The 62,440-nt window shown below is 38.6% G+C and overlaps 4 protein-coding genes across 8 annotated transcripts; 2 read left to right on the forward strand and 2 right to left on the reverse strand.

The window, feature by feature from the left end:
- Positions 1-5,070: 5,070 nt before the first annotated feature.
- On the reverse strand, positions 5,071-5,703 carry LOC121764275. Its single transcript, XM_042160321.1, has one exon. The coding sequence runs from the start codon at positions 5,701-5,703 to the stop codon at positions 5,071-5,073; it is 633 nt and encodes a 210-aa protein (XP_042016255.1).
- A 19,676-nt stretch (positions 5,704-25,379) lies between these two features.
- Positions 25,380-28,146, reverse strand: LOC121763718. Of its 5 annotated transcripts, none has more exons than XR_006042465.1 (5): positions 27,929-28,146; positions 26,763-27,172; positions 26,231-26,456; positions 25,689-26,141; positions 25,380-25,612 (listed from the first exon to the last, which is right to left on the reverse strand). XR_006042465.1 is itself a non-coding variant. In XM_042159782.1 (4 exons), the coding sequence occupies exons 2-4, from the start codon at positions 27,102-27,104 to the stop codon at positions 26,056-26,058; spliced, it is 654 nt and encodes a 217-aa protein (XP_042015716.1). In that variant the 5' UTR covers positions 27,105-27,172; positions 27,929-28,146; the 3' UTR covers positions 25,380-26,055. The 5 variants fall into 5 exon arrangements, 1 of the variants encoding a protein (XP_042015716.1); XR_006042466.1 differs by having other exon boundaries at positions 25,380-25,622; XR_006042467.1 differs by having other exon boundaries at positions 26,605-27,172.
- A 5,592-nt stretch (positions 28,147-33,738) lies between these two features.
- On the forward strand, positions 33,739-49,644 carry LOC121765514 (kinesin-like protein KIN-14B). The gene is made up of 23 exons (XM_042161694.1): positions 33,739-34,042; positions 36,152-36,275; positions 36,618-36,704; positions 36,808-36,978; positions 37,053-37,159; positions 37,566-37,697; positions 38,638-38,816; positions 39,863-40,024; positions 40,542-40,633; positions 41,255-41,406; positions 41,558-41,731; positions 41,944-42,090; positions 45,450-45,629; positions 45,722-45,793; positions 45,913-45,965; positions 46,112-46,331; positions 46,990-47,181; positions 47,316-47,531; positions 47,753-48,100; positions 48,277-48,375; positions 48,468-48,608; positions 48,696-48,854; positions 48,928-49,644. The coding sequence occupies exons 1-23, from the start codon at positions 33,860-33,862 to the stop codon at positions 49,384-49,386; spliced, it is 3,849 nt and encodes a 1,282-aa protein (XP_042017628.1). The 5' UTR covers positions 33,739-33,859; the 3' UTR covers positions 49,387-49,644.
- A 5,857-nt stretch (positions 49,645-55,501) lies between these two features.
- On the forward strand, positions 55,502-56,176 carry LOC121764276. The gene has a single exon (XM_042160322.1). The coding sequence runs from the start codon at positions 55,502-55,504 to the stop codon at positions 56,174-56,176; it is 675 nt and encodes a 224-aa protein (XP_042016256.1).
- Positions 56,177-62,440: the final 6,264 nt, after the last annotated feature.

Below are 62,440 nucleotides of genomic sequence, written 5' to 3' on the forward strand. Positions count from 1 at the left end.
GCCCAAGATCAAAGTGATACTCGTCGTCGACGTGCCCCTACTAGAGCACAAGTTGCGGAGGAGGTGGGAAGGCGAGCCGCTCTTCGAGCGCAAGTAAGTTCTAATATGTTTTTGTTTTTTGCTAATTCATGTTTATTAAATTCATAATTTCATTTTTTAAATCTATGTGTCTATGTGTTTTATTTTTGTGTTAGTATTTTTACTTAGTTGTATAATTTTCGTAGGAGGAAGAAGATCGAAATGCGGCCTTGTTACTTGCCCTCACCGACGACGACCAACAAGGGGGCATTCACATTCGGCTTCGCGTTTCGAATACTATGTGAATCTATCGTCGGACGAAGGCGATGATGGATCGCATCAATTCCCCCTTCTAGTGACGGCCAAGTTGGAGAAAATGATGAGGAGGAGGAGGCCGATGCTCCTCCTACTTCAGGACGACAAAAGAAGAAGATGTCACCAAAGTTGAAATCCGACATTTTCACCAAACATTACATGAAGGTCCCGGTGGTAATTTCAAATCCTAATGATCCGACCACTACCGTGGAGACAAATGAGTTCAAAGCATATTGCAACTATTGCTATAAAGTCTATCCATTTGGAACCGGTGGGGGATATGGTACTCTCCATCGCCATTTGAAGACAAAACACCTCGTGGAATATGGGCAGTATATTTGAAGTAGATTGTATGTGGTTTGTTCAATTGCAGTATATTTGAAGTAGAATCCATCACTGCATGTATGTGGTTTAATTGAAGTAGATTGTATCTTGGTTTGTTCAATTGCAGTATATTTGGAAAAAAAATCGTGTTGGGTTGGTTTAAGGTTGAAGATGATTGTGATTACTCACTTAGAATTTGTTCCATCAATGCAGGAAAAATTAAATATTAGAGACTGATACAACTGTAGTGATACTGATGGAGCATGTAGATGGTTGTCAAGTGAAGCTCTTGTTGTGATAATCTTTGATATTATTCGTCTACATCAATTGCGCATTACGTGTTGCCTTCATGCATATGGTATGTTGAACAATCTGATAACCTAAGAAGAAGTCGTCGTAAATTTTCAGGCTTGCAAAGGATCCCTGCGCAAGTTCGCAGACTCACAAGATTGGTTGGATCAACTGATCAGGCTTGCATTGATAACCTTAGAATGGACAGGAATTGTTTTGGTAGTCTATGTGTCCTATTACGTGAGCAAGGTGGATTGGTTGATGGTAGGTTCGTAAAGGATGAAGAACATATTGCAATTTTCTTGTGTGTTCTTGCTCACCACAAAAAAATTTGGTTGGATTTGATTTTTGGTGATCCGGCCAAACAGTTTCCCACTATGTTCACGTCGTCCTCAAAACTATGATAATGCTGCATGAACTGATTCTTGCTAAAACCACTTCTAGTAGACGATCAATGCCAAGATTGGAGATGGAAATGGTTTCCGGTATGGACTGACTGCGTGTACAACTCTAAATTTCATTCTTGTGAAATGTTGTTGCTCATAATAATTATTATTTCTCATTCACAAGGTTGCTTAGGCACATTAGATGGCACATATATCAATGTGTTGGTCGCAAGGTAGGATAAACCACGGTATCGCACAAGGAACGGTCAAATGGCTACAAATACACTTGTTGTGCGCACCAGAGACTTTCGCACATGTATTGGCCGGATGGGAGGGATCTGCAGGTGATGCGCGGGCTCTCCGTGACGCCGTGACACAGCCAAGGGGTATCAAAGTACCTAAAGGTTTAGTCGTTCTCCTTTTTTCCTTAACTTCCTCCATTAGAAACAAAATCAACAATTTAACTAAGACATTATTTGAAGCTAGATCAATATTACCTATGTGATAATGGCTATGCAAACAGTGATGGATTCCTAACCCCATACACCGGTTGTTGTTATCATCTTAAGGAGTGGGGACCCGCAGCTGTGGTGCCGCAAAACTCTCGAGAGATGTTCAATATGCGACACATGAAGGCGAGGAATGTGATAGAGAGAGTGTTTGCTGTCGTCAAAATGAGATGGGGTATCGTACGTAGTGCATCGTATTATCCAATAAGAACATAAATTAGGTTAATCCTTTGTTGTTTTTGTTGCATAACTTGTTGATCCAATTGAGCAAGAACTAGATGGAGACAAAGAGGCATGGAATATAGGAGTTGAGATCGATGAGCCTGTATACATTGATACAATAAGAGAAACGAGCTTGCTGAGACAATGTGGCTGAATTTAAGCAAACTTTTGGAATACATAACCTCACTTGAAATTTTCATTTTCTCTAATGTTTTTTCTACGTACCCACGGGAACGTGCATTCGCCCTAGGATATAAGGGATTCACTCATGGTTGAAGTGTTCGCCAAACACTATGTGGTTTAGATTGATGTAGTTCGTAAGCTGATTGTAATATAATTGTAATCTTTTCCTCTACTGAAAATTATTAGATTTTATCACACCAATGGATATATTCATCAAATCTACATATTGTTTGATGATGATGTCATAATAGTCACAAAAAGAGAATTATGTTCACTGTTACCAAATGAGCTAGTGGAAGTGGGTGTGATCAACGCGTGGGCTTCTTATTTGAATAACGTGGAAGAATACAAGACTTTGTGTGAGAAGAGATGTGTTGACTTTTACTAAAAAGTGAAATGACCTTGCTACTATGGAACGTACCAAAATGGCAAAATGACCCCACTACTATGGAACAGATGGAGTATTTAAACTTCACTATTTGTTTACTTCACTATATGATATTTAAACTTCACTATAAGTATATGTTCATTATAAATTCAACTAAACATGGGTCAGTAGTGCTATAAACATGCCACAAAGTGAACTATTTTTATCCAGATTCTGAATTGTCACATCTTTCAGCATGCAGTTGTTAACCGGCCTGATGGAGTGGAAATCAACACCATAATTGATAGATTTTGTAACAATTTAGAAAATGAGATGAAAGGAATTCCCTATTTCAAGCCGGTCGACGTAGATTTGGTAAATATTGAATACAACAAAATCTTTGTTATATTCACTAATTGTTTTTATTCTAAAATTGTTATTATATGTGTAGGCTTTCTTTTCAATTTGAGCTGCGAAACATTACTGCACCATGTGCTTAAGATTTAGCACTAAAATTATAGTGTGATTGACAATTCAAAGAATGGGGACGACGAGGACATCATAGTCAATTATGGTAGCATACATGAAACTGTGGTAAGTATACATGACATATATATTGTGTTTATAGTGAACTAGAATACTCTTTACAGTGACTCTGATATTCGAATGATAATATATTGCAGAGAATGTATTTACGTCATTATTTGACAAAAAATTGTTATTACATGCAATGCAAATCAATAAAGGAGGTGAACATAAAAAGGCTAAAAATGTCTTGGAGGACAAAATCAAATGTAGAGGACTATGGAGTTTTTTTTATGAGACATATCGAATTTATTGTGGTGAGCGGGAACAAGATTGGAAATGTGGATTGTCAACAAGAAGCAAAGGAATACTCCAAAGACTAAGAGTAAAGTATTGCAGTGCATTAATGTTGTCGGATACTAACTTTGAGTCATTCAAGAACTTGGTGACAACATCAAAGCATTATCAAGAATGTAGCAAAAACATGGACATAGATGTGGAAAAAATGATTGTAAACTTCAAGCGTTTTTGAAAATTGTAGAAAACTGATATAGTTCATAATATGTGTCATTTCATTTAAATTCAATAGTCGGTTCTTATTTTGTGTTAATATCATGTGTCACTATTTACTTCACTACAATACCTGTTTACTTCACAGTAAAGCATATTTGCTTCACTAGTATACTACAATACACTAGTTCACAATAAATGTAATATACTTTACTATAAGCATATAATAGTTCACTCTACGCACAATATACTTCACTGGAATCAATGACGGACCCAGGTGGGGTCGGCGGGGTCGGCCGACCCCACCGTCGATCCGTGAGTACTGCTTGGGAAGCTCTATAATCTGCCCTCCGACCCACGGCAGCTCCGCCTCCCGACCCCACGTACGACAACTCCGTCTCTACGGAAAACTAAAGAATAAATGAGAAGAAAGTAGAGAATATAGATAAACAATTGTTGTGGATTATAATAGGAAGGAAATTTAGAGAAAAGAATGAATTAAAGATACTGAAAACATTTAGTGAAGAGGAAGCTCTGTTGATGAATTTTGAATTTAAAGAAAATTGTAAACTAGTTGCTAAGTTGCATAATAATTGGAAGAAGAGAGGGGGCGGCTATTTAGTAAATCTAGGAATATTTTGTTTATTTATGATTTTTATTTCATTATTGTTTATTTTATGCGGTAAACTAAGTACTAATTAGGAGTATATTTAATACTATGTTTATTTTGTGTAACTAATTTAGCTTTAGTAGATCATATAAATATGTTAAATATTAAAAAAATATTAATTAGTATAGTTATTTGATTTAATTCACGTTTTATAAATTTTGTTTCGATTGTAACAAAAACATAATAAGGACAACAAAAATGATAAAAATAACTATTATTTAAATATTACTATATACTAGTATTAAATTTTCGGTCCAACTCCACGAGTTATATTTTCTGGGTTCGTCATTGACGGGAATGATAAAGCAGTAAACTATAAGGCATGCAGAATATACTTCACTGCATGTACAATATACATCACTTCATGCTCAATATACCTCACTAAAATGAAAAACAGTACATTGTAATCAGTATTTACTTCACTATAAAACATATTTACTTCAGAGCATATTCAAATGATTACCAATATTTTTTAAGGGATCGTGATTATCACCATAGATCAGTTTTACTTCACTCTAATAAAGAGTTACTACACTATATAGTATTTCAACTTTACTACAAATATATGCTCACTATAAATTAACCAAAACATCTAATAAGTGAACTAAAGACTTGTAAATAGTGAAACAAACACATATAAAAGTGAACTTATTTGCAGTTGAGCTGTCCACAAGTTTGCAATGAGATAAAAATCCCTCAAAAGTGAACTAAAAATGAGTCATAACTGCACTAAAAATGCTACGAAGTGGACTATTTGTGTCCAGATATCACTGCCTCTGTTTCGTATTCTCTTTCACCTTTTTTGCAGTTCCTCGGATCATGATGTCCAATCTCATGGCAGTTTCTACATTTTCGACATGGTTTCATTGATAACTTCATTGCTGACTCTTTCTTCGATTTCTTCGATTTCTTCCTACTTCCACTTCCCTTTATACTGACAACACCCGGATGATAAACTTCAATAAAGTTCAGAACTTGTGAGCCATAGAAGTTCTCGATCAATGCTCTCTTCTCTGTGGAAGACATGATAACACCTTCTCTAAGAAGCTGCTTCTGACCTGCTTCAATAATTGTAGTAAATGCATTGATTTGGTCAATGTTCCCTTCAATACTTTGTATTATTTCAAATGATAATGCATACAAGTTTTTAAATGCAATCTTCTTCTCGTCCACAACAAGGTGTATTTCTTGATCATCAGAAAAACCTCCATGTATTGGCTTCACAAATTGTGACTTCAACCATCTTCCTCCATGCAACTTCTCGGGTATCAACCTAACAAACTTATATTTCAACACATAACATATATGGTTGCACATTACACCAAGTTTCTCAAACTTTTTACATCCACACAAATAGGTGTCATCACCAATGGAGTAAGTCATTGTCCATGAGTTCGAATCCTTGTCATTTATGTTATATACCTCATTCTCCCTGTTGTGCAACTAATTTATTTACTTCAGTCGAACACATCGAATTTAATAGGAGATTATCTCAGAGTACTAACTACAATTATTTAATAGTCTTTCAAATTTAGAATAATAACTTTACTATTATTTAATAACCTTTCAAATTTAGAATAATATCTTTAGTCAGTTAAATAACTAGATTTAGATAATGAGAAATTATTTAAAGACAAAATGGCAATGCCATAATGGGGTTAAATTAGTAATTGTAGATTGTTTTATATTTTCACTTAAATATAGTATATTTTTTACATATACTATACTACCCTTATACATATAAAACATTTAATTATATTTAAGAATTGCTTGCTTAGGAAAGAAGTTATGAATATATTTAGATGGCTTGAGTTAAGCAAGTATATAGTCAAATTTCTGTCGCCAATTGAAACGCTTGGATTTTGCACGGTTTTAAGGCCATCTTTTGGTCCGTTTTTAAAGTCAAAGTCGCATTACATTTAGTGATGCCCACGCTTCCAAAACCGGTGGTTTCGGTTTGTAGGAAGAAGGAACCGGAACCGGACCGTGTGGCTATTTCACGGTTCCGGTTCCGGTTCGAAAACCGGCAGTTCCGGTTCCGGTTCCGAACCGCCGGTTTTCGGACGGTTTACACGGTTCCGATTAAAAAACCGGCGGTTTTCACTGTTCGGTTTATATTTTTTTTGCTTCTATGTAATCTGAAATTTGGACTTATACAATAAATTGGAACTAGACAATGGATAATTTAAATTAAAATAAGACGAATAAGGTGAAAATGATATCAATTTTATTGAATTTGAGTTATAACGGACAACGATACATTACAATTTACAATACATAATTACATATACAACTTACAAGTATACAACATACGACAATGTAATATAATTTACAAGTGTCGTCGGAACGTAAATAACAAAACATGAAATGGGGGGAAAAAGGAAAAAAATTGAAAAGGGCTTGAGCTCAAACTTAAACTTTCGAAGTTAAACTTTTCAAATTTAAGTTGAGTTGCCTACATATCCACAATTTTATTGAGGAATCAAAGCTCACGTAGTTCTCTTATCTTGCTTACCTTTTAGGTCGTCCATGCTCGCCATTCACTGTCCCCCCCCCCGTCATTGATATTGTTGAGCGCTCTCGCTTCCGACCTCGTCATCGCTATCGGTGGAAAAGTCTTCACCATCACTCTCTACACGGAAGTCGAAATCCGGCTCTTGTGCTCTCATGTCCGCCTTTGCCCAATCATCAAGTAACATAGTGGCTTCCATGTTTTTGGCGGAGAGATTGCTCCTTTTGTCGTCTAGGACACAATCGCCGACACTAAAAGCTTGCTCAACGGCGATGGTGGTAGCGGGAACGGCAAAAATCTCCTTAGCCATTATCGAGAGTATCGGAAACTCTTTGTCATGTGTTCCCCACCAATTAAGGACGTCAATTTGTTGAGTAGGAGGACCTGCATCTTGAAATATAGAGCGCGATTCCAAATATATATTTAACTCACTAGTAGCTCTAGTCCTATTAGTTGTAGTACCGTATACATCTTGCAATTGTGATACTACGTCTGGATCCATCATGACATTGCTATAGTTCCCGCCACCAAAATCAAATGTAGAAGGACTAGGAGGAGCACGTACCTGGTGAGCGGTGTTATACCGCATTTCATATTCCGCGTAGAGAGCACGAAGTGCACTATCTAACCTTAGTTTGATTTCATCAACATTCGGAAGACTTAGTTCGAAGCATTCTCCTCTTGTCAAGCCCATTTCGCGAAGTTGAGAAAAATCCAAATCGTGCAAACAACCATAGTACATGTCTAAAATTTTATGAACACCATGCAACTTCCACTTTGGATCCAAGCATTTTGCAATCAAAAACAAATTTGGAATACGCGCAAAAACACCATGCAATTGAGTATTTTTCACACATGTCTTAAAACCAATTGCCACATACATGCAATGCTCCAAAACGCGCACAGAACTAGGATAATAAACACCAGATAACTCAAGAGTGGCATTTTTGAAAGCTTGAAATAATCGAAACAAATCCATGTTGTGGTCCCAACAAGAGGGTATCAAAAGCAAATCAGAAGGAACATGCAGGCAAGTTCTAAAAAATTCACATAAATATTCAATGTGGTTCAAGGTTGACTCCAACATATCGTATGTCGAGTTCCAACGAGGTGAAACATCCAAACGAAAATTGGTGTACCTGCACTGCTTGCTATGACAATATTTCTTCCAAGCTCTACCAATAGGAGCTTTGTTATGAATCAACTTAACAGCAGTTCTAATAGGATCAACATACTTTTGCCACAAATCGATCACATCTTGAACACACAAATTCAAAATATAGGTAATACATCGCACATGAAAATATTTGCCATCAATAACAGGAGAACATGCACTGATGAGTTCATCTATACTGGTAGTGTTAGCGCTTGCATTATCAAAACTAACAGAAAAAAAATTTATTGATCAATTGAAATTCATTCAAAACTTGAATGATCAATTGAGCAATTGCTTGTGCAGTGTGTGGTGCGGGAAATTCCCGAAATGCAATCAAACGTTTGTTTAAAGTTCAACTGTGATCAACGAAATGCACAGTGATGCCCATATACAAATTTTTGCAAAAACAGTCAGTCCACACATCAGAGCAAATAGAAACTTTATGACCCAAGTTAACAATAAACGTACCTAATTGCGCCTTCTTTTCCATGCATTGTCTAACAATAGCTCGAGTCATAGAAGTTCGACTCAATTTTCTTGCAGCGGCATTATAAACTTGCCGCACACTCAACAAAAACGCATCGTTATCAAAAGCATTGAACGGAAAATGTTTCATCACGATAAATCTAGACATCACATTAAGATCATTTTTGTGATCATATTTTAAAAGAGTATTTCTACATATACCTGATGTTTGGGATAAACCCGTCCCACTCCCGGTCCCGACTCCATGTTGAAAGTTGAGTTGAGTTTGGGTTGGAGCGATACCAAACTCGACCGGATGCGCTTTCTCCATGTGACGAGTAAATGTACCATATCCTCCACCCTTTCGGAAATTGTATACGTTTTCGGAATAGTTGCAATACACATTATAAGTGTCCGGAACGGTACTATCTTGTACCTTCTTGAAATGTTTCACCATGATGTTTGAGGTTAAAGACCTTTCAATTGGTTTAGGAGGTTGAGGAGGGTGTCCACGACCACGACCACGACGACTCCTTGGTGGTGGTGGGGGTGGCATTTCTTGAACCTCTTCCGCCTCTTCCTCCTCCCCCTCCTCCTCGTCATCATCATCATCGTCGTCATCAAGATTCACAGGGGTTGGAATTTGTTGAGAATAGGCACCGCGACCGGGAGCACCGCGACCGGGAGCACCACTACCGGTACCAACATAAGCATCGCCTTGGGATTGAGAGCGAGAGAGAGCAATAGCATTGGCCATATCTTGCTCTTCTCGAATCTACAAAATAATATATGTATTGTAAATATCCTATAGAAGTATGAACAATAATGTAATGTAATTCATAATTAATTATATTAGTAGATAATAATTATTAACCTGCCACGCATCCATGTTCCTTTGAGAAATCTCATCAATAACGGATCTTCGACTTGGCCTCTTGGACTTTCCCTTTCCCTTATCAACACGACCTTCTCGGGATGAAGACATCTTGATAGTAACAAATTATATAGTAGAAAACTAGAAATATGGAATAATATATATTCTTTGTTTTAGCAATTGAGAAAGACAACTTATAGAACTATGGGAACAAGTATAAGTATATAACAATGCGTAATAAGATTAGCACTTGAATAATTCAAATGTAAGCACAATAGCACAAATGAGAAAATGAGAGACAAAGAGAGAGAATTGGAAGATTGAAGAGAGAAACTCGTGTTAACACAAGAATGGGGTGAATGTAAGTGAGGATAGAAGGGGGTATTTATAGATAAAAACGGGGGGAAAATTGATGAATTTGAATTCAAAATCAGAATTTAAAAAAAAAATCGGACCAAACCGGCGGTTTTGGTGTAAAACCGCCGGAACCGCCGGTTTCACCGCCAAAACCGCCGGTTTGGTCAACAAACCAGCTGCAAAACCTGCAACGTGTCAGCCTCGTGTTCCGCACCACCACCAAAAACCACCGGTTTCATGGTTAACTGCCGGTTTCCGGTCCAAAAACTGCCGGAACCGGCCGACAAAACCTCCTGAAAAAGCTGCCCCCGTGACGCCTCGGCTACCGCGCCGGAACCGTGAAACCGCCGGTTAACCGGCGGTTCCGAACCGTCCGGAACCGGCGGTTGGGTGACGGTTCCGGTTCGAAAAATCTTGAACCGGAACCGGACCGCGGTTCCAAATGCGACGGTACCGGTTCGAGAAAATTGACACGGTTCCGGTTCGGCGGTTAACCGCCGGAACCGGTGGGCATCTCTAATTACATGTCCATTATTTGCATATTTTGTAAAGGAATTGGAGAGATAAGGGGATGAAGACATCCAGCGGTTCGCTGGCCATTCACCGCTCTCCAACTACGAATTTTTGAATTTTTCCAAATTTTGCCCGTCCAACCTCTACGCGAAAAATTTTAAGGTATCTTTATTGCTTTCATAGTTTACTCACGTCCCTACCGACTCAACAAACTTATTTTACACTTCGTTGTAAATAAGTTTGGGGGGATGAAGTGGTGGACCGTGAGTTCAGGTTTATTTTTCTTGTTTGTTTTTTTTTTGCTTTTGTTTTTGAAAATTCCCGAATGTGAATCCATGTCATGAATATAGCATGAAGAACTTAGAAACATGCATGCTTAGGGACATATTAGACCGAGTTGCCAATAATATTAAGTTCTTTCATCTTTGATTAAGTATGGCTTAACGTTTTGATTTGATAGTTTGGTGAAAAAGTGCATAATTAGTGAATTGCTTGTTCGCCTTGAATCATGCTTATACCTTGTGAGATTTGAGCCTTAATTTCTTTCATGTGTGATTTATCTGCATTCATGTATATGTTTCTAGAACTTGCTCCTAGTCTGCCTAAGTTTGCATAGTGTTTAATTTGATTAATGTGGATGTTAGGCCATCTTTTCATAGCTACTTTTATATCCAAAATTTTTGACCCTTTTCAAAATATTCTTTATCCCTTTGGAGCTAATTTTGAGCCTTTAAGCCAATTCTCTGGTGTCACGACCGCCCTTACTAAGGATAGTGAAGACGGGGAAAACGTGACGAGGGGAGGGACTAAGGAGCGGGGGAGAAAATGGGGACGCAATGAAAGACAACAATAAAGGACGACATTGAATACGAAAACCCAATTAACTTCAAAAAGAAATATTTTAGTTTATTGAAAAGTTAAGCAACGGATTTTAGTCTCAAGATACTTAATGTCATAAAACAGTATTAAATAGTGCGGAAGACTTCTAGAAAATAATTTCAAACACGGCAGTGGAAAAACAAGTATCAAAGGAGAGTCATAGGATGACGCTCATGTATGAAGACACGACGCATCCGGGAATTCCTAAAGCTCACTCAACATCCGCTGCAACATCCTGCTCAACCTGCACATAGGGAAAACATATGCAGGGCTGAGTACTTGTTGTACTCAATGGGCTCATGCCGAAAACATTTTATAACAGTTATGTCATCCATACCAGTGAACTCGAGTTTTACATGTAGTTAAGAAATATCATCAGAACACAAAAACATTTTCACAGTCTGTCCAGACAAAACAATCTCCCCACTTTCTCAACAATCAATCATTCACATCCTCATACCATAGTGCGGCAAAAGTGTGGCCACACTATTCGCCCACGAGACCGGCCGACTAGCAAGCATGGCTCCCGATCCCACCAGTGTACACAGCCTGATAGGGTTTGAGGCCATACTCAGACCCGAATGCGTTTCACACATAGCCATATAGCCTAACGGAGTAAACTCAGACGAACTAGGCATCAGACACACAATCTCAATCAAAACAATCCATGGAATGACATAACACTTTAAACCACCCTTATAGCTCCACAATCATACTTTGGAAGAATAAAAGAGTTTAGTTAAAGAAAGCCCACCTCGATTACTTACAAACACGGTTCACAACTTTATTGAAATCCTTGCTCTTCGTACCCACGTATGCACAACAACCCTTATCAACATCATAACCACATAATACAACACAATCAATTTTCTATCAACACATTACTCATGCCATGCCCTATCGTTCCTTTCATCATTTTCTTAGATTGCCCGTCCCCAAACGTTCATCAACAAAAACGAAACGAACACTCAAGCATACATCAACGTGTAACACATAGCCACATCATAGGATACATTTCTTATTCACACATGTATCATTTATTCACTCAAAACTTGACAATAAAAATTATTTTAATATGACAGAAATCTGGTAGAACTGCGCAGTCGTTTTGTAGAAATCATTTAAAATCCATCCGACCTCCGTTGGAGCTGAAATTTTATCACAACACAGTAGACACATCAAAATCACACCTTTAGGTCGGTCAAATAAAAAATGAAACTCACTGGACGAGAATACAAATTCTGACAGAACTGCGCAGTTAACTTTAAAAATTCATTTAAAATTCATCTTTCGTCAAAAGAGGCTGAAATTTATACACAATATAGAAGACATATCACATTTTACTCAGTTAAAAATTCGTGCCAAAATAAGATCGTTTGGTCGGTCAAACATACGTCGGAATCTACTGTCCGAACACCACAGTTTTTATGCTTCACAAATTCGAATTATGGTTTATCTATCATTCATCCAAACACATATATTCATGCTTCCAACACATAATCATGCTTCAAAAAGATCTCACAACCAAGTTCCATATATTCACATATCATTTACCAACGAATCGTCCACAACCTCACACATACACATACATAAACGTATATCCACATACTTTCTCATGCAAAACATCAATCCCAACCGATTAATTTTTAGATCTATGATTTCTACACTCACTATATGCATGAGGGAATCAAGAAACATGAGTTCAATGGAAAGGATGAGAAAGAGAATTCAAATATACCTTTCTTGTTCAAAAACAATCGGTAGGAAAGATAATTGATGCGATTCTTCGATGAATCCTGAATTTCCAACTCCAAATTGATGCAAGAACAAAGGATTGGTGAAGAATTGGTGGAGAAGGAGATGAAGAGAGAAAAAAAAACGTGTGGGAGGAGAGAAGAGAGGGAGGTGAAAAATATGAGGGCTAGGGTTAGGGTTCTTTTAATTTATAGTCTAGGATAAATTCCACAATTAAATAAAATAATTAAATTGTGGGGGAATAAAATAAAATCCCACAATTAAAAATGAAAGTAGGCGTGTGGAATGGGAGAGATCAAGGAAAAAAAATACTTAAATCCTCAAATCAAATAGGAATAGGATTTAAATTTGGTAAGATATGGTAAGATTTAATTGGATTTTAATTCAAGGAAGGAGACAAACAAGATACCAATTAAATCCACAAAATAATTCCTTCTCCTAATTACTAGGAGAAGTCGAAAATCTCAAGGGATGGCCAAAGGGTCGAAAATCATGTAGAATAGCATAGGGATAATTTGGTTTGGATTTAATTTGGATAAATATCCCAAAGCAATTAATTAAATCCGAGAAGAAAATATTGTTTCCAATAAATAGGAGGGCCGAAAATTTCAATAGAATGGCTAGAACAACTATGCATGATCCCATTTAATTTAATTACACATTGGAAGCTTAATCACAGTAACTCACATAACTAACAACAACTAATTTCACATAATTAACTCAAACACATAGAGACTCAATTTCCACAAAAGAAATTCTCATTCAACATCCATATTAATTAAAAAAAACCCACCAAATAAAAAAAAAGTCACAATTTTCCGGGGTGCTACATATGGAAGCCAAATCAATGGGGCAATTCCTTGGGTTAGTATAGTTATTTTTATTTTATCTTTTGTAAAGGAATTGGAGAGATAAGGGGGAAATTATGAAAAGTAGTATGCTTAATGTTATAAAAGTGAAAGTTGTGAAATAGAAAAATTCAAAAGTGTGCTTGATCTAAAAAGGATGTCTATGTAAAAAAGAAAGAAAGGCAAGAAAAGAAAAAGAAATAAGGTTGTAAAGAAAAAGAAAAGAAATATCAAAGGTTTGAGAATGTGAGTTGAAGGAGAATAAATGTCAAAAGTGTCGTGGGTTTATAAGAAAAGTGGAGATTATTTTACTCTACTTGAAATTTTTATTTTAGCCACTTTTTAGCCAAATATTCCTCACCTACCAAAGAGTCTACATTACAACAAAAAATAAAGACATTTCAGACTTTTGATGCTTAATCATATCTAGTAGATGAGGGATTAGACTTTGAGCAAGCCTATGATAAAGTTTGCATGATGCAGGATTTAAGTGCTTATACACATTACCTTATACACTTTGAGAGTGAGAAAACACTTCCCACCTATGGAAGTTTGCCACATGTGAGTGCATGAATTCAAGGTGTTCCACGAGTTAGTAATGAAAGTGCACTAATAAGTCTTGCTTGATTTGATTGCGTTAATACTTGCTCGATCTATCTATTCCATAATTTTAGGCAATTATGACGTCTAGTCATTGTGCATTCCGTGCGTCTATTCTTGTGTCTTCTATGTTTTGTTCGAGGACAAACAAAAATGTAAGTTTGGGGGAGTTGATACGCTCAGATTTTAAACAGTTTTAAGGCCATCTTTTGGTCCGTTTTTAATGTCAAAGTCGCATTACATGTCCATTATTTGCATATTTTGCATATTTTGGTATTTTGACATGTTTTGTGAGAAATGTTCATATTTGAGCCTAAAAAAGGAGTCAAATCGCGAAGATGGAAATCTGGTGCTGTTCTCCATGGCCAGCAACCGCTGCAGCACTGCCGGCGACCGCTGGCGCCCAACGGCCGCTAAGCCAGTAGCGGCCCGCTCCGAAAAAGTTGTGCATGAAACCAAGACACGCCCAGCGACCGCTGTAGAAGGTTGGAACCCAAAACTTTCTAGGTGCAAACATTGTTGAAAACCACTCATTATTAGTCAGCTCATATCTTCCCATTATGGTATGCCAAGATTCTTCAAATGCATCGGGCTCTATCAACTCCAACCAAACACATGCATTCAAAAAAAAATTTATATCCTTTAACACATGTATTCAATTCCTTCTTTAGTTCCTCACTACCAAGCATGTTCTTTGGCAATTTGTTAGCAACTATTCATAATGTGCCACATACACCATTGGTGTCTGGTAGTGACAAGGACCTTCTCAATATCAACTTTCATTTTCAAGTCTTGGTCTGTTACGATCAGTTAGGGAACTGAACCCCATAAATTTTACAAATTGGTTTAATTTAATACTCCCTCCGTCCCGGGCTACTCGCTCATTTCCTTTTCGGCTCGGAGATTAAGGAATGAGTGTATAGGAAAGTCAAAAATGACGGCTGTAGGTGAATTTTTTTACTAAAAATGGAAAGAGTGCAAGTAACTTGGGACGCCCAAAAAGGAAATAAGTGCAAGTAGTGCGGGACGGAGGGAGTATTAATTAGCAATGTCACACCATAATTATACTCCAATTTGTATATATATTTATGATTTTAGATTTCATATATTAATATTATTTATTATTTCATAAAATTATTTCACACTATAAAGTTAATATGAAGAAAAATCAATGAGTCGTGCAACTAATTTATTTACTTCAGTCGAACACATCGAATTTAATAGGAGATTATCTCAGAGTACTAACTACAATTATTTAATAGTCTTTCAAATTTAGAATAATAACTTTACTATTATTTAATAACCTTTCAAATTTAGAATAATATCTTTAGTCAGTTAAATAACTAGATTTAGATAATGAGAAATTATTTAAAGACATAATGACAATGCCATAATGGGGTTAAATTAGTAATTGTAGATTGTTTTATATTTTCACTTAAATATATATTTTGTTCATATACTATACTACCCTTATACATATAAAACATTTAATTATATTTAAGAATTACTTGCTTAGGAAAGAAGTTATGAATATATTTAGATGGCTTGAGTTAACCAAGTATATAGTCAAATTTCTATTGCCAATTGATACGCTCGGATTTTGCACGGTTTTAAAGTCATCTTTTGGTCCATTTTCAATGTCAAAGTCGTATTACTTGTCCATTATTTGCATATTTTGGTATTTTTATATGTTTTGTGAGAAATGTGCATATCTATCCTAATCTAAAGTGCAAGTTTGATGAAAAGTCTTTAATACCCTTTTTGGAGGGAAAATGGAAAGATGAGGTGTCTTCTATTCAAAAATAATTTTTTTAAGGCAAAAACAATTGGACAAATAATAGCCCAATAAAATGCTAACTTCTTGAAGAAGTTTTAAAACACATTTATAATTAAGTTATTAAATTTATATATTAATTAAACTTATATTTGAGTTAAATTGGAATTGTGCTAGAGAGTTTAGTTTGCCTTCCATTTATTTAGGTTAAAATTGAGATTTAATCATTTATTGCAATACTTTTTCTCTGAATTAATTCACAAGCTAAACGACAACACATATATGTAATGCTTACAATTTCCATCCTATATTTACTCAATTAAAGTTTTTAGTTCTTATATTTTAATTCGCCTCTAATTAAACAATACTACTAAGTTTATAGATTAAACTAAGGAATAAGATGACATTATATATATTTAAAATTAAATCTAACTTATAAAGTTTGTATAACTTCTTAATATAAAGAGTAGTGTAAATTATCACATTATTCAAAACAAACAAGATGCATAAAATATTATCGTTATTTTAAGTGATAGTAGTAATTTACTTTTTATACGTATATGTGGCGGGAAGTAAGAAATTTATTCTTTCCAATATAAAAAATTCATATAGTCTTTGGCAATGTATATCAAGTTATGCTATGGTCTGAAATTAAAAGAAAGAAATAAACAGTCAACTAAAATATGATTATTGGATAATACAAATTTTCTAACTTGACTTCTCAAAGAAGTTTTAAATTTATATGATTTAAATTATTCATATATTTAACGTGGATATGTTTAATATTCCATATATTTTTTCAAATTAATTTTTTTTAAATTAAGCTATTAAATTTATATATTAATTTGCCTTTTATTTGGATTAATGACTTGCATAGCACTTTCAATAAACATCTTTACTCACATATATTTTCTTTATTTGTATATCTTATTCTAATTAATTCATACTCTTAGATCATTAGTCACCCATCTTATTTTTGTCATTAATTTTATTATTTTTATTTCACTTAGATTATAAATTAAAATTGCATAAATGTTTCATTCAGTGGGGAGTAGTAAATTCTTCATTTTGAATGAAACAAGATAAGTACATTTGTGTTTTTTTAAATCTCCATATTGCTTTCAATTCTTATTTTCTATATATTTATTATATTTAATATTCATTATTTGAAACTCTTATGTCCCGTGCATAGCTCGGATGTTAATACTAGTTTGAGCCTAAAAAGGGAGTCAAATCGCAAAGATTGAAATCTGGAGTTGTTCTGCATATCCAGCGACCGCTGCAGCACTGTCGGCGACCGCTGGCGCCCAACGGTCGCTAAGCCAGTAGCAGCCCGCTCCGGAAAAGTTGTGCATGAAATTAAGACACGCCCAGCGACCGCTGGAGAATGCGTGGCGACCGCTGTCGAGAGTCTAGAGAGTTACGGAATGATGGATGGCGACCGCTGAAACAAGTGCAGCGACCGCCAGCCATAGGTCAGAAGCCTCGGACCATCTCGTGGCGACCGCTGGCCAAGGTGCAGCGGCCCGCTAGGAAAAAGCGGCGAGCGAATTTTCCCTACTTTTTCCTCAAGATTTACCATATTTTGCAACCCTTTTCCTTATATGATGATGGACGATTTTTCCTCTATAAATAGCCCCCAAAGCTTCATCAAAAGATGTTCTTCTCTTTGCAAAATATGTTCAGAGTTCAAGAGTTAGAGTACTTCATTGTGCAAGGAGTTGAAGAAGGATTCAAGATCATCAAGGCTACAAGATTCAACCTTTGGGTTTTATTGCTTTAGTTCTTATGCTTTCATTGTCTTCCCTTCAATCTATGTGTTTAGCTTATTTCATTATGTGTAACTAAACTCATAGGATTTTAGGGATGTGTCAGTAACTTTTATTGGTTTATACAATTCCTTTATCTATTTAACATCTGTTTGTTCTTACTTTGTTTCTTCCTTAAGTTGTTTCATAATACTTCACGTTTGAGTGACACATTCGGTGATGATTTAATATAACTTGCTACATAATCGTGAGAGGAGGTTGGCGAGTTAGATCCACTTAATAGACACTACAATTAGCTTCCTTTAAAACGACACTGTTAATTGAGAGTGAAGACTTTTCAAGGGTCTTAGGAGCTTTTAGGAGTTACATATTTAGGATTGACAACCCTAATGTTCGTAATCAACGTTTGCATCGCATGAGCATAAGCTAGGTGACTCGTTCTATCAAAGTAAGAACTTTGCTAGGGTGTTGTAGTTGGAATTTGTATAACCATAATTGTGAAAGCACATCCCTAGAATTCCCCTTATCTCTACACTTTTACCCATGTGATTTATTTGCAATTAGTTGTTTCTTTGTTTCTAAAATACTTTGTTTTCAAAAATCTCCAAATCTTTCGGTTTTCCAAATAGTAATTAAGTTTTAGTAGAGGATAGACAATTTGTGTTTGTTTTCCCCGTGATCGATATCCTGTACCGACCTTTAGCTATACTATTCCTACTATGTATACTTACAGGTATTTATAGTGCTAATAAAAAGTGCATCACCTATCTCTCATACTTACCAAAAAGTATTGGCTTTAATTTTAATTTTTGTTTAAGAAGTGTACATAAATTTCTTAATTGATTATTTAGTTTTAAATAGTCCAATGATGTTAAATTTTGAATTACTCTTTCCAACTTCAGGTACGTAACATTGGTTTTTCTAAATTTAATATAACATAATGAATACTATAAACTATATTAAAACAATACATTATAGAATAACTTTAAGTTTATCTACTAGTAGTACGTATTTAATAGATTTAATACTTAATTTTAATTTTATTATTACAAAGATATAATTGAATCTAGACTCTATATTTATAAATTATCAATTTAATTGCTTGAGTTCTCATAGCATCAAAATTAAGAATTGAAATTTACACATGTTTTATTTTATTAATGGACAAAATGTTAGGAAACAATGATTTAAATTTGTATACTGGAAATAAAATTGTTTAATGATGTCAAAATAATGTGTTTTAACTTTTAGAAAATGAATAGTCACGTCTCACAATTAAGAAATTTCATTTTTTTATACAAAGCCCTCCCGATAATAACAAATAGAAAATAAGTATATATCCTACTAGTATTTTACAATTTAGAATTGAAAACATTGTTTAACAAAAAAACAATTTGACGTGCATGACTATTACTATTTCATTGGATGATATATAACACTAGGAAATTAAGTATACATACGCGTGTAGTCATTTTTATAATTTAGAATTTTAATATTATTTAACACTAATAAAATTGTTTAATGCGAATGACTGTATATACATGTAGTCGTTTTTATGACTTTGCATTTAAATACGAATAAAATAATTTGCAATGACTATTATCCTTTCATTAGAGGATAACAAGTAAAAATTAAGTATAATATTTAATACATATGGTCATTTTTATGACTAGGAATTATAATAATTATTTAAATATAATTTGATGCGAATAACTATTACTATTTCATTGGATGAAACTAAATATATATCTATGCACGTATATATTCTAGTACTAGTTTTTTGCAATTTAGAACTTTAACGATTATTTAACAACAAAATAATTAAATATATATATGTACGTATATATACTAGTTTTTTGCAACTTAGAACTTTCGCAATTATTTAATAACTAAATAAATTGGATGCGAATGAATATTACTATTTATTAGGATGATAACACTTTGAAATTAAATATATATACAAATAGTCGTTTTTATGACTAGGATTTTTAATAATAATTTAACACTAATAAAATAATTTAATGTGAATGACTATTATTATTTCGTTAGATGATGCAATTAAAAATTAAATACATATCTATGTACGTATATATACTAGTTTTTTGCAATTTAGAACTTTAACGATTATTTAATAATAAAATAATTTAATATATATACATATGTATATACTAGTTTTTCATTATTTAGAACTTTAATGTTTATTTAATAACAAAATAATTAAATATATATAACGTTTATTCATAGGTATATATACTAGTTTTTTACAATTTAGAACTTTAATGATTATTTAATAAATATTAATTTGATGCAAATGAATATTACTATTCGTAGGATGATAACACTTAGAAATTAAATATGTATATACATGTACTCGTTTTTATGACTACGAATGTTAATAATTATTTAATACTAATAAAATAATTTGATACTAATGACTATTACTATTTCGTTGGATGATAACAATTAAAAATTAAATATATATTTACGTCCTATATATACTATAGTTATTTTACAATTTAGAACTTTAACGATGATAACACTTAAAAATTATTCATACATGTAGTCGTTATTATAATTAGAAATTTAATAATTATGTAATACTAATATGAATAACTATTATTTTTTCGTTGGATGATAATATTAAGAAACTAAGTAAACATGTATACAGTTGTTTTTATAAATTAAAATATTATGAATTATTTTAATATTAATAAAATAATAGATGTGAATGACTTTGATGATTGAATTCAAATGTTAATGTTGCGATATGAATTTGCTAACGAGGAGTAGTAATTTTGATTGTTGTATGTTTAGATAAATAAAAGAGTAAGTAATTTGATATGAGTTGACTTTCCTTTTAAAATAAATTGATACATATATATTTATATAATTCTTGTTTTATGTAAAATAAGGGTATATTTGTCCATATTGAAATTATGTTTATGGCAAAGTGACATAGGGGCATTATGGCATGGAGACATTATGTCTCTAAATCACTACCCTTACATAATTAAGGGCAAATCATGAAAATATGTTCTAGGATCGAGTAGAGATAAACAATACTAGCAATTGATTTTTCTTGTGATATTTACATAAAATTTTATATAATGTTATGAGTTGGAGAATTTAAGTCCAAGCTCTCATTTGTATATAATTGCTCATATGGTGGCATTACATCATTTAACAGACTAACATGTTGGTATGTGCAATCAAAATTGACAAATCAACAATCAATTGTAAACTTGATTGAGTGGCAATGTAGAAAGAGTTACTTTAATTTTTAGAGTTTGCTAGCCTTTCAAATTGAGAGTGATTGTATTTTTAAAAGGAGATAATAATAAAATAGTAAAAAGAAAAGACTACATAGAATCACCCATCTACAACTAATTGGTCCATCTTAATATAGTTTTCCATTGGTCGGCCCAATATGAGAATGGGCCTCTTGGGTAAATACACACATTGTAGCCAATTCAAGGCCCGTTTAAATTTAGTTAATGCAATTGCTAATGCAAATGTAATAAATTTTCAAAATTTGTACTCCTAGTATTATATTTAGGCTGTTAGGCAGTCATTCTAAAGCAAAAACACTCCTTAAACTTGTAATTGTAGTAATTGTTATGATTTAGGATTATTCAGGTTTTGATGTTCACTTGTAACTAAAAACCATATCTATTTTATTCTTTTATTTGTTATTTTTTTTAAACTTCGATTCATGATAATATATCTTCATATGTATTCTATAATGTCAATGTAACATTGGAGTGTCTCACTATTATTTCTCTCTCCTCCATCAATTTAACAAATTTAATCTTACACAAATTACAATTTAACTTCTTATAGTATTTCACTATTTTGTTGTCTACTGAATGACACCTAAGTGTCAGTTTTCATCTAGGATCTAATAACAAATGTATTTGTACATAATCTAATTTTTCATTAGGCAGATCTTTTATTATTACACAATAAACTTAACTTGTAATTAATTTATTTAGGCTCCTTGGTAGCTATTTTTCACCACCATGGTAATATTATTTATCATGACTCTACTTATTGTTTAGTTTACAAAATAAACTAACCACAAGCCTATGGTATTTCTTCAGCTCGGAGAGAGAGGTTTCCATATTTTGTTAGGATAATTGAACTGACCAAAAAGATGGGTTTCCATATTTCGGAAAGAAAGAGTTATTGGAGTATTTAGTGGAAAATGAGGTCCATCTCTTTAGAGAAAATAAACTACCAAAAATAGATATAGACTATTTTTATGAGACATATCAAAATAGAAAAAGTCTCTATTTTTATGATACATGGGAGTACTAAATTAAAAATTTGGTCCTCAAATGTTGTAAGGGTGTGTTTGATAATAATCACATGAATAAGCCCATTACAATATTCTCAAGAGTTTGACCGAGAATATGATTACTGAGTACCCATTATCTTATGTTTGATGGGTAGTAGTATATGGGCCACGATTAAGAAACGGATGTTTGATACATTGGTGGAAGTGTTGACATAAATTATAATCTGACATTTTTACCATCAATATTGAATTTTATTTCCAAGCTGATTCTACAAAACATTTTGGAAATCACTGAAATCTATTTCCCCCCCCCTTTCATTTCCTGCATTTCTCATATAGATTTCGCGGGAAATCTGAAATTTGAAGAGCTACACTATTATCTCTCTTCTTTTCTTCTAATCTCAGTCACCTACTCATTTCTTCTTCCAATTTTTCCGTTCTGCTGCATTTCTTAGTAAGTTTTTGCTTCTTTCCTTTGATTTTTTCAAGTTCAAATTAATTGCTTTTTAGATTTCCTCTATACACATATGAACCATTTCTATTGACTTAGTTTCATGAATTTTAATTCTCTGTAGCTGTTTTGAAGAAATTTATATTTTTGTGAGTACGGACTCATCTTCATGAACTCGAATTTTTTTCCTGATTTTTCCTTTATCAAAATGGAATCTTGCTTTAGAGGACTTCGATTTTTAAAAATTATGTGTTGGAAACTCAATGTTTTTGTTTCTTCTGTTGAATTTTGCTAACTAGGGTGTGCCTTTGGCTTCTGGATCAACATCTTCCTAGTACAGAAACTATTATCACTGTTTTTGAATAGTTCTTGCTGTAAAATCTGTAAAGATGTGGCTATGTAATATGTGTACAATGTGGCTTTCTACACATGGAGCTTGAAAAAAGTTCGGACAAAATAATACTCTTTTCCTTGTCTGTAAAATGTGGTTATGTGCGCTGCACTCAAAGGGCTTGTTAACGGAGTGGAACTAACACATAAACATGTGCATCTTCATCATTCCCGTTCTTTGTTTAATTTCAGCCAATGCCCGAGTCAAATATTTAGTGTCCCAAGTGAGGATATGCATTTGTTAGAACATGTGATTTTGGTTATTAAAATCTGCAGTTGTAGTGTATATGGATATGTTATAATATCTATGTCTATTTCTAATAATATATTTCTTGTCTTATTCCAAGAGGTAACTATAACCATGAACGGCGGCTACTACGGAATGAATTCCTTTGAGAAAAATCTCGAGACACAAGGTCAGTAATCGGTCATCGTTGAGGGTGATCTTTCATATATAGTTCCACCTTCATTCAATTATGTTTTCATTGATAAAAAACTTACAACATCTCCACATTTTATATACTCAGACAGCAGTGGGCTCGGGCCTAGTATGAGGGCAAGGGGAGATCGTACAAGGCGAAGTTGGTCAGCACGCGAGGAGGAAGTACTAATGTGGACCTTGAAAGATCTTGTTGCTCGTGGTTGGAAAAGTGACAATGGTTTCCACTCTGGATACTTAACTCGGATTGAAGAGGTCCTCAACAAGGAGTTCCCAAAATCAGGGATAAAGGAACTCCTCATGTCAATTCTAAGATATGTCAATGGAAAAAGAGCTACAACTCTCTTGGTTTAATACTTGGACGAAGTGGAGTAGGCTTCAACGTGAACGAGGATTACAAAATAGATTGTGACGACGATCAATGGAGTCAGATTGTTAAGGTTCGACCTCTCATATGTTGCTTTTTTTAGACTCAATCATACATGTCATTGGATTATTTGCAAAATGTTTTTCCATTTTCAAGAATGTTAATTGACTTTGTAGTTTTCTTTTGTGGTTGTCCAGCGCGACCCAAACGCTCGCGGTATGCGACACAGGTCATGGCCACTTTATGATGATTGGAAGTTGGTTTTTGGCAAAGACCGCGCCAGTAGGAGTGTCGCTGAAGACACGCACGATGCTCATGACAGTTTTGCAAGGCAAACTCAATCTCAACTACATGACGAGGGACTTGAATTCCCATTCGGAGCTGAAGAGTTCTCGGCTGCGAATCCATACCCTGAACAAGGGCCAGCAGCTACACCGGATGAGAGCACCGGACAGAGCTTACAAGGATCAATGCAAATCAACACAAGGGGCAAAAAGAGAAAGGCAGCCACGGACAACATAGGTTTGATTCAAATACTCGGACGGATGCAAGATGACATTATTGAGAGGCTTGACAAGTTGACCAAACGCATTGGCTTCGAGTTTGACGCCAGCAAAGCACGTAACGAAGTTGTTGACATATTAAGTGCTATGCCGGAGCTTACTCTAGTGCAGCAAATTGACGTCACCGAGATCATCCTTGAAAAGGTTGAGCGGTTTGAACATTTCATGCGTCTCGCAGAAGGGTCTCGTGAGCTAGAGAAGTACGGACACATTTGAGGGGCTGCAATTATAACTGTTTTGAGTTCTAACATGTTCTCTTCTTGCTTACTCTCCCATATTTTTTGTCATAAACTTTGAAATGGAGGCTTAAACTGGTATTGTTATAGGACCTCTTATCTGATTTTGGTTATGTAAGTTGAAGGAGGTTAACCATTTGGATGCGTTTTGTAAGCTATATTAATCTAACTTAAATTGCAGTTATTGTTTATCAATTAGGAGAAACTTTTGATGTTCCTACTTACAGATTTGTTAGTTTTCATCATAATGTCATCTAAGGAGACTCTCCTTATTGCTCATTCACATGAGGGATTTGGATATTCCAAATGTGGGATATTAATAATCTTTGAATATAGTGCAAACTATACAATTTTCGAAGCGGTGATGCTTATACCATTCTATAATTTGGTTTTTACAAGTCAGAGAATATTAAATTACACTGTGAAGGCCTTATACAACTATACAAATATTTTGTCATGGAAATCATCTACTCAAGACCACTAATTGATTCTGTTAATGCCTAGTTAATTATTCACTTCAACTTATGAAACCTCCTACTCAAATAAATACAATCAAATAATATGATTAATTGATTTTGTCATATGATGAATAAAATTTGTCATTTTTTTGTCATATGCTATATTGGTTGAATACAAATAATGAAACATCACCCTCAAATCAATAAATTCGATTAATATGATTAATTGATTTTGTCATATGATGAATTCATATTGACAATTTATTTGTGACATATCATTCCCCAAACCATGGTAAGCTACTTTAAAGGCTATAGTCACAAACCATAACAACAAACATCCACAACAAAAACCATAGAGTTGAAACAGACTTACACCACACTCAATGAATCAACACATAGGTCATAATCAAGAGCATCTATTCACTGAAGACAACACCAAGACAACACAAAGCAATAGAAAAAATAAAGTAGGTCAATCTAAAATATAACATAACTAAGCAGTCATAAAAAATGTGTTTCATTGCACATGGGCCATCCGATGAAAATATGGCTTCCACCTGAACTTGAGCTTAAACATGTTGAGCATTACCTGACATATTCTGACGTAATGAGGCATGAATTAAAAAAATAGTAGGTCAATATTAAACTAATTTAGATAGTCTTACCTGCACTAAGTCACATAGTTTCAGCAAGTTCGTTGCGTTTATTATTCCAAGCCGGTGTGGGCTCAATCGTGTCTACATAAACGTTGTGCTCTGGCTGCTCCTCTTCAAGTCCAAGGTGAATGTGCTCAACATCTAACTCTTGCTCGATTGGATCGACAGTCATTTGGTCACGTATGAAGTTATGCAAGAGAAAGCATGAAAGGATCAACCTTATTTGTGTAGTGATCGGATAAAACGAAGCACTACGCAAAATTCCCCATCTCATCTTCACAACGGCAAACGCGCGCTCTATCACATTCCTCGCCTTGGTGTGGCGCATGTTATACATTTCTTTCGGGTTTTCAGGCACCATGGCAGCAGGGCCCCATTATTGAAGATGGTAATGGACACCTTTGTAAGGAGTAAGAAAGCCTTCGCTGTTGGCGTAACCGTTATCGCATAGATAATATTGCCCTATTGGAAACGATTGGATTAATATTTTCGTCAAATTTAACCAATGTAAGGAGACAAAATAAATGGCAAACAGAAGAAACGGGACTGACCTTTCAGAACTTTTATCCCATGTGGACGTGTGACTGCGTCACGTAACACCCTCGCATCTCCGGCTGATCCCTCCCATCCGGCGAGCACGTACACAAAGCGCATGTCCCTAGTGCATACAGCTAATGTATTTGTAGCAATTTGTCCCTTCCTATTGCGGTAGCGTGGTTTATCGTCGCTCCCAACTAACACATTGATACAGGTCCCATCTAGGGCACCTAAGCATCCCTATGCCATTCAACAATCATAAACACACTATTCAGGTCACTAACATAAAAATGACATACACAACATTTAGCATTCACACTAAAGTTGAGTTTCAATAGCTAACACAAAAAATAACAATCTAAAATTTTTGAATGACTTTGAATTTTACACTCTCATCGGAAACCACTTCCATCTTGAATCCTGACATTGGTCATCCACAGGAAGGGGTTTTGCCAGAAATAATTCGTGTAACATAATAACGGCTTTGAGGACGACATTAACATAGTGTGATATTGTTTGCCCGGATCTCCAGAAATGAAATCCCACCCTTCGATTTTTATCATGATGAGCGAGCACACCTAAGAACATTGCAATTTGTTCTTCAACATATACATACTTCCCATCGACTAAGCCAGCCTGTTCACGCAGCAATAAACATAATCTCCCGAAGCAATTACGATCCATTCGAAGATTATCAATGCACTCCTTGTCGTTCAAACCGACCAGTCGTGTGAGGTGATGAACTTGGGCAGGGATTCTCTCTAAACGAGAAAATTTACGCCTAACCCTCCTCCTGTCCTCACCTTGCTCAACATCTGCTAGCATGCCATGGGCTTGAAGACAACATATAATCCGTAGTTGATGCACGCGAATAATGTCAAAGATCATCAACGCTAGTGCTTCGTTTGACAACCCACCATTATCCAGGGTAACAGACCCCTACTGGTGCAACTTGTCTGTCCAAATTGAACAACACATGTTAGATGATTATACGACATTAATAAATGATGCATTTAAATATTAGATGACTTTGTTTAAGTATATGTTCCATTTTAACTATTTTTGAAATATAATCCAACAGAGACGTTGCTCTTCCTATTTCATTTTGTAGGAGACATTCATCAGCTCACTAATTTATATAAACGTAGTATAAACCAATCTCTGATTTTTTTTGGCTATAAAAATGTTTAATTATTTGCAGCGAAATTGCATACAAGATATGCCTCAGACAAATGAGGTATCACCACAAAGTGAGGTAGTTCAACAAGAAGTTGCGAGTAAAAAGTTATAAACTAAGAAGTCTAATTTTGTGTGAATTTCAAGTATTAGCAGAGATCATCAAAGCAGCTTGGGAATGAGCTTATAATGTAGTTCAACTTGAACCAATACTTAGGGCGTGAGAAGAAAATGCATCAAAGGAATTGTAGATGATTATGACCAGAAACATAAAAAATTTAACAAAAATATGAAGATTAAACCCTCATGGAGAGTAGCCCTATCAATTCAACATAAAAAGGTCATCCAGCCGAGGAAGACTGAATTTTACCAAAAAAACACGCAAGTTAGCGCAGAATTTGAAGAACAGCGCTATTATCTCTCTTCTTTTCTTCTAATCTCAGTCACATACTCATTTATTCTTCCAATTTTATGTATGAAGCAATAAATTTTTACTTCTTTCCTTCTTTGTTTTTTTCAAGTTCAAATTAACCAACCTGGAAAATGATTATGGATCTGCAATTGGATGGGGATGGGTAATTCTTGGTTCCCACACACGGCGCCGGAAAATCCTCTCCAGCTTCAATGGTTTTTCCGCCGATTACCCGCCGTCCTCGATGGAGTTTGAGTGGCTTATGTTGTGGAAGAAGAAAGATTGAAATGAGATGAGGGTAGCATTGGAAATGTCAATCTTTTTCTAGACATGTTCTTCAAGGCTATAATATAATCGGCCACTTTGCCTCCGAAAAGTTATTTGCCATATTTTAGTATAGATTCATGGGCTTGACCGGGCCGTACTTATTTACATGGGCCGACTAACAAATTTCCATTTGGTATCAAACACCAGAATTTGACCAAAACAGTACCCTTTTCTAGAGTATTGGGTGCTATTAAAGTCAATTGTATGTCATGAAAAATGCGATGAATTTGACTTGTCAGCCCGTTTCGCAAGAACCGTACCAATTATGAGCCATTTGACACAATTTACGTTTTTTGGCTTTTGCGGTAGATGAAACTGCTTCGTGCATGTGCTAATTTAATTTGTACTCCTAGAGAGAAAATAAAATTAGAGAGAATAAAAAAAAAATTGAAAAAAGAAATGACTAATTTTAGCTGATATTGTTACTAGTAAGAGCATCCACAATGGCGTCGAGCGTGATGCACTGTTTATTAGCACTAAAAATACCTGCAAGTTTACAAGGTAGATCTAGTATAGCTAAAGGTCAGTACCGGGATATCGAACACAGGAAATAAGATTGCAACTGTCTATCATATACTAAGCGTCATATACTATCTAGAGACACAAAGTATTTTTGGTTTTGGTTTTATAAACTAGACATAAATATAAACAAATATAAAAACAAAATAATACAAAGCAGGCTAAAGAAAGTAGAGTTTTAGGATCCAACTACTACGACCTAGTGATGATTAATCTCACAGAACTTTTACCTTTATGTGTCTCCAGGATTATTAGGAAAGTCGCGATATTCAGATAAGCCCTCTCTCAAGTGCACCTATCGAGTAGATTAGACTCTAACTATCAAAGTCTTCTTCCAATAGATTAGATTCTAACTCCTTAAGTTCCTAAGACTCAAGCCCTCACAAAGGGTCCCCTCTCTCGAGTGCAGATAAACCTATGTGTTGTACTCGTTCCTTTTACCACGTAAAACTAGCTATCTCTCGATTAATCTAGTTAAATGGACATAGTTCTAAAGTTGGCCAGACAAAAGAACAATAAAAGCACAAGAACAAGCAAAACAATCACAAGAGCTAGAAAAATGTTCAATTCAATAAATCAAAACATATTTATAATAGTTTTCACCAAAAAATCTACAAATGATGTTTAACTACTAATAGACAAATAGTAAAATCAATAATAAAAGTACTAGACATGAAAGAAATTGATAAAACCCAAGGTTGAATCTTCAATCTTCAATCTTCTCTTGCCTGGATCTGCAGAGCTCCGCTCCAATGGAAGATGGATGAATTATGTATGGAATATGGAATGGAAGAAAGTGTAGAGAGGGAGTAGGATTGGAGGCTCTGAGATGGGGATTATGAATTAGGTTTAGGAGTATTTATAGGCTAGAAAAAGGGCTAGTCTTGGTTATTTTCGTGCCCTACAAGAAATGAGAGAGATTTGGTTTCACAATTTAATAATTTATTCTCTTTCTTGAATTTCAGCCCAAATTTCCGTCAGTTTTGACTCCATTGCGCAATGTTCGTAGAATTGTAATAACTTTCTCTACAGAACTCTGATTGAGACGTTTAAGGTATCCACGCGAAGATCTTTTGAAGACGAAGAGAATGACATATATTAAGCACTGATTGGACTTCAAACTTGCCGGAAGAATGGGCTTGAACAGAGGCTGCTGCACTTTGGCATTTTTTTCACTTTTTTCTATCATTTTCTATCATTTATCAACAAACACGTCAACAATACCAAATGTATAACATATGCAATTGAAGAACATAATTTGCATGATTGACATTTAAAACAAGTCAAATCTAGTCCTTAAAAACATGCAAAATCTGTGTTTGTCAGAGCGGATCGGCTAGCCGATTTCCGGCGCTGGCCGGTCCGCTCGCCGAACCATTGCAGCAGGCGAGCGCCAAATCGGCGAGAAAAACGGCGAGCGCACGCCGATTCCCAGGCGTTGGCCGATGCGCTGGCCGATCGGCTGGCCACCATTGCAGGCTCCCGATCGGCGAGCGATCGGCCAGCCGATTTTTTAATTTTTTTAATTTAATTTTCGAAACACTATATATACGCGATTTGCACGTCATTTTCATTCGCACCACTTGTTTTAACGAGTTTTCTCTCTATCTTAATTTCTGTACAAGAGCAACAACGCGAAATAGAGTACAACAACGAGTCTACTCCAGTGACGAGCGGGTCTCAAACTTCCACGGTACCCGTGGGAAGTGGATGAGGTCCGATAGCCGGGTACTACAACATGTACCCTTGGCAGCAGATGATGCCCGGGATGGCATCCGGGGGTAGTATGCTGGGATGGCAGGGGATGCAGGGCGGACCGGTGATGCCGGGCGGCCAGGGGGTACCCGGGATGCAACCCGGGATGTAGATGATGCCGAGGTGGGCACCCAGGATGCAGATGATGCCGGGGTGGCAGCCGGGGATGCAGGGGATGCCGGGGGGGACAACGTCTATCGCCCAGTTTTGATTTTTTGACTGCTTATTCGCACACATCGACCCCATCGGAGACGCAGTTCACTCGGTGTGATACTTTCTCCTTAGAGGAGTTGGGGATAGATCTCGGGGATGCGGACACTCCCGTTCAAACGGGGGGAGTAGGGCGGGGTCGGGGCGCGGCAAAGAAGAAGGGGCAAGAGGTTGGTCGGCGAGTCGTCACAGCCGACTGATGACGAGAGCTCGACACGGAGGAAGTGGACGGATGCGGAGAACGTCGCGCTGTCCAAGGCGTTGGTGAGTGTTTGCGATGATCCCCTCGCCTCGAACAATCAGAGGATCGTCAACTTGTGGGCTAAAATAGCAGCAGCCTACAAGGCATTTTGCCCGGAGGGGAGGCCACACAGCGGGGGGGAGTGTCGGAAGGGGTGGGACCGAATCAGGGTTGCGGTCTATCGATTTTCGGGCTTGTACACCAACGCCCTCCGCATGCAGACCAGTGGCCAAACTGACGAGGACTGCAGGACGATAGCGGAGAAAGCCTTCCCCGTGCCCGGGCTTTATAAGGAGTTCACCTACTGGAACTGCTATGAGGTTCTAATGGACTCCGAAAAGTTTCGGGAATGTGTCGATGCTGGCTGGCCGAAGAAGCAGCGACTGAACTATACTGGTGATTACAGCGGCGGCAGCAGCGTCGGTTCCCACGACCTCCCCGAGGATGTTCAGGAGTTCCCGTCCCCTCCCACGTTTACTCGCCGCACTCGCCCGATTGGTCAAAGGCGGGCGCAACGGGCTCGCCAGGGGTCCCAGGAGGTCCAGTCGGCATCCCCCCTGTTGGCAGGTCGACAGCCGAGCTCGCCTTCTTCATGCGTCAACAAACGCGGACTCAGATGTACAAGATCTTAGCTGATTGGAAGACGACAACTAACCCCGAGGAGAAGAGTTTTCTTCACTCAATGCTCGTGAGTATGCGGGCCGATTTGAATGCCGCCGCGGCACAGTTGGGGGGCTTAGACGCGGGCTCAGATGCCGCAGATTTGAGGGTAGCGGCGACAACGGCGGCGGCGACGACGAGGAGTGAGGCGGAGGCGCGGGGGCTCGTGTGTGGAGGAGGAGTTTTTTTTAAATGAATGTACTTTTTTTAATTAATGTACTTTTTTAAATTTTAATATTATTATTGAATTTTCCCGTATCTGTGTAGTAGATTTAATTCTGTATTTTGTGTGATTATTAATTATTTGTTTTTTATAATTTGTTTATTGTGGCTAGGCTATGACTGACCTATTGCTTATCTAGTTGTTTGTCCTGATGATGTGGCAGGAGAAGTTTTTAGTGTTGATGATGTGGCAGGTGGAGTTTGTGGCTAGGCTATGGCTGGCCTATGGCCGGCCTATCTCTATTGCAGATGCTCTAAGACACGTCATTTTCATTCGCACCACTTGTTTTAACGAGTACTCTATCTATTTTAATTTCTGTACAAGATCAACAACGTGAAATGGAGAACAACAACGAAGGTACTCCAATGACGAGCGGGTCTCAAACTCCCCCGGTACCCGTGCGAAGTGGATGGGGTCCGATGCCCTGGTACTACAACATGTACCCGTGGCAGCAGATGATGCCCGGGATGGCAGCCGGGGGGAGTATGCCGGGGGGGTTACCGGCAATGCCGGGGTGGGCACCCGGGATGCAGATGATGCTGGGAGGGATACCGGCGACGTAGGGGACGGCGGGGGGAACGTCTATCGCCCAGTTTTGATTTTTCGACTGCTTCTTCGCACACATCGACCCCAGCGGAGGCGCAGTTCACGCAATATGAGGAGTTGGGGTTTGATCTTCTCGGTGCGGAGGAAACTCCCGTTCAAACGGGGGGAGTAGGGCGGGGTCGGGGCCCCCCAAAGAAGAAGGGCAAGAGGGTCGGCGAGTCGTCGCAGCCGGTTGAGGACGACTGCTCGGTACGGAGGAGGAGGACGGATGCTGAGAACGTCGCGCTGTCCAAGGTGTGGGTGAGTGTTTGCGATGATCCCCTCACTTCAAACAATCAGAGGATCGTCAACATGTGGGCCAAAATAGCAGCAGCCTACAAGACATTTTGCCCGGAGGGGAGGCCGCGCAACGGGGAAGAGTGCCGGAAGGCGTGGGACCGAATCAGGGCTAGGGTCTCCCGATTTTCGGGCTTGTACGCCAACGCCCTCCGCATGCAGAGCAGTGGCCAAACGGAGGATGATTGCAGGAGGATAGCGGAGAAAGCCTTCCCCCAGCCCGGGTTGTATAAGGAGTTCACCTACTGGAACTGCTATGAGGTGCTGAACGACTCCGAGAAGTTCCGGGCAGGTGTCGACGTTGGCTGGCCGAAGAAGCAACGACTGAACTATACCGGTGATTACAGCGGCACCAGCGGTGGTTCCCACGACCTCCCCGAGGGTGCTCAGGAGCTCCCGTCCCCTCCATCATTAGCTCGCCGAACTCGCCCCGTTGGTCAAAGGCGGACGCAACGGGAGGGGGGGCACCGGGGGGTCGCAGGAGGTCGATAGAGGATCTCAAATTCTTCGCGCGTCAACAAACGCGTGCTCAGATGGTCAAGATCTTAGCCGATTGGAAGACGGTAGAGGACCCCGGGGAGAAGAGCTTTCTTCACGCATTGCTCGTGAGCATGCGTGACGATTTGAAGACCGGGGGGGTACCAGCGGCGACGGTGGCGACAGAGACGAGGAGTGAGGCGGGGGGTCGGTTTTTTTTTAAATAATGTAATTTTTTTTAAATTAATGTATTTTTTTAATGTACTTTTTTTAAATTAATGTATTTTTTAATGTAATTTTTTTAAAATTAATGTATTTTTTTAATGTAATTTTTTTAATTTAAATAATATTATTGAATTTTTCCGTATCTGTGTCGTAAATTTAATTCCGTATTTTGTGTGATTGTCAATTATTTGTTTTATATAATTAGGAGTGATATGGCTAGACTATTGTTGGGCTATTTGCTTGTTCTGATGATGTGCCAGGAGTATTTTTAGTGTTGATGATGTGGCAAAATAAGTTTATGGCTGGGCTATGGCTGGGTGGACGGTATAAACCTTTTTTTTTAGCCAAATGCCCAAATGGGTCCCACCTCCAATCCGGCGCGATGGTGTCACCACTAAATTATTTGAATTGGATTACGCTAAAACCGAAGCCAAAGTTTGAGAGGCCACAAGTGGAAGTGAAGAGAAGAAGAAGAAGAGAGCTTCGTACTTGTACATGACTTCTTCATTTCGATTTTTGGGAATTTACAGTTGAGGATGAGCAATAATCGGTGGAACTGGGAAGTGGCGGGTTTCGAGCCCAAGAAATCCGTGGAGCAGAGCCAGAGAGATGATTACCGGAGGGTGCCGCGCCGCTACTCGACCTCGATATCGTCGCAGTCCGACCTGGCCAACCAAGTCCTCAACTCCAAGCTCCTACGCTTAAACGACAAGCTCAAGGTCACTGTCTTGCTGCTCACTCCTTCTTCTTAACTTTGAATCAAGAAAGAATTTTTTTAACACTGTATATTCGGAAATGCTTTTAAATAACTACAATTTGAGGGTTTGAGAATCAGTTGTGCTGGGGAGACTATGAAATGACATTGGTTTAAGAAAGTGCTTGACTTTAGATGCCATAACTTTTAGTTATAATTTTGTATAGTTATAATTCAGGTGCAAGCATATATTTTTAGACATTTTACTTCATCCAGCTAGGTTTGTTGTCATTTGGGGAACTGGTTTAGTCTAGGTGAGTGCTAGGATGCGGAGAAAGCTTGGCTATTCTGTAGGAAACAATGCTTGTGCAATGGTCTGTCCTATCTGGCTAATACTTGCTATAAGGGTTTGTCGATGCATACCCGAACTCAACACTAGTATGATAATTTTCCGCTTTGGGCTAAGCCATCACGGTTTTGTTTTCGGGTTATTCTCCAAATGGCCTCATACTAAAGGAGTTGGGGTAGTTTTTATATATTGCTTGTAATTTTATTTATTCCCCGTTGTTGGATGGTTTGCACCCCACACTTGCAAGAAACATTTCTTGTAGATTATAAGAAATAAGATCAAGGAGTACATGGTGTGGGAGAATTTTACATTACAGAGGTTAGAGAATGAAATGAGATTTGCAGAGAACTTTTGGATTTAATGATTTAATCAAATATTTGATGTTGCGTGCTGCCAAATGTATTGAGGTGGCATAAATACTGAGAGCTAAATAATACTACTATTGTGGAATCTACTTTTCTCGCCATTACAGAAGGGATGTTATTTGTTTTGGAACCTCCTATGTTCTTCTGGGCATTGTATGTTGATCTGCTCCTTCTATTGTGTTATGGAACTTTCTCTTTGCTAAATAGTATTCCCTCCATCCACGAAAAATAGGGAACTTTCCTTTTTTGCACTCGTTTTGGAAAAATGATAATAAATAGTTAAAGTGAAGAGAAAGTAAAGTACGAGAGAGAATAATGTAGAGAAGTCTCTTGTCTATATTATTCTCTCTCTTACTTTTCTTTCTCTCCACTTTAACTATTTATTATCATTTTTTCAAAACGAGAGCAGAAAATGAAAGTGCCCTATTTTTCGTGAACGGAGGAGTTGAGAAATTAATGCCCCCTTTGTCCCGCCATAAGTGAGTCGTTTATAGACACGCGATTTGAGTTAAGAGAGAATAAAATAGGAGAAAGAATAAAGTAGAGGAGTGAAGAGAGAATAAAGTAGGAGAGAGAATAAAATTAGAGAGTAATTGTGTTATATTTTGCCAAAAAAGAAAATGGCTCATTTTAAGTTAGATGCCAAAAAAGGTTGGACAGAGGAATACAAGTCGCTTATGGCGGGACAGAGGGAGTAACAAGTAGAGAACTCTGGCAAAAGGTTGGCTCCTGTAGGAAGGATCCTTTTTCTGAATTATGATAGTTACACTTTTAGAATCTAGAATGGTCATATTGAAGATTCTGAATCTTGTGTCTGTTACAGTTATATTCTTATTGATGTCCAGCACACTGTCTTGTATAAGGACGATTATCTCAAAATGATACTCCCTCTGTCCTAGCTAAGATAACACACTTTCCTTTTTAGTTTAATATTTACACCCACCTTTTATCTCTCCAATTAAACACATTAACTAACAACTCCTAAAATCCTGTGCCGACTAAGACACGTGTCATCTTAGCCGGACGGAGGGAGTAGCATATATCAGTATTGGTAACAAATTTTAAGAGCTAAAGAGGCTTGGGAAGACTGCTTTTAGCTAGAAGAACAGTCTCTTTCCTTGCGATTATCTGAATAGTATATTGTAATAGGTGTTTACAGCTGCTAAGTAATTTAAGAAATTCATGTATATTTTCTTGCTTCCGCTGAGCAATATTCTTTCATGGCCAGTTTTGGAGTTAAGTCTAAAGCTTTATTTAGTGTTAAGGGTTTCACATACTTTGAAGTACTATTAGCATGGTTTTTGTAAACTGTGTTGGGTATTCAACATGTTTGTTTTACTTTTACTGTTTTCGCATATTGATCGGAACAAGTTTGCTCCTACTCAGCATTGAAATTGTCAACTTTACTTTGTTTGAGCAGCTTGTCAGAGAAGATCACTTGCAGTTAAGACAAGAAGCGATGGATCTTCAAGAATATTCCAGTGCCAAACTAGATCGAGTAACACGTTACTTAGGTGTACTGGCTGATAAGACTCGTAAATTAGGTAATGTGTGCCCTTTGTGTCTACATTTTATGTTGGTTTTGAGCTAGACTAAACTTTGGCTCTGAGTCGTCAACTTTGGTCAAAACTGTTATATTGAAAAATTGCAATATTTCCCAATGTTTTGGGTGCACCATTCCCACCATAATGACGACATCCTCTCTAGTGCTAGTTAGTGTCTTTTTCTGCTGTAACTTTATACCCTACTACTTCTTAGGGACCTCTCCTGCTGCAAATTGGGCTTAATTTAAGTTCGTGAGGTTTAGAGATATTAACCTATGAATATCTTTTTCTGTATATGAATCAATATAGTTAGCTAACCGGAAATAAACCACCTACTTCCAGATCAGGCTGCCCTTGAAACAGAAGCTAGAATCTTTCCACTGATATGTGAGAAGAGAAAGTTGTTTAATGACTTATTAACGGCCAAAGGTACTTATTTATACTTAAAGATCTCTGGAATTCGCATGTAATTCAAAAATCTATTCGCACGACAATCACACCAATCTGAACCTGCTAAACTAACATATTGCAGGAAATGTGAAGGTGTTTGGTCGTGTAAGGCCTCTATTTGAAGATGAAGGCCCAGAGATTGTAGAATTTCCTGATGATAATACCCTACGAATAAACACCAATGATGACAGTCTCTCCAATCCAAAGAAGGATTTTGAGTTTGACCGGGTTTATGGGCCTCATGTTGGACAAGGTCGAATCCTGTTTCACTTCCTTTGCTTCAGCTGTTTAAAGAACTGTACTAACGTGTGAGCTTTGTTTATGCAGCCGATCTCTTTGCTGATATTCAGCCATTTGTTCAGTCAGCTTTACATGGATTTAATGTTTCTCTATTTGCATATGGACAGACCTCGTCAGGAAAGACACATACTATGGTACTCCTTCTCTTTCACATCCTGCAGTACTGTACACATGCTATATTTGTTCACTATTGTTCATTGACTGCAATGTATCTTATACATTTCTTTGTTTCTCTGATACATATGGTTCTTTGACATATTGTATATTTACATAGTACATGGGGCATGTAATAATTGATATACTATAATTTTCTTTTTATTCATTCAACTCTAGTGAACTGTATTAAAAGATGTAGAATAAGGGCTCTTTTGTGTCAAAAACTCAATAATATTAAAGGGGACTGCCCAGCTATTGTCTGTCGTTGGCCTCTATGGTAGAATTGGTCGGTGTCATAACTCATGAGTACGGTGTATCCATATTATAAATGTTCATAGCATGGGGTTTACTCAGTTTTCTGATATTCTTCTCATCTCCTTCCAGGAAGGATCTAATCACGATCGTGGTCTGTATGCTCGATCTTTTGAGGAGCTCTTTGATTTATCCAACTCAGATGCAACTTCAACTTCTCGTTATAGTTTCTCAGTTTCAGTTTTTGAGCTTTATAATGAACAGGTTCCTCTCCATCCGCATCATAACATTGTTACCGTTCAACTTTTTTTATGATGGGTTATTAAGTTATTTGCATGCACCTCCCATTGCCATGGATATTTGGCATGTACGTATCTTGTTCTGAAATTTTGGCAACACCTATTAGAAATTAAGTATAAGTGATGGAAAAAGAAACAAAAAGAAAGTTCAACTTAGAAATTAATTTTTACTGCAGACACAGTGCAAATACTTTACAGACTTACAAAAAGGAAAGTGAAAACCAAAACAATAATTCAATGACTTTTACATGAACTGATATTTAATTACTACAATAATTGATTTCCACGTGTTTGAATTGTTTGAGATAAACAGTACTCCCTGTGTCCTGCTCTAAGTGGCCTATATACCTTATCGGACTGTCTCACTATAAGTGGCCTAGTACAGAAAAGGAAACTTTTTACATACAAAAAGTTAGTCAACTTTAGCGGATCCTACCTCTTTACACTTGAAACAAAACTTTCTTAATCTTTGTTCCGAAATCAAGTAGGCCACTAATAGCAGGACATAAGGATTATTAAGTAAGGGCAAATAAGATGATCTGTTACCCTCTCCGGTTGCTGAAGAGAATCTCTATTTTGATACGAGGAGAAAATATAATGATTGGAAGAACATAATTATTGAAGTGCCTGAGTTTCAAAGATGATTTATTTGGAGTAAATGACTCATTTTACTGATATCTGAACTATTGATTTATTGGACTAATAGGTACATTATATTATCTCTAATACATATGGATAATACATTTAAATGTTGTGAGCCATGTACAGTATAAACATTAGTTACATGCTCCTTTTTGCATTTTAGAATATTCTATCAGACTCTTTCTGAAATTAATTTTCCACTTATGCAATTGAGCATCATTAGCATCTGATGCTGATGTTGCATCTCACTTTTGTTTTTGTAGATAACAGATTTGCTTCTGGAATGTGGAAGTACTGAACCAAAGGTGTATGTTGGGTCATTGGATTATGTTTTAGAACTTGTCCAGGAAAAAGTTGAGAATCCTTTAGAGTTCAACAGGATTCTCAAAACAGCTTTTCATAACCGAGGAACTGACACCTTGAAGTTTAAAGTTTCTCATCTGTATGGTTCATCAACTTTATTGCCTTTCTTTATGATTCTTGTACTTATTTTTGTTGTATTCATCTGTTGCGTATTTGTGTTTTTATTCTTCTTTTACTTATTACTGTTTTATTCTTTGGCTTGTATATTTATTTTACACTGTTTTTATCAGCCCTTTGTCCTTTTCTTTTGGAACAAATACATGTCTGATGCCAATGATAAACTTGAGACAAATACATATATGTGAAAGATGTCAGTTTTCTTGAGTAGCTCTCTACATCAAAAGTTATCTATAGCACCCTTAAGTTGTGTGGATAATGATATGTTTTATTGAAGAAGTAGTGGGCATAGAATGTGAACGTTTATGGTTTTGAAATGTTCCCATTGATGTGTTTCCACAATACTGCTTAGTAATATTGTGATATTATGTAACTAGTGGGTCCAAGTGAAATGATTCTTCAGAGTCGTAGTATATTTGTTAGTTGGTCGAAGTATGCATTATAATGATGGAGTTTGTTTCTGATTTTTATTGGGGTATTATAATTGAGGAGAATAGGTCTTTTCTAGGTTGTGGTTCTGCCAAAAATATTTTCCTTTGTGGTCTATGAACTGCAAAAGTTTGATTGCTTTGATGCTAAAGATAAGAGTGAGACAAGGTTATTACGTTCAACTAGGGAACTAGAAGATTGGGCTTTTTTGGTGGTGTTCCTATTTTATAATCAGCTTAGTAACATATCCTGGATTTACATGGTTGAAAGTTTAAATGGAATATAACCATTACTGACCTCCACAATCGAAATGTGAAATGCTCCATATCAAATTCAAACTACAAAGAACACTTTTTCTACTTTTTCTGCATTTCATATGTTACATTACTATTTTTTGGAATGGGGGTGACATGTTTGCAATTAATATTGCATTTCAATTTCATGTAAAATTAAGAAATTAATTGTGTCATGTATTCATCTTTGCATGTTGTATTCCAGTTTCTAATTGTGAGAAATTAAACCTTTACTTCCTGTATTCTTCTCATCCATTATTTTTTCTCTTTTGTTTGTATTTTGTAGGATTGTGTTTATACACGTATACTATACGAACTTGATCACAGGTGAAAATACATACAGCAAGCTTTCCCTAGTTGATTTGGCTGGAAGTGAGAGTACAAGAGTAGAGGATGAAACTGGTGAACGTGCAACGGAATTGCTGCATGTCTTAAAATCTCTCTCGGCGTAAGTTTAAGTACATAATTTGGTTGTCCCGTTGACACTGCAATTCGTTATCTTCAATTTTGACATCTTCCATGCGTCTGAACTTGAAATTGATGATCCAAGACAAATGCTGTAACTCTGGTTGCTTTTCATTAATTTTGATTGCATTCTTTCTGAATCATTTTGACATGTAATTGTCTCATATCTACATGTCATATTGATTTGCTATGCTTGGCACTCTGTTTAGTTAATCACTCGGTGTATTGTTGAGAGTTTTCTTTGTTTGTCTCTGTGTGTATGAAGTATGAACTATTGCACCATCTAAGGAAATGCTATCTAGCCTGTTGACGTGTACATAGTTTACCTTTCAACTTATTGCTCTATGCCGACACTAAGGTATATATTGTTGTTAACTTGTTGTGCAATATCAGTTGCCGTGAGATTACTTATCTCTTGGTTTATTCTATCCATGCTGTTGGATATCTTTGTGCTATTGTCTCCTTGTTCTCTTATGTAGATTTCAACATTCTCTCTGCAGATTGGGTGATGTTTTGGCATCCTTAACTTCAAAGAAGGATGATATTCCATATGAGAACTCAATGCTAACAAAAGTTCTTGCAGATTCACTAGGTAATAGGTGCCATGCTCTGGTTTATAATTCTTTTATATATTTCCCTTCTCTGTCATCATTGCACGGCTAATCATTATAAATGTGTTTTTCGAAGTGACTATCTACTGCATCTGATTCTGAACCCATGGCTATTTTTCACAAAGTGTGTAGCATTGAGAGAAGGTGTTGATTCCAACTAGTAGGATATGCAACAAAATATGTGCAGAAAGTTGGACAAGTTTCTGATAATTTTCTTTTGGGGATAAAGAGCCCTTGAACTAGGGAAAGCCTTGTGTGAATACGCACACTGTTTTCAATGTCGTATCGGAGTTATAAGAGTGTTCTATGTCTTATGATTCAAAGTGAATATTTCAGCTGTTCCTATAATTTAAATCATTATGTGCTACTACAAGGTGCTCTCAACTCTCAAGTGGCACCAACCCAATGCTTCTTACTATTATGTCTATGCTACATATTTACTAGAGCTTTTTTGACCCAGTTACATGAATACTTTGGTCATTGGTCAAGGCATGCATGTTGACTACCCTTTCGTCCCTTGCATCCATTATCTTCCTCATGCCACTGGAAATGGGTGTTAACTTAGTGTTAGACTTGACTGTGTATCATTGTTTGGTATGCAGGTGGAAGCTCAATAACATTGATGATTGTTAACATCTGCCCTAATGTGCTCAGCGTGTCTGAGACACTATCTTCCCTTAATTTTTCTTCTAGGGCCCGAAATGCTATGTTAAGCCTTGGTAATCGAGATACAATCAAGAAATGGAAAGATATTGTAAGTCTGCTCAATTTCTTTTTTTGTTGGGCTCATTTGTGTAATAATTACTGACAAACTCATGATGCATGTGTTTTTGCAAAAGAATGGCAAGATAAAAGTATATGTGATAAGAAATTATCATCTGATTCTTCTGCAAAATTTCTTGCAGGCCAATGATGCACGTAATGAATTGCTTGAAAAGGAAAAGGAAGTCAGTGAATTGAAGCTGGAAAGCATGGGGCTAAAACAGGATTTAAAGCTCGCAAATGACCAGTGTGTTCTACTTTTCAATGAAGTTCAGAAAGCTTGGAAAGTTTCTTTCACGTTGCAGTCAGATTTGAAGGTTGGTAGCACCATGCTTTTCAGCTATTGAGTGCTTGTAAAATGCTGGATTATTCTGTCAAACCCTTTTTTCAGCTATTGAGTACTTGTAGTTTGCCATATTTTTTTGGGCCCATATGGTGTTCCGGTTATGATTCTTGAACTGATTAATTTATACTAGTTTTTAGGTTTATCTATCTGACAATCTGGATTTTTTTGACCTCGTCATTGCAGACAGAGAATATAATGCTTGCGGATAAGTTTATGGTAGAAAAGGATCAGAACCTGCAACTAAGGAACCAAATAACTCAGTTTTTACAAGTGGAGCAAGAACAGAAATTGCAGATAGAAGAAAAAGAATCAGCAATTCAAATGTTGCAGGTTGGCTCAGACATTCTGTTTTAGGTTCCTTTAATCTTAATGGTAGAATTTCTGTTATCATTGACCAAAATCCTGCATTACTCCTATATTGAGTGATATCACGCCTCTCATAAAGATGATGAAATGCAGCATGCTTCTTATATGTTAAAGTTAAAACTGAACAATGGAGCCATGAGTTTGTTCCATGTCTTCTAGGTATACAAACAAGTTGTGATGGTGGTATGATATGGAGTTAAAGGCGGAAGTAAAACAAGAACTGGAATTCAATATAAAAGAAGAACAATCCTCCAAAGAGGCCAAGATAATCCTCCGAAGAGGTCTACGGTTGATACCGTCCTAATACACTTTATTTTCCGAGATATCTAGCTCTTCTAAAGAGGAGCTATTTATAGGGATCAACCTATAGATAAACAATGAAACAAATCCTCAACATTTAAAGTAATCTTTCAACAATCTCCATAATAATGAAAATAATCTCAAGAGATAATGGAGATCATTAGCTTGATCTCTATCAATTGTAATCTTTCTACAATCTCCCTAATAATGAAAATAATCTCAAGAGATAATGGAGATCATTAGCTTGATCTCTATCAATTGCCTCGCTGTCAAAACAGCCTTGCCCACAAGGCTGGAGTTGAAACATAAACACATTGCTTTGATCGGTGGAGGCTCGTACTCGTGCTTTCGAAAAGAATCCACATTGCCGAACAAGAGAAAATGACTAACAACATTAATGCATTGCTTGGGTATCCTTGTTGTTGGGCTTGCAAGTAGCCATTCATACTCAAGATGTTTGGTAGTCATATGCATCACAAAGGTACACCAACAACTAGCTTCAATGAATTCACATGTGGAATTGGGAGAGGAAAACATGAGCGAAGAGAGATGGCCAGCCCCAACTGGATGTACAGTGAGGGGCGGAGAGAGTGCAAGCAGTTTTGATTGTGAAATGGATGGTGAAAGTGCAACATTAGGTTGGGTGATGGGCAACTTATGGAGATGCTGATTTGCAGGGATGGATGGTGCATCCAAACATGGGAGAGTCACTGGTTGCTGGACTGGTTGTATCTCCTGCACAAGGGGGCTGGTTGGGGGAGGATTAGGTGCAAGAGGAAGTAGGGGCAGCGTTGGCTCAGCGTTGAAGTTGTGGGACTTGGTATTGTTGGTGTGAGATAAAGGTTGATCATCTAAAGTGAATGCGATCTGTTGCCTGCGCTCCCGAATGAAGCCACCAGACTGCAGATCCTGCAAGAATGGTGCCAAGGCATCATTGATACAGTTAGAGATCCGGGCTTCGAATGTGCTCATTTGCACTTTGATGTTCGCGACCGCCTTCTCCAATCTGTCAAGACGTTCTTCAGTGCTCTGAGTGTTCACCATGATGCGATCCACGTTCGCCGCACCAAATTGATATGGAGTTAAAGGCGGAAGTAAAACAAGAACTGGAATTCAATATAAAAGAAGAACAATCCTCCAAAGAGGCCAAGATAATCCTCCGAAGAGGCCTACGGTTGATACTGTCCTAATACACTTTATTTTCCGAGATATCTAGCTCTTCTAAAGAGGAGCTATTTATAGGGATCAACCTATAGATAAACAATGAAACAAGAGTAAAGGCCAAAATTGGTCCTGAACATATAGCCATTTTACGATTTGGGTCGGGTCGTGGTTGGGTCGGGTTTGGGTTACACGTTAAGAAAAAAAATAATTATTTTTTATTAATTAAAAAATTATAAAACTTTAATTTTTAGTTATTTTTGTTGATTAAAAATATTATAACGACTAAAACATGATGTTATTATACGATTTAAACATGATATTACACGATAAAATAAAAAATTACCAAATTAAAATAATCATTTTTTAATCAAAATAATAAAATTAAAGTATACTAATATTAAATCTATATAATAAAATTAAATAATTAAAAAATTATTTTTAATAAAATCTAAGCATAATATTTTCTTCAAATTCATGAAAAAATTAATTAAAAAATACTATACTTTAATTTTATTAATTAAAAAATATTAATTAATTTTTTAAGAATATTATGCTTAGATTTTAACGAAAATATTATGTTTAGATTTTAAGAAAATATTATTTTTTTCTTAACGTGTAACCCAAACCCGACCCAACCCATTGTTTTAGTCAAAAATCGGCCGTTGACCGTTAGTTTTTAACGAAAATATTGACAGAGGACCAAAATGATCAAAATTCCATATGTGCAGGACCAAAATGATCAAATGTCCATATGTGCAGGACCAAAAAATCCAAAAGATAATGTTGACCGTTAGTTTTTAACGGAAATATTGACGGAGGACCAAAATGATCAAATGTCCATATGTGCAGGACCAAAAAATCCAAAAGATAATGTTTAGGACCAAAATCGTAAAATGACTATATGTTCAGGACCAATTTTGACCTTTACTCATGAAACAAATCCTCAACATTTAAAGTAATCTTTCAACAATCTCCATAATAATGAAAATAATCTCAAGAGATAATGGAGATCATTAGCTTGATCTCTATCAATTGTAATCTTTCAACAATCTCCCTAATAATGAAAATAACCTCAAGAGATAATGGAGATCATTAGCTTGATCTCTATCATGGTACTTCGAATTGGGTTCAGGACCATAGAAAATTTTGGTTAGATTTTTTTTAGCAGTTCCTCTATGACTTTATATTACAAAGATGTCAATAAGTACCATCTTCTTTGTTAAACTTTAGCTTGTCTAGCTTGTGGTGAGTTTTTTTCTTCTTTCTGGGCTGGGGGTTGGGGGATGTACTGACCAGATAAATTAATAAATTTGTTGATGGAGAAATATACTTAATCATGAAAGTGGTTAATGAGATCGGCATAACTGGATGGGGTGGCTTTGTTCTTGGTGGTCACTCTTTGATGACTCTGCATCATGTTTTTGATTATCAGACAAAAGGTAACAGCTTTCAGGCATAACTGGAGAAAAAACATTCGCATACAAAAACTGTATGCATAACTACATATGGAATGTTTATAGTGCTTTGTGGCCCTTGAACGAGAACTTACCATCCTTCCTAATAAAGTTTAGGAAACTTGATTTGTTTAATGTTCAAGTGAACTGGTAAATATTGATGCAGGTATAATTTAGAGATGGTTGCATAATTGCATTATGTGCCAAATATTCCGAATTTATGTTCATGTTAAGAACTGCATAAGTAGCCTAGCTTTATGTTCTGTGGTTTATTAACTTATTTTGATGTCATGTCCGGAATTATGAAGCAATAAGTCAGATGCTGCTATATTGCTGAATTTCACAGTATATCCTCGTGAATACGACTAAATTTTTATTCTCATCATGTTTGTTGCCTCTGTGTAGGCCAAACTGAAGAGTGTTGAGTCACAATTGAACGAGGCTCATGAGACTAGGACAACAAATGGCTCTATATCGCAAGCTGAAGAGAATTCAAGGAGCAAAGCCACAGGGGACGGCATGGATTCTGCTGCTGTTACTAAGAGACTTGAAGATGAACTGAAGAAACGGGATGCACTCATTGAGGTACTTGACTATGCTAACTGTCCACAAAATGGCTGGTATCATTCTTAAATGCTAGGTAGTTAGTTGGCCTCTTTGGTTTCATTATTTGGCAGAGGTTGCATGAAGAGAATGAGAAGTTGTTTGAGAGACTAACAGAGAAAGCTTCTTCAGCTGGACCTCCACAGGTTTTAATCTATATCACTTTTTTCAGAGCTGTTATTTTTCACTGTCATATAATCTTATTCTAGTCATTATTTTGTATCTGTGGACATACTCATTACTTGCTTGATCTATATTCTCTCAGGTATCAAGCCCATCTTCCAAGGGATCACTTAGTCAGTCTCGTGACTTGCAAAGGTGTTTTTCCAGTTTGCTTTGGGAACTGTTTCAACTCAGTTATCTTTTGTTCATCTCTTCTCTGATGAAATTGATTTTCTCTGTCCATACTCTTCTATTAAGTTTCACAATTGATACTGACTCCTCTAGTTGAATGTCTTTGACAGGAATGAAAACACCAATGCCAAAGGACACGCTGGTGATGGCGTTTCACCTTTGGCCTCTGAAAAGACTGACAGAGCTATTACATTGGTTAAGACTGGTACTGATATTGTCAAAACTACACCAGCTGGCGAATATCTTACTTCTGCTCTGAATGATTTTGATCCTGAGCAATATGACAGCCTCGCTGCAATCTCAGATGGGGCTAACAAGCTCTTGATGCTGGTAGGTACCAATATTCATATTTTCATGCATTCAACTGTACCTGTCAAAGTTAAAACGTGACAGCTGTTTGCTTGCTTCTATATGTCATTAGTTTATCAATTTGGCAATTTTATGTTTTTATGGGGATTGAATCGCCTTGGTGCATCCCTTGGGTACCTTGCTTCCATTTACTGCCGATCTCTTCAGTTTTTTGTCTTATGCACTTCTGGGCCTTCAACCTCTTCTTATAAACACGTTGCAACATATAGTTGCTGTATCATGATGATGAGAAACCTAAACTTCATTGGAATGAAGAATGACATGATTGCATATGCTAGTCAACTTCAATCTACAGAATAAGTAGTCTGCGGAAACCTTCTTGCATCAGAGAAGATTAGAGAAAATTAGCTTGGTTCCAGAGCATGCATTAATGAAAACTCTCTGCATTCATCCTCACACATTCTGTCGATGAAACACCTATTTTTCACTGTCAAGCTTCCTAAAGCTACATAGCTGCATTTATTCCTTTATTTAATACCCCATAGAGTTTTAGTTCAGAAATATTTGTTAAGATTTATTAGTTTCTTTAGTGGTTTGGGGCGGTTGGTTTACTTCGAAAGAATTTGTATCTATCATGAAATATTAATTCCTGATAACTGCTTGGTTCGCTATGTGGTAGGTACTGGCTGCAGTCATTAAGGCAGGTGCTTCTAGAGAGCATGAAATCCTTGCTGAAATAAGAGATTCTGTGTTTGCTTTTATTCGTAAAATGGAGCCTAGAAGAGTGATGGATACCATGCTCGTCTCCCGTGTTAGGATTCTCTACATACGGTCCCTGCTTGCTCGGTCACCAGAGCTACAATCAATTAAGGTGCCCTCCCCGTCATGTGTTGATCTACTAGTGCATAGACAAAACTTTCTACTTCACTGAAACAATAGGTCTCATGCTACCCAAACAAAATAAAAGGATAAATTTAAAAGTGAAAATGTCTTCTTTGTTGTAAGGTTTCTCCGGTTGAGCGCTTTCTTGAGAAGCCTAGCAACGGACGTAGCAGAAGCTCTAGCCGTGGTAGCAGCCCTGGAAGGTCTCCGATCCGTTATGATTCCAGCTCAAGGAATATGTTGGTTGAGGACCAAATTCAAGGGTTTAAAGTAAATATAAAACCAGAAAAGAAGTCAAAATTGTCATCAGTAGTTCTTAAGATACGTGGAATTGATCAGGTAACGTAGTCGTGTTTTCCTTCTTGATTCCAACTGTATGCATAACTTGATTTAACGTCTTTTGCTTTCTAGCGTGTCTTGTGCTATACTTCCGTTGGTTAACCTGTTTTAATTTCATGTGTATGAACAGTAGTATCTCAGTTCTGCCGATTTTTCACATTAACTGAATGAAATCAATGATGCTGACTAGTATATTTGATACATCTGATTTACAAATACAGGAGGCATGGAGGCAGCATATAACAGGTGCAAAGCTCAGGGAAATAACCGAAGAAGCAAAAAATTACTCAACTGGAAACAAGGCTCTTGCAGCTCTTTTTGTCCATACCCCTGCGGGTGAGCTCCAGCGTCAAATCAGAAATTGGCTCGCAGAGAACTTTGATTTCCTTTCTGTTGCCGATGACACGGTAGCTGGAGCAACCGGTCAACTGGAACTTCTCTCTACAGCAATAATGGATGGTTGGATGGCTGGACTTGGTGCTGCCCAGCCTCCGACTACCGATGCCCTTGGCCAGCTGTTATCTGAATATGCCAGACGTCTTTATACTTCACAACTGCAACATTTAAAGGTACATTCCTACAGTCTTATTCAGATTTGCATCTTTTTGCAGCTATGAACAGAGCGTCATTATCTAATTCTTTTGCTCTTTTTTGTATTGTCTATCAATAGACTGTTTATTGTTTATTGCATTGTACTTTTGTCATATTTCGCGTACTGATATCTACAGTTACATCGGCCCATCAGGATATTGCTGGAACTTTGGCGACTGAAGCAGCGGAGGACTCTGCTCAAGTAGCTAAGCTACGTTCAGCTCTCGAATCTGTTGATCACAAGAGAAGAAAGGTCTGTTTTATATTGTGACTAGACTCTCTTTCTCTTGGTTGCCTTTACTTCTCAAATACTGAAACTCCATTACAACTGTTTCCTCAAATCAGATTTTGCAACAAATGAAAAATGATGTGGAGATGTTAAATTTGGAAAGTGGCGCTGCACCTATTCGGAATCCTTCCACGGCTGCTGAGGATGCAAGACTTGCGTCGTTAATCTCCCTTGACGGCATACTGAAGCAAGTCAAGGTTTTCATCTTTCTCCAATTTCTCCTCTTGAATGTTATTTTCTGTGTTTAAAAACCTTGGAAATTTGAAAAAATTCTGCATTAACAGGATTTGATGAGGCAAGCTTCTGTCAATGCGCTGACCAAGAGCAAGAAGCGATCAATGCTCGTCTCTCTAGACGGACTTTCTGAACAGATGCCGTCTTTACTTGACATTGACCATCCGTGCGCTCAAAGGCATATTTCAGAAGCTCGGGATGCTGTAGAGGTATGCGTGCCGATAAATTTATATATCATTGTGCCATTTCTTTAAACATGTATTCTGCTGCGATCCGATGCAGTCAACCGCAGAAGAGGAAGATAAGCTTCTGGAAGCACCACCACCCGGTACCAAATTCTCTACTGACACGATACATGGTTCTGAAACCGACGTGGCACAGTGGAACGTGTTGCAGTTCAACACGGGCTCCACGAGCCCCTTCATCATCAAATGTGGAGCCAACTCGAAGTCGGAGTTGGTCGTGAAGGCGGATGCACAGGTGCAGGAACCCAAGGGCAGGGAGATTGTGCGAGTGGTTCCAAGACCTACTGTTCTCGAACATATGAGCCTGGAGGAGATGAAAGAGGTGTTTGCGCAGCTCCCTGAGGCTCTGAGCCTGCTCGCTCTCGCTAGAACAGCGGACGGAACCCGAGCTCGATATTCGAGACTGTACAGAACTCTGGCCATGAAGGTTCCTGCCCTAAGGGACCTAGTTGGTGAGCTTGAGAAGGGGGGTATGCTCAAGGACATCAAAGCATGATATATGTCTGTTTGCTGCACTCCCTATCATACACGGAGGGCCCGGCCGACCTCTAGCTCTGTTGGGAATTTGTGAAGTAAACATGGAATGTGTTGGCATAACAGGAAACAGCAGGTCCTCGTCCTTGTATAATTTTGTGCTTTTGTTTGGTTGTAGCAACCCTTGCTATTATCACCATGTTTATGCAATTGATATGTAAATACTTTGGGCCTTGTATTTGTAATTTATTTGTTTTTAATGAAGTAGTTATGCATTATATACTCCTATGTTCCATGTTAATAGAGAAGTTTCATATTTTGTACTCGTTTTGGAAAAAAAAAATAGTTAAAGTGGATAAAAAGTAAAGTAAGTGAGAGAATAATATAGAAAAGATAAATACATTCCGTGCTTTTAACCCAACTCAAGCCGAAGAAACTTATTCCATGGTCACCGCTAATCGCTTTTGGTCCCAAATCTTTGGGGTTGCTTTTTCCAATAAACGTTGGTTACATTTCTTTATGTTATTTGTATCAGTAATCGGTTTATGGATGAATGCTCTTGGGGTAGTCGATTTGGTCTTGAACCTATGTGCCTATGACTTTGTTTCTCAAAAAATTCGTGCAGCTGAAGATCTGGAATTTGAGACTTTCTACACACAATATTCTCTTTTACGTTATTTTTTATCCACTTTAACTATTATTTTTTCCAAATTGAGGGCAGAAAATGGAACGTCTCTATTGACATGGAACGAAAGGAGTATTGTTTACTTGTATTTTACTTTTTTAACTAAAACAATGAAATAGTGTATATTAACATGAGAAGGTTGGAGTGAGGAATGGGCACACGGCGTCTTATTATGGGAGTTGTGACATAGAATAACGTAGGAATAAAGATGTGGTGGGAGGGTATCCATTGTGCATGCTCTAATATGAAAATATGGATTTAACTTTTAGGCTTTGTTTGGTAGCTACATTTCACTATGATAAACTGATAATACTTCCTCTGTCCCATAAGAGTATCCACAATGGATGCCCGATCTCACGCCCGATCGCCCGAGATCGGGCTCGGGCGTCGATGGGCAACCATTGCAGACATCGGGCATCTTCGGTCGCGCCCGATCTCTCGCTCGATTCATCGGGCGTGAGATCGGGCATCCATTACAGCCCAGCGCCCGAGCCCGATTGGGTGATTTTTCATTTTTTTTATATATTATTTTAGTGCTTTAAACCCTAATTAAACCACTATAAAAATACCCAACTTTCTCTTCGCTTCACACACTCTACCCCTCTCACTTTCTCTTCTCTTTTCTCATTTTCATACTTTCAAGAATGGATACGAGTCAATTCCCAAACCCCCATGGTGTCGACGACGATATGCCGATGTTTGGCGGTGGCGGCGGCGGCAGCAGCGGCGCACGGTGGCCCGGCCACGGAGACTACCGGGTTGAGACACCTGGATCTGTAGGGTCCACTTTTGTTTCGGACTCAGAGTTCGATCCGTTCTTCAACACTGGCACGTATCGGGTTGAGGACATGGAGCCTAGTTGTGGGCAACCTCCTGCCCCTGAGCCGCCGAGGAAGAAGAAGAAGATGGCGCGGAAGGAAAAGGCGCCATCCGTCCCAGTCCCAGTCCCACTCCCATCCAACGAGCCCAACGAAGAGTACGCAACATGGTGTACTGACTACGAGTTGGAGGAGTACATGAAGGTGGCTCAATGTTGGGTCGATATATCGGAGGATTCGATATACTCCAACAACCAGACTTCGGCCAGGATGTGGGATCGCATTGAGACCAGATACCACGAGGTGAAACCGAGTTGGGCATACAAGCGGACCAAAGTCAGCTTCGCAAGTGTTGGGATCGTATCAAGCTCCACGTCAACAACTTCTCCTATATCTACAAGAGGAACATGGACGCAAGGGGCAGCGGTGCGAGCATGGAGGATGTCCTCAAGAAGTCGATGTCCGAGTACCATTTGCAGTTCGGGCAGTTCAAGTTCTACAACGTTTGGCTGATTGATAAGGCCTATTTCATGCATCGGTTTAAGGGTAAAATGTATGCTACTTGATCAGTTTATCGCGCAAAGCAAGTGTTAATTGTGCAGGAATGCCGCTTGACCAAAGGCAACAAGGCCAAGCTGATCAAGCTGGCGCAGAAGGCGAAAAAGGCAAAAAATCGCGAAGGTTGATCAAAGGGGTGATCAAGCAGTTAGACGGGGGACCACAGCATTCCAGAAGAAAGACACGTGGGGCTGATGCGTTGGATGTCGATCATCAAGTACTGCATTCTAGAATAAGGGAACGTATCAATCGATGAGGCGCTCAATCCCAGCAAGGACGAATATTCGCTACCAAAGTTGTTATCCTAGCTGGAGATTGCTGCGAGGAGCTTATAAATAGAGGATGCAGCGCCATTAAAAAGATCTTCCTGCCGCTTCTAGTTTAGCTTTTCTTAGTCTAGTTTCCAGTTCCAAGTTTTCCCCAGTTCCAAAGATAGCTTAGTTAGATAATAGCAATGGTTAGTTAGAAGAGAGCGACCGAAGGGAGCGCGACAGAGAAATCAATATCTGTTCGGCGTTGTCTCAAGTTCCGACCGAGAGCTTCTCGGCTTTATTTGCTTTCCTACTTTCCAGTTTTAGTTGTCTAAGTTTAATTTCATTTTGTTTCGTAGTTAAAGACTCCTGCTTGTATTCCGCACTCTCCAATTCCAAGTTTGGAATCTTTTATAAAAAGCGAAGTTATTTTGTTTCCGGATCTTGTGTACTGTTCCAGCTTAGTTTCGTTTGAAATCCCAGATCAGGTTTTTGAATCTTCTTTATGTTGAATGACAGAATGATTTGTAGTCTCGTAGCATGATTAGGTAGTTAAGTCGTTATTCCAGTCTGCCGTTTACTTGGTCCATTATCTGTTGTTTGCATGATGAGTCCCTTGATCAAGTAGTTAAGTTTATATTCTGCCTAGCATAATCCAGTAGTTTAAAAACTCTCAATTTAAAGCGTGGCAGCAGCCGACCCCTATTCACTATTCACACACTAAACGCATCGGTTTCTCTGTGGGATCGACCCCGTACTTGCCGCTTTATTGTTAAAGTCTGGGAGTTATAAATATATTTCGGTGAAGCGAGAGAGAACGCCTTGATCAAGTGGCAACGACATTTGCTAACTGATCCACTCGGTTCGGTTATCTTATATATAGCTTGATCCATCCGCGCGTATCATCCTCTCGTTCCAGCCAAAATGGCGCTGTTGCCGGGGAAGCATGGTGTTATTACATGGATGTGTTTAGTGCATAGGTGTAAATAGCTTTGTTCTTTTCTTTTCTAATTTGTTTTTCTTTTCGTTCATGAGAAGGTACCACCGCGGAGGACTCTGGAATCATCCTCTCATATAAAGAGATACAAACGCTCATTGGCGAGTCCAGGAAGCCGGTGTTGTTACCACTCGATACAGAGCCGCGTTAGAGGCAGCAGCCGCTGAGCAATTGACCAGCGAGGAAGAAGGAGAACAGAACGCACCACCTAAGCTACCACCACTTGAGCAAGTAGAAGCAAAGATGGCCCTCGTCTACAATGATTCAGGAATTGGCTCCCGACATGCCCACGACGAGAAGGAGCCCACCCATGCCATCGCTATTACTCCAGGAATGCGGACGATCGCGATCAAATTAGGGGTGCTAGCCGTATTGTCAAATTTTTATGGCCTCTTGAAGGAATGTCCTTACGCCTTTCTGGAAGAATTTTGCAGATACTGTGATATTCAGCCCGTGCCGGCTGGATCCACATCCGAAGATTATAGGCTCAAGGCTATACCCTTCGTCTTGAAGGGTGACGCATGAGTCTGGCTGTCGAGGTTGCCAGAGGGATCAATCAGAACATGGGCCGAGTTTCGCATGATATTCTTAGACCGCTTCTTCCCAGCATCGAAGATGAGCGCCCTGAAGAGGGAGATTACAGAGGCAAGACAAGAGTATGATGAGCCTTTGGGTCAATACTGGGATAGATTTCAAAGACTGCTTCAAGCATGCCCCAACCACAAGATGGGAGAGCGTGAGATTTACTCAACCTTCTATGGCGGACTTACAGTGGACAGCAAGAACGATCTCAACCTAGCAGCTCAAGGTGATTTCTCAAAAACCCCATTCAGTCAAGCGAAGAGTATTCTGGAGAGGCTAATCGAAGCGAAGAGATCGTATGAGACCTCCCGCGGCCAATACAGACGAGGGGCCGTGCATGTAGCGGAGGCAAGGAGTGACAAGAAGCTAGAGGCTCGATTTGAGTAGATGGAGAAGAAGCTCCTAGAGGCAGTAGAAAAGTCCAGAGCGCCTCCACCGCCTGCACCCAAGGAGAAGCCTTATGTGCCACCACCACCGGAGGAGCACCACTACTATTACTGCGAGTTCCCACCTGAAGTGGAGCCGCAAACTCAGGTGAATGCTGTCGGCCATTGGAACGCAAACGACAACTGGATCCAGGGAAAGCAGAGGGATGCTCCGTGGAGAGATCATCCCAATTTCAGGTGGAGTGATCAGAACCAAAGCCAACCACCTCAACCATCGACACATCAGATACAACCCTCTGAAGGGTAGTCCAATTGGCCTGTACAAAATCAAGAAAGACCAAACAATGGAGGAAACAAAATGCAGGGTGGTCAAGCGAGCTGGTCAGGTGGACCACAAGGCAATTGGTCAAGCGGTCACCAGGGTAACTGATCCAGTGGAGGTGCCGGTAGAAGGACTTGGTTTTAATTTTTGAAAAATGTCATTTCATGGTCACTGAAGAAATAGTCCTGGGCCACGTGGTGTCAAGCAGAGGGATAGAAGTGGATCAAGCCAAAGTGGCAGTTATAGCGAAGCTCCCATACCCGATGAATCAAAAGGAGATCCGAGACTTCCTGGGTCATGCGGGCTTTTACAGACGATTTATCAAGGATTTTGCGAAGATAGCCCAACCCTTGACAAGGCCACTCCAGAATGATGTGGAGTTCGAGTTTTCTGATGCCTGCAAGGCCGTTTTCCACCTACTGAAGGACAGACTGATCAGTTCTCCGATCATCCGCTCCCCTGACTAGAGTCACCCCTTTGAGGTGATGTGCGATGCAAGCGATTATGCAGTAGGGGCGGTCCTGGGTCAAAAGATCGATGAGAAGAGCTATGTTATCTTCTACGCTTCAAAGACCCTCAATCAAGCACAGAAGAATTACGATACCACCGAGAAGGAGATGCTGTCAATAGTCTATGCCTTCGAGAAGTTCAGGCCGTACCTGTTGGGCTCGAAAGTTATTGTCTATACCGACCACGAGGCAGTCGACAAGAAGGGAAGTGAGAATAGAGTGACGGATCACTTAAGCTGAATTATGCAAGAAGACAATGGGGAAGCCATTCCTGACGCTTTCCCTGAGGAGCACTTGTACCTGATCAAGTCAACGTCCAGCCTTCATTGGATCAACCGAGCTGAGAGGATTGATCAAGCTGAACGAGGGAGAGAGATCCAACACAGGCAGAAGGAGCCATGGTTTGCGGACATGGCCAACTATCTGGTGACAGGCGAGCTGCCTGGAAATGATGAAGCCACGAGAGCACAGAAGCAGAAACTCAAAAGCGACTCCCGATAGTTCTATTGGGATGATCCATATTTATGGAAGATGGGGGCTGATCAAGTCATCCGACGCTGCATACCAGATTGGGAACAAGAGGACGTATTGGTCCACTGCCACACACTAGCTTGTGGCGGTCATTTTGGTCCAAAGAAGACAGCGAGGAAGGTGCTTGATAGTGGGTTTTACTGGCCCTCCATCCATAAAGACGCCTACGAGTTCTGTAAGAGATGCCCCCGATGCCAGCTTACCGGAGGGATTTCGGCGAGAGATGAGATGCCACAAGTCCCCGTGATAGTATGCGAGATCTTCAATGTATGGGGGATGGATTTCATGGGACCCTTCCCATCTTCTGAAGGCAATCTCTATATTCTGGTGGCAGTGGACTATGTGTCCAAGTGGATATAGGCTAAGGCAACCAGGACGTGTGAGTCAAAAGTGGTGGCCAAGTTCTTAAAATCAAACATCTTTACTCGGTACGGGGTACTGCGAGCCACCATCTCTGATTAAGGGACTAATTTAGTCAACAGGACCATCGAAGCATTGATGAGGAAATATGGCGTCCACCACCGACTGTCCACACCTTACAACCCTCAGTCAAATGGACAGGCTGAAGTGTCTAACAGGGAGATTAAGGCGATCTTGGAAAAGATGGTGAACCCCACGAGGAGAGATTGGAGTCGTCAACTGGAAGACGCGCTTTGGGCGTACAGGACCGCTTTCAAGACGCTGATCGGAATGTCCCCTTACCGGCTAGTATTCGGGAAGATGTGCCATTTGCCTGTGGGAGTCGAGCATCAAGCCTTCTGGGCAATCAAAGAGATGAATCTGAATGCTGAGTCCTGTACTGAAGAAAGGAAATTGCAGCTGCAAGAGCTTGAGAAGCTCCGCCTTGACGCTTACGACTCTGTCATGTGGTATAAAGAGAGGACAAAAATGTGGCATGGCAAGAACCTTCGCAAGAAGGAGCTCAAGGTGGGCCAGAGGGTGATGCTCTTCCAATCGAGACTCAAGTTTATGCCTGGGAAGTTAAGATCAAGGTGGATAGGCCCCTATACCATCATCGCCATACGAGCAAATGGAGTAATCAAACTCCAAGGGAGCGATCCTGATTCGCCTTCCTTTTTGGTGAATGGGCATAGAGTGAAGCCTTACAGAGATGGAACCGAGGTTTGTATGGTGGACCACATTTCACTGCTCATGCCTAACTCTCTCCAATGAAAGCAGGTATAAGGAGTAACTGAGTACTCTTGGGTAGTCTGCTTGATCAAGCAACTAAATTCTAAACATACAAACTGATCAAGTGACGTCCTAAGGGCACTCAGTCAAGTCCTTGGTAGTTAGTGTAAATATTTTTCGTATTATTAGTTTTAAAAACTTAGGAAATTAAGAATTGGAAATAGAAAGAAACTGATCAAGTGGTTAATATTTGAGTATTCATCTGGTATCACTTGTCCGCTTGATCAGTTGGAATTTGGATTTAATTTATGTGGTTGAAGTGGTTTGATTGATCAAGGCAGAGTGATGAAAGGATGCGCTCATTTGAAAAGGCACGGAAAGACAAAACGTCGGAGAAGGCAAATTGTTGCGTTGAAAAGTAGTACTAGAGGAAGAAGCGTATCAAGGAAGCCAAGCCAGCTGTTGCTCTGAAAAAGCACGCCTGTACTCGAAGAGTCGCACGGATACCAACAGTCTGCGTTGGCTATAAAAGGGAGCGTTTTGCACTGTACTTCACTTTTTCTCCCAACCGCCTACAGTACACTTGTTTGCTCTCATCCATTTCTCTCAAGTTTCAGAACCCTAGCCAAAGCACCACCGATTCCACAGAGAAAAGAGAAACCCCCCCAGATATCAGAACAATGAAGATCACACAAATCACCAGGTCATCCTCTGCTTCACCTGCTCAGCCGCCCCAGAAGTAGTATACCCCCCTTACCCAGCTCGTTTCAAACTTAAACAATTTATGTTTTATTTTTGAATTTGGTCTGTATAATACGTATATTTTATCCGTTTTCACACTTAATCCAGTACATGGGCTAAGTGTGAGAAGTTTATGGATTCCTTGCTCCTTTTAACTGCCTATGTGTTTTTGTTTTTTGTTATTTTTTTTTGTTTTTTCTGTTTTTTTGGCATGCCCTGATTTTTGGCAACATCTCCCACTTAGCTCAGTGTCTGGTCTAAGTGTGAGAAGTTTTCCTTGGTTTGTTCTACCTGTGTCGTTGCCTAACCCTTTTTCCACTACATCAAGTCGCTCGAGGGCGAGCTAATATACAGTGGGAGGGGGGAGGGTTAGCCTAATTGAATCATACATGTCAAATTATAAAAATGCAAAACAATCAGATAGAAATAATTAGGGCAGTATGCAAGGATTGGATAAATGAAAGATATGAATGCCTGTAAAAGAGTAAGAAAAAGGATACAATATGTTTACATGTGAAACTTGATTGCCTAACTTGATCAGCTTGAATGACGTAAGTATGATGGAAATGCTCAAATTTTAAATCCTCCTGTGAAGCCTCTCTAAATGTGAGTTATAAGCCAAAGTAGAACACTTTCTACTATTTTTACAAAGAAAAAAATACGAGGGGATACTTTTTGATATTTAGATGAAAATTGCACAAGTAGAACGGACTAAAGGCATTAGGACTTAACCAATTGAGTCATTTCTTCCTTCATTTCATGAACCCGCCTCATTAGAAAAGGCACCCCCTAGAAAGCCACGTTGAGCCATATACACTTTTACCCGTCTTTTGAAACCTTAAAACCAAATTTTTATATTTTGTAACACATGAGAAAAAGGGGTCGAGAGATGAATTGTTTCAAAAGAAAAAGGGATGGCAATAGAAAAGCTGAAATAAAAGGGTAGCCGGGTTGAGCAAGTTGGTCAGTAGGTTGATCAGTTCGAAAAAAAATTGAAAAAGAGAGGGCATGAAAAAGTTTGTAACCTGACCCAGTAAGTCGAGAGTTAGGAAATAAGCCAAAAGTTAAAAGGCTAAGGGTCGCAACTTGACCTAGTGGAACATCAAGTGGCAAAATAATAACCCAGCTTGATCTAGAAGAGTGGTTCAGATATTTGTCCTTTGACTCATGTGTTTTTCTTTTTAGTTTATATTTTTGAATTTTTAACTTAGAACCTCTAGGATCCTGCCCTAACAAGTTACCCCCCTTAAGCTCTATTACAACCGAAACAAAGACCTTGAGGAACTATCTTGTGCAATCCGATTCGAGGTATTAAATGTGTAGCAATTACTGAGTAAACAGTCCTAACATCTCTGGTGAGAAATGAGTGACTGAGTGAATCCAACAGTTGGTTTAAATTGAGCTATCTTGACAAACTGACACCTTGATCAAGTAAACGCGAAAGGGAAGAAACATAAACCGCTGGCAAATGGATTGACCTCGACTTCGGGTATGATTGTTGAAAGTTTATTCGGTTTTATGCATCTATGTGAATATGTGTTTTTGTTTTGAGTCTTGTGTTCTTTTTCGTTTTCTTTTACTTTCTTAAAACGAGTAAACCATGCCTGAAATTTGCCTTATCTTTTTCTTTATACTTGAGGAAAAGTATGTTTTAATTGTGAGCAGTTTGATAAGGCCTATTTCATGCATCGGTTTAGGGGTAAAATGTATGCTACTTGATCAGTTTATCAAATGGCGCCGTTGCCGGGGGATGAATGGCGTTATTTACTGTTCTTGTGTGTGATACTTTGGCTTACATATTGTGTATAACTTTTCTCTTTTCTTTTTCTTTCAGTTTATGAGAAGCAGTTCGGCTCCTGACCATTGGAGACCGAAGATACTTCAACGAGGGACTATACTCATGACCACTCGTTCTGGCCTGTCGACAGCCCTATCTGACCTAGGCACGAGTAGTGACGAAGAGCAAGACACCATAGAAGGAGGAATACCAGAACAGGTGCTACAGTTGGAGGGTAACCCAAGGATAATGGCTGCCCATATAGATGAAGACCCGGAGATAGGGACGCTGAACGCGCATACCGAAGGAGAACCGCCGCAAGCTATAGTTGTCACCCCAGGACAGACGGCTTGTGATGTGAAGCCCCATGTTATTGCAATCCTGCCCACGTACTGTGGGAAAAGCTGTGAAGGCCCTTACGAATTCCTTCATGAGTTCTATAAAATTTGTAGGGCACAGAGAATGCCAGCGGGGGCAACCGAGGATGACTACAGATTGAAAGCTTTGCCGTTAGTCCTAAAAGGGGAGGCCAACACATGGTTCATGCACCTGCCACCCGACTCCATTGAGAGTTGGGCCGATTTCAAGTCAGCCTTCTTAGGCGAATTTTTTCCGTCATCTAAGACGAGTGCGCTGAAGAGAGAGATAACCAGTGTGAAGCAAGGTTACGATGAACCCTTGAGTGATTATTGGGCGAAGTATATGAGTCTTTTGGATGCATGTCCGAACCATCGTATGGCCGATATAGAGATACATCATACCTTTTATGAGGGGATGAACAAGGCAACAAAAGACTTAGCAAACTCGTCGTCAGATGGAAGCTTCACACAACTGAGGGTCAGTGAAGCGAAAAAGGTCCTAGGGAAGCTTTTGAGCGCAAAGAAGGAGTACGACAATTCAAGGGATGGCTACAGCAGAGAAAGAATTGTGAGTGCTTCATCTACTGACCAGGAGCAGAAGATAGAGCAGAAGATGGATTTGAAAATGGAAGAGCTGAAAAAGACACTCCTGAGCGCAATCGAGAAGAACGCACCACCACCTTCCCCAACTAGGAGCTATAAGGATGCAGAGCTGGGGAGTCAAGGGCCAGCCTACGATCAGCCGAATGACTTCGTCAACATGGAGCAAGTCAATGATGCAGGGTACTATAACTCTAGTGGGAATTTGATCCAAGGGAGACAGCGGGACCCACCATGGAGGGACCATCCAAATTTTTGATGGGGAGATGGGAACCAAAATCAGAACTAAGGTCAAGGTCAGAACCAATACAACCCCCACCCGAACTAGAATTCCAACCGTGGCCCAGCAAATCCCGACCACCAATCCAACTGGTCAGGAAGGAACCAACAACCCCATAACCAGAACCCACAGAACCAAAACTCTAACTCTGTCTATGTACCACCCCACCAGAGAAACTTCCAAAATTACCAGAGTCAGCATAATCAAGGTTCCCAACATCAGCAGAACCAAAACCAGTTCCAAAACCAAAACCAGTTCCAAAACCAAAACCATTTCCAAGGCCAAAACCAGAATCAATATCACCAAGACCAGTACAACCCTCCTGGCCAGTATAACCACTACCCACCTAACCAGAACCAGCAAAACTTCCAAAATTACCCACCCAACCAAAACCCTCAGTATAACCAGCACCAAGGGCCAAATCAGTCCCAATATACTAACAGGTCAAGGAGATCTATGGAGGACATGATGGGAGAATTGCTCGCTTCGCAGCAAAGTATCAAGGGTGAGTTGCAGTCCAATAATGAAGTAGTGCAGTGGATGCAGAATGCCCAGAAGGAGCATAAGGCGAACATAGACATGATGAATAGGCAATTGGCTCAGCTGGCGAGTTCAATGGGTGAAATGAAGGGGAATTCAGGAAAACTCTCATCTACAGTCCATGTTCCTGAAAAGGCAAACGTGAGCAAGGTCACATTGCGGTCCGGTACTGCCTATGAGGGACCCCAACCGAAGAAGTCCAACGGAGAGCCTAGTGGGACGAATATACTGAAGGATGTCGTCTCGGAAGGAGAGCTCAACATACCTCTACCTCAGATGCAGGATCCATTCTTTTTGGATGAAGCGCCATTGGAAAAAGGTGAAACAAAAGGCGTACTGCCCAGGAGAGACTCTCTTAAGGAAACGGAACCCACGAAGGAGACTCCAACCCCGAATGTGCCCCAGAGAGACTCTGGAAAGGCTGTTGAAGAACTGGTTGAAGAGGAGAAAGGAAAAAAACCATTCCCTTACCGTTTCGTGACCAAGAGAAAGATGGGAAACCCAGTGGATTGCTTGTCAATTTTTGGAAAGCTGAATGTCACCATACCATTCCTCCAAGCCGTGAAGCTGCCCCCACTTGGAAAATTTGTCAAGGAGTTCATAGCCGGGAAGGCCCAGAAGGATGGAAAGATCATGGTGGAAGGGATAACGTCAGCGATTGTGCAGGAAAAGCTACCGCCCAAGAGAGCCGATACAGGTATGTTCACTTTGCCTATAACTATAGGAGATGTAAAAATCGAGCATGCAATGTGTGATCTGGGAGCTTCTATAAATGTTATGCCATTGTCAGTTTATAATCGGCTGAAGGGAGTAACATTATAGAGCACTAGGGTATTAATCCAACTGTCTGATAGGTCATGCATAAATCCTGAGGGTGTGTTAGAAAATGTGTTGGTGAGAGTGCATGATTTTACTTATCCTGCTGACTTTTATGTGATCAAGATGAGTCAGTCTGAAACTAGGGAGTCTAGTGGATTTTGCTAGGGAGACCGTTTTTAAGAACGGCTAAGACAATCGTGGACATGGCTGAAGGGACAATTTACATTGATTTTCATGGGGGGAAATTCACATTTGATATCATTGAGGCAATGAAAAAGCCTATCGATTCTGAGAATCTATGCTACGTTGATGTAATTGATCCCCTAGTCCAAGATTTTCTTGAGACCGAATTATTACAGGAAAAACTCCAAGCGTTGGATGTGTATGGGCAGGCTGACGTAGAAGCGGCTGCATGGTGGGATCTGATCAGTAGCCAAGGGTTAACTGACGAAGAGATAGAAGGAGCAATTAAGGATTTCTGTCAGAAATCAGAATTTATTGGAGCCGCAGGGGCTCAGCTACCAGTCAGTACAGAGGAATTTTCAGATGAAGAGTTAGGAAAAGAAGGGGATGCTGCGAGGAGCATTCTACCGGCTGACATACTTCCCCCACAAGTTGAATTGAAAGAACTACCAGCAACCCTGAAGTATGCTTTCTTAGGGGAGGAAAACTCATACCCAGTGATTATCAGCTGCAGCCTGACGAAAGAACAAGAGGCAAGACTACTGACCGTTCTAGGCAAGAACAAAAAAGCAATTGGATGGAGCCTTACAGATCTGGTAGGGATAAGCCCCGATGTCTGTATGCATCATATCAGGCTAGAAGAAGGAGCGAAAGCACATCGAGATTCGCAGAGGAAGGTGAACCCCAACATGCGGGAGGAAATATTGAAAGAAATCTTGAAGTTGCTGTCATTGGGAATTATCTATTCGGTACCCGATAGCGAGTGAGTCAGCCCTGTCCACATGGTCCCCAAGAAGTCAGGGATTCAAGTGGTTCAGAATGAGAAGAATGAGCTTATACCAACAAGGCTAATTACTGGTTGGCGGATGTGCATAGACTACCGCAAACTGAATGCCGCAACCAAGAAAGACCACTTCCCCCTACCGTTCATCGACCAGATGTTGGAGCGACTGGCTGGGAAGAAATACTTCTGTTTTTTAGATGGGTACAGCTGGTATTTTCAAATC

This window comes from Salvia splendens, chromosome 14 (genome assembly GCF_004379255.2).
Source record: "Salvia splendens isolate huo1 chromosome 14, SspV2, whole genome shotgun sequence".
Classification (NCBI taxonomy): Eukaryota; Viridiplantae; Streptophyta; class Magnoliopsida; order Lamiales; family Lamiaceae; genus Salvia; species Salvia splendens.

What these genes read in the sequence shown, in the direction of transcription:
- LOC121764275 (XM_042160321.1), bottom strand. Translation starts at nt 5,703, where the DNA reads ATGACTTACTCCATTGGTGATGACACCTATTTGTGTGGATGTAAAAAG.
- LOC121763718 (XM_042159782.1), bottom strand. Translation starts at nt 27,104, where the DNA reads ATGATCTTTGACATTATTCGCGTGCATCAACTACGGATTATATGTTGT. An exon ending in ATCATGATAAAAATCGAAGG is followed by an intron (nt 26,457 to 26,762) that starts GTGGGATTTCAT and finishes TGAATGGCATAG; the next exon opens with GGATGCTTAGGTGCCCTAGA. An exon ending in TGGGATAAAAGTTCTGAAAG is followed by an intron (nt 26,142 to 26,230) that starts GTCAGTCCCGTT and finishes CGTTTCCAATAG; the next exon opens with GGCAATATTATCTATGCGAT.
- LOC121765514 (XM_042161694.1), top strand. Translation starts at nt 33,860, where the DNA reads ATGAGCAATAATCGGTGGAACTGGGAAGTGGCGGGTTTCGAGCCCAAG. An exon ending in GCTTAAACGACAAGCTCAAG is followed by an intron (nt 34,043 to 36,151) that starts GTCACTGTCTTG and finishes TTGTTTGAGCAG; the next exon opens with CTTGTCAGAGAAGATCACTT. An exon ending in CACAACTGCAACATTTAAAG is followed by an intron (nt 48,101 to 48,276) that starts GTACATTCCTAC and finishes TCGGCCCATCAG; the next exon opens with GATATTGCTGGAACTTTGGC.
- LOC121764276 (XM_042160322.1), top strand. Translation starts at nt 55,502, where the DNA reads ATGAGGAAATATGGCGTCCACCACCGACTGTCCACACCTTACAACCCT.